This window comes from Mesoplodon bidens (genome assembly GCF_964165515.1).
Source record: "Mesoplodon bidens genome assembly, chromosome: 16".
Classification (NCBI taxonomy): domain Eukaryota; kingdom Metazoa; phylum Chordata; class Mammalia; order Artiodactyla; family Ziphiidae; genus Mesoplodon; species Mesoplodon bidens.
The window spans coordinates 63,365,555-63,423,578 of record NC_138173.1 but is presented as its reverse complement, the minus strand read 5'-3'; the positions used below and the strand labels follow the sequence as shown (position 1 = coordinate 63,423,578).

Below are 58,024 nucleotides of genomic sequence, written 5' to 3'. Positions count from 1 at the left end.
GTTTCCCCCATACATTCACCTTCCCACAGTCTGCCACCCCAAAAGCCTAAACCCCTTTTCCTTTATCACTTCTCTACAATGCATTGTTCTTTGTTAAGATGCTATATAAGCCCCAAAATGTAGCCACCTCTTTGAGTTATTCAACACTTAGTTTCTCCCAGACGTATGTGCATGGCGTGAGTTAATAAACTCTTGTGTTTCTCTTGTTAATCTTTATTTTATTGGTTTAATTTCCAGGGCCCCAGCCACAGAACCTAGGAAGGAAAAGATTTTTGTCCCTCCCCTACACTTTCTTGCCTATCCACGTTTTAACAGTTTCTGATCTTAATTTGATGCACAAATTTTATTAGTATAAGAATTTCTAATTAAAACTAAATTCCACCTTGGGCCCAGAACTTTCAGGAGTGGTGGCACAGTTATCTTACATATGACTTCAAGCATATCTCTTTAAACTCACTAGGTCTCACTCTCCCCATGTATAAAATGAAGGTATGAATAAGATCCTGGCAAGTACTTTAAAATACTACCTTAAATCTAAATTTACATTAATCAGGTAGTTTTTAGAATGCTTTCAGGGATGTTTAAAATAAAAGATAAGCTTTCAAAGAAATAGTTGCAGTTCACTGAATCTAATCTCCTTGGCTTCTACATTGATTTGAATGTTGCACAACTCAGTTATATTAAATTGAGTCTACCCAGACAGTATGTGAGGTGTGTGTGTGTGTGTGTGTGTGTGTGTGTGTGTGTGTGTGTGTGTGTGTGTATTCATAAATTACCCATGTTCAAAAATAACAATCTGTTCGTTTGGCTTTAATGGTTCAGAAGCCTTTTAGTACCTCTAGAAAGCCTTTAGATGTAGAATGTGTAAAAACTAGTTTCAATTTTCGGTTGATATTTACATCAGCCAAGTCTTTGTTACATGCAACAGGAACTGATTCTGGGATATCTTAAGCAAAAAGGGAATTTATTAAATAATTATTTTAATTATTCTTCAGGATTTCAAGTTCCAAGAGTGACTATGCAATTGGTCAAGCTTATTGGACCATGTATCTGTACCCAAGCTGTACCAGAAGGGCAGGTACAAGCAGCTTCCTTAGTGGGAGAAAGCAGCAAGAAACAAGCACTTAGAATTACGCACCCCAGCTCTCCCTGCCAACGTATTTTGTATTTCCTTCAAATGGAAGGTGGGGATGCTGGAAGAAGGGCAGGTATTGATAGCCCCAAAAAGGATAAATACATACCATAACTTTATCTCAGACCTTGGGAACTACTTGGAAAATAATCTCTGATCCTAAATTACTTTATAGTTTTTCTCATTCATTAAAGTAAATTTCAGATATGCTCATGGAAATTTAGCTATTTGAATTTTCTCACTTTGTAAATGCCAAATGAATAGGAAGATTCTGTTGTTGTTTAGTTAACAAAGGAAACATGAGGGAATATAGTGGCATTTGGAGTCAACATTGAGTACATACTGACTGACTTTGGTTCATTCATTCATTCAACATTTACTGAGCACTTTCTATATGCCTGGCAGTATGCTTACCCACTTCTGCTTCTCACTAGTTCTCTGTCTCTAGACAATGTACTTAAGCTCTAATCTTCAGTATCCTCATCTGGGAAAAAGAGAAAAAGTTAATAATGTCAGATAAGATACAACACATATAACATGTATTATCCAATTTAATCCTCCACAAACCTGTCCAAGGACACAGGCAATTAAGAGTGGCAGGTTTCTAACTCACACTTTTCAGATTCTACAGCCTAAGATCTGATCCTCTGCAAGTAATTGCTCATGCTTGTTACACAAATTAAAACAATATGTTTTAAGTACTTAGTATGGTATATGGTAAACAGGTTTTAGGAGAAATACTCACTGGAACCCCTGTGATACTAACACAATACTGTGTTAGTACTGTGAAGATACTGTTTATTAGTTTGGGTTGTTATATGGGATAACCATTCAGTAGTACTGAATTTATATTAGGATATAAATATATGATAGGCTCAAATATGTTAGTCATCTAAGGTGATGGTTAAGAATAATCTGAGGGATTAGATACTGCTGAGAGGAAGAGTACAAGTACTACTAAGTTAAAAACATCTGTCAAGGCAGGGAGCCTAGAGGAGATGGATATAGTATCCCTCTGACAGACGGGAAATATAGGATCCTTCACCCTGGACGGGATCCTGTCATCCAGGCTTCTGATAATCACTTCTCATTTCATAGCTACACCCAAATGAGTAGAACAAAAGCTTCAAGGTGAAAGATGCAGTATTGCAAAGATGTCAGTTTTACCTTATAGGTTCAATGTAATTCCTCCCCCCAAAAAAATCTCAGCAGGATTTTTTCAAAAAATTGACAAGCTGATTTTAAAATCCGTAAGAAAATGCAAAAGGTCAAGAATAACTAATGCAATCTTAAAGAACAAAGTTGATTTACAGTATCATATCAGGACTTATTCTAAGGCTCTAATTTAGACAAGATGGTATTGTTGGTACATGGATAGAAAAACTGACCCATGGAACAGAAGAGAAAGTCTAGAAATAGCCCCACACATATACAATCACCTGATATATCATAAAAGTGACACTACAGTGCAGTGGAAAAAGGATGATTTTTTAAAAACAGCACTATAATGGGACTCTATGGATACTACCTATATAAATTAATGGTGAAACACAGTAGAGGCATTCTCCCTAAAATTAGGAACAATTTAACATTGTATTAGAGGTGAGGGGCTGGGAATAGAGCAAGTTAAAAAGCCAGAAGCTTTCCTTTTTAATCAAGACTTAGCTGTTTTTCTTGAATGAATGCTCCTTAGATTGTCACAAGCCTTTAGTTTCTAGAACTCTGAAAAGGTTGATTTTGACAATTTTTGCCAGTGTTCTCACTGCTTTTTACGGAAGAGCCAGTTTTTGGAGGTCCTTATTCTGCTATTTTGGAAGTTGCCCATTTTACTCCTGATATGGGTAGGGAAGTATCAAAGAGACACCCTGGTGGATGCATTGAGTGTGAAGTATATTCCTTTCTGCCCTCATTGTCAGTAACTCCACTTCCTCCTCATCAGGTTCAATTACTCCAGCCAGGATGGTGATTCGTTCTTGTCTGCTGGCCTCTTGGCACAAGGAGCCTAAAATCACTGGGAAACCTCAGTAGGTTAAAGTTTGATGGATCTATTAATTGTGTCTCCTGATGAAACAGTTCCCGTGATAGGAACCAGCCCTCTAGAGCAGGGGTCCCCAACCCCCGGGCCTGTTTGGAACCAGGCCGCACAGCAGGAGGTGAGCGGCTGGCGAGTGAGCAAGTTTCATCTGCCGCTCCGCATTGCTCCGCATCGCTCGCATTACCGTCTGAACCACCACCACCCCCACCCCGTCCGTGGAAAAACTGTCTTCCACGACACCGGTCCCTGGTGCCAAAAAGGATGGGGAGTGCTGCTCTAGAGCAGAGTCGTGGGGATGGGAAGCACATGGACCAGTGGTGACAGAAAGTGGCTGTATTAATTTCCTACTGCTGCTATAACAAATTACCACAAACTTAGTGGTTTAAAACAACACATTTATTCTCTTAAATTATGGCGATCAGAAATCTAAAATCAAGGTGTCAACAAGGCTGTGTTTCTCCTGAAGGCTTTGGGAGAGAATCCCTTTGCCTTTTTCAATTTCTGGAGGCTGCCTACATTCCTTGGCTCATGGTCCCTTCCTCACATCACTCCATCCTCCTGCTTTGGTCATCAGATCTCCTACTACTTGCTCCCATCTCCCTCTTACAAGGACCTCTGAGATTATATTGGGTCCACCTGGATCATCAAGGCTATTCTCCCCATCTAAACTTAATCACACCTGCCAAGTCCCTTTTACCACGTTAAGATCACATATTCACAGGTTCTGGGTATTAGGACATGGACATATTTGGGGGCCATTATTTAGCCTACAAGGGGAATTCTATTTCTACCTTTTCATTCCCAGACTTGCATTTTCTGTCTATACTGGACATGGCACTATATAATGAGTTTGATTTAGTATACTGAGTCCTGGTGGACGGCATCCCACCTTCACATCTTCCAAGCTTTTGCTGCAGTTTCAAAAGGATTTTTCACCACTCCACCAGGCCAGCATTTTCTACGTTCTGTAGTATGTGACATGGTCATGAAACAGTCCTTTGCTGTAAAGTAGGTCCCTAGGTCAAAGGCAATATTATGCAGGATACATATTGATGGATCAAACACTTGTAAACCGTTGGACAAGTAGTCTGGCCAACATCTTGCGGGCAGGAAAGGCAAATTCATACCTGGAGACAGGAAGATTTTAGTAAAGGTCAGTCACTGTCCTTCCAGGATAGGAGCCCAATGTAATCAACTTGCTACCAAGTAGCTGCTTGGTTTCCTTGAGGGATGCTATTGTATCAAGGGTTCAGTGCTGAACATGAGGGAGTGGCCACTTGGTGAGTGGAAGCCGTGCTGTTGGCCTCTTGCTCACCTGCATCCCTGGGACATGACAATGTACATGAGCCCATTGTGCCAGTACTGGGACAGCTGATGGCTGCGGTTGCTGAAGTTACTGGCCAAGTCTGTTTACCTGGTTGTTGAGTGCCTGTTCTGTGGTGGATTATCCCTGGTAGGCATTGTTATACAACACCAAGTTCTTTACTCATGTGCCAAATCCCGCAGATTTCTCCACTGCTTCTTCTCCAGGCTTCCCTGTCCCTGCTCTCATCTTTTTCATGCCAGGCCCCTGATCATCTAGCCAACTTATTTGCCACTTGCCAAGAAGATATATTCTTCCTTCAAGCCACTTTTTACCACACAAAGTGGATGACCAGGAATACTGCCCCAAATTCTGCCTTTTTGGAGAATTCACCTGTCTTTTAACAGCACTCCTGATTTGGGCTGTAGGGCAGAAGTCTATTTTTATTTTGAACCCATATTCCAATAAACCCATCGGTGAACACAGCTTGGGCTTTTTTGTCCTGAATCAGCTAGACAAAAGAGCCTCTCAAGCAGCCACAGTTGTGAACTGAGGGAGGGACTCTGGTTCAAGTGTTATACATATGATACAGGAGTCTGGACCATCTGCATATGTACCTATTCATTTCCCCTGGCCCTACTTGTCACCGATCCCAGGTGTACCATTTCCACCTTATGATGGATTGACTTGGTGGGTCTGACAAAACCTAGCTCATGAAGGGTTACTTGATGTCCCATGAGATGCTCAGTTCTTACCAAGGCCCATCAGCATGCAAGGAGCCATTTTTGAATGAGGTGTGGTTCTCCACTGCAGATGCTTTGGCCTTGCTACAGAACCTAGAAGTCTACCTTGCAATTCTCCAGTTGGAGGTTGCCATAAACTCCTGTGGCTGCTATGCTTATCAGATACTCCTGTCCCATAGAATCTCCTGTATTGAATGGCCCATGCAATACGGCTAATTACACTGCAGCCTGTACCCGCTACAAAGCCTTTATGTGCTCTGGATCCCACTGAAAACTGGCAGCCTTCCAGTCACCCAGTATATGAGTCAGAGCAGTATTCTCAAGTTCTGGATTCCCACAAAGAAGGCTGGAGCTTGATGTGCATTCTTGGTGGCAGATTATTGATAAAATGAGATGCAAAAATTTGTTCTTACTACGAAGGAGACATCTTCACATTCAAGCAGACCACTGGACCCTAAAAATTTCACTGATGTAAAAGGTTGCTTGTTCTTATTAGTGGTTATTTCCTATCCTCAGGAGCATAATATGCTAGCTACTTATTGTTTACCTGGCCCAAGGAGTAATGATGTCATGAATGTAATAGGTCAGTGTGACATTCTGTGGAAGGTTCAGATGGTCTAGATCTCTTCAGACTATATTATGATAGAGGGTGGGCAAGTACTGTTCTCTGTCCTACATGAATGCAAACTGCTTCCCATCCCACACCCTCAGCACCCAGTTCAACAGACTCTCATGGCTCCTGTTGGTACATGTAGGTTAGGTCCTGCATCTCCTTTGGCACATAGGCCCATGTGAAAGTGCTGAAAGTAGACACACAAAGTGAAGAGAAAGGAGCTGCAGGACAGCTGCTTCACCATGGGGCTGCAGAACTGCTTGGTTTTTTCCATAAAGTTTTGCTACTTTTCTTTGAATTTTGAAACTGTACGTTTAGCTTTGATCTTAAAATAAAATTCAATTACTAAAAGAAAAAAAGGAAAACTAGGACAGTCTATCCATCTGTATCTACCTACCTACCTAATATGTGTGTTATACCAAAATTCAGTTGTAGCCTCATATTCAATATTTTCTACTTACCTTGGATTCAACCTTGACCTTTAAAAACCCAAAGAGACAAATACCTATTTTCTCACTGTTTCTGGCCTCTCTGAAATTGTGTGTGATTGTTGGTCCGGAAATCTTGCAAGTTATTATCATATCTAATCAGAAAGGTATCATTGCTAATATTTTAATAGTCATTTTATAATATAGGTAAGCATTCCAAACATAATTGTAGCAAGAAATTCTTATGTGCTTTACATGTTGAAACATTGTGTCAGCTGAAGTAGGTATATTATTGCTAGAGTGAATTTCATCAATAATGATTGTGAAAGCTAGTACATTTATGTCAAAACAATTATTATAAACTTCTAAATAGTTTTAAAAAATTGACAAAATTTATGAAACAATGGCCCTCAAGGCATCGGACATAGGCGATGAAGAGCAATGGTCCATGAGAGGTGGAAAACAAACCAGGTGAGCCATACAATTGCTCCAACTTACAGCCTGGAGAAGTTTTCCAGGCTGTCACACGAGCATGGAGTGGAGGCCAGCAGTCTGACTCCCTGAGGTGAGGAGGTGAGTCCTGGGAGCCCAAGTAAGTAGAGTTCACAGGGTAGAATGCCAGAGAAGAGAAAGCCGCACACAAAGGGAACTCCAGAGATCTGCTGACCGTTGCCTTAAAAGTTTTCAGCTGAGTAATGATCAGCCCACATGATAGGAAACTACCAAAAGCCAACAAAAGACCCACCAGAAAGGATTATAGGAAAAAATACTCAGAGCTCACACCACACAGGGTGGTGGATAATTCCTGTTTCTACATACAGCAAGAGTGGAAAATCTCATAATTCACAAGGCGTCAGAGAACGAAGAAAGGTCTTGCTTCAATAATGGAAAAAAATTAATCCTAGACTATATGCTGCTCTAACAAATGCTTAAAAGCAAGACTCAAAAAGATCAAACTGTTTCCAAGTAACCTAACTGTATTCCAGAACAAAACTCAAAAATGCTTTTAAAAATATGAAAATAGTTTTAATCACTTAAAGTAATAGTTTAGTTTGAAAATGACTAGTTTTATGGCTTGCCCACGTGAAGTGGCTGCACCTTGAGGCTGTTCAGAGTGACATATACTGGGTTTCTTCTCACACGTGTGCCCAGGGTGGAAGAAACTGAATTAAAAATGCTTTTTCTATATATTTGTGTCTCATCGTTTTAAATTTCTCCGTTTGCACATTTTAAATATATACATTATACTCGTGTATTAGTACATGCATGTAATTTATTAAGATTAAGGAGTGAATGAATAGAGCAGCTCATGGTTGAGGGAGTTTGATAAAATCATCATTATTGTTTTTTAATCACAACTTCTCCATCAAGTGGGTACATTAATCAGCGACTAATACTAATGCCCGCAAAGGAAGCCTTTAGAGCTTTTACAAATTCCTGGATTGAATTCGTAAGGACGCCATGAGCCTCCTGACCCCTTCAGTCTTGTTTCCTTGGTTCCACTAAATGTCTCTTCCAGGTCAGGCCATCCAGCAAGTGCTTGGAGAAAACTGTACTGTAAATGGATATACTCAGGTGGAAAAGAGGCTTAAAGGACCCGTATTCTCTCCCATCACACGTAACTGCACACTCTCAGCTTAGGCATCCCTGCTCCCGCCTTCCAGAACCCAGATCCTACGTGTGCCTGTAAAAACCCACTTGTTTCTATATGTGCACTTAGTACACAGTACTGACATTGCTTCATCTGTGTCCGTGTCACCAGATGGTGATTCCATTGTGGGCAGGACTCAGGTTTACTCACCTCTATGTCCCTGGCCCTCCGCACAGTGCCTGATGGGGAAATTCACAGAACATCCTAATAAACCACTGAATGGCTTTCAAAATAGTCATTCTGCTGTAAGTAAAGCAGATGCGCAGCAATCCCTCACAGCCAAATTGGGAAATGGTAGTTGCCCTCATACAAAGACTGAAATATTCACGATATACCAGTCACTGTGATGACAGTTAACGTATGTTAACTCATTTAAACCCAACAACTTCCCTTCAGGATATGTTCAGTTGTTAACTCCAGCATACAGACGAGCAAACGAAATTGTGAGAGATTCATGACTTGCCTCAGGTCACACAGAAGGCAGAGGAGCCAGGAGCTGAGTGAGTGGACCTAAAGGCCACGAAGGCAGAGCCCATGTCAATCTTCTTGCCCCACTGACACTCAGGGCCTGATACGTGTAACAAGTTGAATGAATTCATTTGGGTGCACGTGACATCAGCTGCCTCTCCCACAGCTTATGGCAGGAAGCTAACTCCTCAGCCCCTGGACCTGCGGCTCCCCGACTCATCTTCCTCATTGCTTCTCCCCCCGGATTGGATCAAGCCCCCCCCTGGCATCTTTAGCTTGAGGAGAGAATGCTGTAGGCACAGGTGTGAGAACAAACCCAGTGTGTGAAATGATGAAGGCAAACGCAGGAAGGCTGTTCTGTGGGATGGGAATTGAATCTAGCAGGCTCCCTCTGTGGGGTCACATGATAGCCAACATTTCCTGGGGGCCTACTCTGCACAAGACACTCTCCTTTTTAATCCTTACAGCGACCCCCATCTTCAGCACGTCTCTCACTGCTTCTTCTGTTCCTAACTGATCTAATGGCAACGCTCCAAACACTCTGAGCTTCCAAACTCTGGCACCTGTTAGTCTCTTCAACCAGCATCTGACTCCACTTAACAAAATCTCACCCAGTTTTTAAGAGCCAATTCAAACACTACCTCTCTGAAGACCTCCTCATTCAATTCTCAGAGCTTTTTTTTCCTTCCCCACCTTTACACTCCTACAACGAGCTATCACTCATACGGCACTTACCGCGTTCTGACTCTTGCAGCATTTGTGTTACGTCTATTGCTAGCTTGGGAGCTCCTCAGAGACAGTATCTAATGCCGCTTCATATTTCCTGTGGCTCGTGTTTATAGTAGGCATTTAATATTTTCAGAACAACACAAGCAGCACCAATCCTGTCCTTATTGGCACTGCTGCAAGAGAACAAGCAGCCCAGCCCAACCACAGCCAGACAAATGCCAGGTACAATCAAAATCCTGATAAAGCCACACTTTTCCTTTTTCTTTTTTTTGGCCTCGCCACACGGCTTGCGGGATCTCAGTTCCCCTACCAGGGACTGAACCCAGGCCACAGCAGTGAAAGCCTAGAATCCTAACCACTAGGCCACCAGGGAACTCCCAAACCACACTTTTCTGTATTTCCTTCATGAGGAAAACAAGCCCAGATGGCTTCAGAGTGCACCAAAACAACGCTCTGAAAATTGATTCTCGACAATTAGTCATCCTAAAGGTAAACAGTGATTCCTTACATTTAGTCATTCCAACAGTAAACAATGGCACTGGCAGAGAGCCATAAAATAAGGGGAGGCTTGGAAAACTGCACAGTGTCTCACATTCCTTAGAGCTCCTTATGTTGGCCCTGATGTTCTCAGCCAGGGAAGGAAGATGGAAAGGGAGTCTGAGCCCTGTAAAAATCTAAGATTTTAATTCAAACTTTAAAAATTAGCTAGCAGTTGGCAGCTACTGCACTAGCTAAGGCTGGAAGTCTAGTTTCCCTGCCCTGTCATTTAAAGCAGTCATTCTTAACACTTTCTCTACTATAATAAACCTAAGACACACCCTCCCCGCACCCACTCATTTAGGAATGCTAAAGTAGACACGTGGAGGTCATACACTAGAGTAATTTTTGTTTTCTTCCCTCCCTGATTTAGTCAGTCATAATAACCAAGCAGCACCACTTGAATGCCTTGCTTTGGACTCCAATGCTCAGACCCATCGATTTTACTTCTCAAATCCATTCACCTCCCACTGCCACCACCCTAGTCCGAGCCACCATCATCTCATGCCTGAACCGCCACAGAAGCCTCCTCGCCCTTCTCCCTGCTTCCATCCTGGCCCCACTCAGGTGAGTTTCCATACTGTAGCTGCAGTGATTTTGGAAACAGCACTGCGTCCTTCACTCTAAAATAACCAATGCCCTGTGTATGACTGTTTATTAGGTGACAGCCGTGTGAGACCTTGCCAAGAATCCCTCACTTTGCAAATGAGAAAATTCAAGGCCAAAGGAATACTGGAACCATGTACCCCAGGTTAGATAGAACTAAGGTCAGAATTCAGAACTCATGATTGCACAGCCAGGCCTCATTTCAATGAGCCACAGTACTTCTCCCAGATACGCAGCTCATTCTGTAGGGTGTTAATGGAAGACAAATGAAATAATATGTATTGATTAAGAGCCTGCTTTTAGGGCCACAAAATATTAAAATAGATTACCAGGAGACAAGAGAGGTGAGGCCCCAGCCTGAGTTGATGCTTTAAGGGTCACTCACACGTAGATCCTCCTGTCTCAGGATCCACCTTCTCTAGCCAACTAGAGGACAGGGGCGGCATTCCAGATCCAGGACTATGTGATCCACGTGGGGAGCATAGGATTTCACTGGTTGGATGTGCAGGATTTGTGTCTTCCACGGTTTCCCGTGCACCTGTTGAAGAAGAGTGGCAATTCGAGTTTCTGCAGCTTCCGCCCACCTTTGCCACTCTGGCTTGGTGGCGGCTGACAGCATTTTTTCCCTAGAATCACTGGCAGCTCCATTTTTCAACTGGTTGGTGATCATTTGCTGAGGAGAAGACCAATCCTCCTTTTCCATTTCACTGCTTCCAGGAGGCTGGAGAGTCTTCCCTGGGAAAGATTCCACATTTTGGTGAATATGCAAAATGCCTCCAGCATCCTGTCTTAGCGTTTGGCAGGCAATGGGCCAGCCTTCTTCAGAGCTGGGAATCAGCCCCAGGTTCACCCGGTCCGCAATGTTTGAGAGCTTCAGTTTTCTGTTATCCCCAAAGTGTACCTGGCATCGACCAGCTACTCCATTGAGCTCAAGGTTATTTCTCAGAGCAACTACAGCATGGGGGTTCCACTCGCAGGCATGGACGAAGGCAGCACCAGCATGAACTAGGAAAGGCAAGGTAAAATAACCAATCCCTGCATAGAGATCCACCAGCACTTCTCCAGCACAGGGCAGCGATGCCACACGGAGCTTCTCAGTGATGTTTCCGAAGGAGAACATGCACTGGGTAACGTCAAACTTATATCGGATCCCATTATCCACATGCTCTACCCAGCCATGGTCGCCCAGCAGCAGACTCACTGCTGGAGTTCGAGTGCCATCCGGTGACACCCGCCCTCGTTTGGCCAAACGCTGGACGCCAAGTGCCGAGGCAACCGTCTCCCAGAGTTCTGGTTCCAGATTTCTCCATTGCTTGGCTTGGAAACAGTCCTCACTCAGCAACAAGAGGTCACCATGTCGTTGCCAAGATCGGGGCAGATCAGCCTCCAGCTGAGCTGACCACGTCACTCCGCGGCCCTCTACCCAGCGACTCACCTCAAGACACAGCCTTTGGGCAGGTGAACAAGCCTGGGCCTTCTTTGAAGGAACAGGATTCAGGAGCTGCGTTAGCACACAGGTGCTGCCTGGAGCCACACGATTCCTCAGCTCCCGCAGGTGCTGCTCAGTGAGGGCCTCTCCCAGCACCGGTAGCGCCACGGTGCCATCCGGCATCTTTTCCACACGGTGCTGTCTCTCCAGGAGTTTCTGCTTCTCGAGATATTCCCTGTATTGCTGGGTAAACCGCGGTTCAGTCACAACTGCGACAACAGCCGCGGACCTCCCGCCTGCCCTGTCCATGTTGCTGGCCCCGCATTCCCTGGGATTCCCTCGGCGAGACTCCGAGTCCACTCACCTCCGTCCGCACATCCAAACGCAAAGCCGGAAGACAGGCGCGCACCCGGCTGGCTGGGGCCGGAAGTGACGTCAAACCGGCAAGGCGGAACTATATGATATTATCGCGCTCGTTGATGAATGGCGTCGACGTTGCCGTTGCCGTGTGAGGCCGCTGCCGCCATCTTTGTTGTGGCCAACCGTTAGCTTGTTCCTGCCTAGGGGGAAATTAATAACAAGAAGGAATTCTGTGGTTGAGAGTCCGCCTGCCGATGCAGGAAACACAGGTTCGTGCCCCGGTCCCAAATGCCGCGGAGCGGCTGGGCCCGTGAGCGATGGCCGCTGAGCCTGCGCGTCCGGAGCTTATGCTCCGCAACGGGAGAGGCCACAACAGTGAGAGGCCCGCGTACCGCAAAACAAACAAACAAACAAAAAAACAAAGGAATTCTGCCGGCTTAAAAACTTCAAATTAGTAGGTATCCTCCAGAACCTTCAGATACTCTCTGCAATGCTGCTCACAAATCGAAAGAAGTGAACCTGGAATGATGCAATGAATTTGGAGAAAGCCTTCCCTTAGTCCCGTGCTGCGCCTAAATCTGGCACCTAAATCTCAGCCTGAGATGGAACTGTTCCCTTGACTAAACACATTCTAGGGACACCAGTCTCCTTTCGCTTCCTTTATAAAATTGGCCAAACCTTTTCTTGTGCTCTTGCCTTTGTACTTGCTGTCCTCTTTGTCTGAAATGCCCTTCCCCTAGAAGATACAGTGGCTGGTGATTTGTCTGAAGGTCATCTTCTTGTGAGGCCTTCATTAAACACTCTCTTCCCTCCACATTATGTCTATTTAACACTGTAATTTCTTCTTTAGCTCTTGTTTTGCTATTTATTTGTTTATACTTAAAAGCCTCTCTCCCCCGGTAGCAAATAATGTTCTCATGGATAAGGGATATTCTTTTTCTGTTTATTGCTATGGCCCCAGCATCTTGTATAGTTCCTGGCCATGAGTAATGGCTTGGCAAATACTATAGTTATTAAGAGAATGATTGCTTTGAGCACAAAGAGACTTGAACATGTTCATACTTATTTAACTATTAACCCATTCCATAAATGTAGAAAGGATCACAAATTCAGACAAAGATTGATACACTAAAATGGTCCTTGTTGTTTTAAACCTAAAGATGAAAGGTTAAAAGAATTATGGTACATCCTTTTGATGGAAATATGATACAATTATGATGATGATCATATGAAATTTTGATGACATGGGATGTTACTCTTATTGCAGTGCTAATTGCAAAATCTATAATTGTGCCTTAGATCATGGCATATTATTTATTTTGTGCATAAATAAATTTATTAGGGCATGCTCTAATATGTGAACATTGACTCACTGAGATTCCCTGTATGTGATGTAATTACAGATGATTCCATTTTCTTTTATACATTTTCTCTGGTTATAAATTGTATATGATGAACAAATGTTATTTTTATTTACTAGAAAAATCTTCAGAAAATCTATGATGCAGTCAGGAAAAATTTTTTCTGGGTCTCAAACAAATCGAAACTCCTTTTAGTTTATTATTTATAGCAGGGGATGGAAGAAGTCATATCTTACAAAATGTTCTTTCTCTAGGTTTCTTTCTGTTCCAACGTCAGTCTGACATCTTGCAACAATAATTAAAATAAGGTCATACAAACTTTGACCCACACTACACCTTACTTTTAACCTGAGATAAACAAAATATGGAGGGATATGATTGAAAGCCAGCAATGTCTGAGTGCTGGAAATGGTCCTTTTAAAATTGCAGATTTACAAATGAGCCACACTTGTAGATGGCCACTTTGATCCCCGTCACTCAAGCACATGACCTCACTTTCCCCACCAGTTCCATCACTTGAACTCATTAAAATCAGAACAAAGCTAAAGTAACCAGCAATGACCATAATAAACAAGCTTGTAGACAACCCATGAGTTCAAATACAGAAGAGGATAGTTACTTAGTAAAGGAGAAGTAGGCTAGGGAGATTAGCTGGAGAGGAGAGGGGAGGTTGGGCAAACTTTTTCACAAACTGACCCTCCCAGAGTGGCGAGAAGGATCTAATTCCACCTTAATCTCAGTCGCAGAGACCCCACCTGGAGATGCGTTTGTATAACCATCTCTTCTTGATGAGACGCCAGCATAGTGAAGACCAAGGGATCATATGCTTCACAAGAGGCTACATTCAATCCTTTAAGGGCTTTCCCCCCTGTAGGAATGAGGTTCTGAACTGTGTTGGGCTGGCTGTATATACAAGAGCTTTCGTTCTCAGCTTGAGATATCCTGGAGCCTGAAAATAAGGAGGAATAATTGCTTCCCTTTAATTATTTTTCTCTTCCTACCTTTCTTCACTCTGCTGGCTGCACCTGGAATGCCTTTCCCTTCCACTGGGTCCCTCTTCTTTTGTTCATTCATTTCAGCATCACTTCTGCATATTTTGAACACCAACTATTTGCTAATCTCCCCAAGTGCTAAGCTCGTTGAAGCACAGAGAATTGAATAAGATGCAGTTCTTGCCTTCACACAACTCAATTTTGTGTTATTGGTACATTCACAAATAAGTTTAAATGTTCCTGGAGTTTCAGTTTCTTCATGTTTTGTGAGTGTGGAGAAGAGATCAAGCCCTCCTTCTCTTACCTTTTGAAGAACACATCCTGTTGCTTTTCCTCCTCCCTCGCTGAATGCTTCTTTTTATGGGTATAATGGTCTACCATTTCCTCCCTACGTGGTGTCTCCCAGGCACTTCAAACTCAACACTTCCAAAATGCACTCACTTCTCCCCACTTCTCTTTAGCTCGTGAAATGCCCCTGCCAGTCTCCTAGACACTCACGTCAGAAACCTGGGACTTTTACTTATGCCTTGTTCTTGCCCTCAGTGTTTAAAACAAAGCCATCTCCATTTTTGATGGACTTGACCCGCCTTGACATAGTTCCACAGGGAATCTCCATCTCTCTGTCCACGGTGACATTGCCATAGACCTTGTCTCACAGCTTCCTGAATGGACATCTGCCTGTATTTATTTCACCGATAACACACTATTACTTGACTCTATTTATGTTATGTCAATGTATTTTTTCATAGACTTAAAAAATTTTTAATTGACTTATAATTAACATAAAATATTATATTATTTTCAGGTGTACAGCATAGTGATTTGATATTTTTATACATTATGAAATGATTACTGCAATAGGACCAGTGACCATCTGTCACCATACAAAGTTGTTACTATATTATTGACTATATTCTCTATGTGTACATTACATCCCTGTGACTTATTTTTCTTATAGATGGAACTTTGTACCTCTTAATCCCCTTCATCTATTTCATCCATCCTCCTTCCCCCTCTCCCCACTGGCAACCACCAGTTTGTCCTCTGTGTCTATGAGTCTGTTCTCTTTTGTTATGTTTCTTCATTTGTTTTGTTTTTTAGATTCCACTATAAGTAATATCATAGGATATTTGTTTTTCTCTCTGACTTATTTCACTTAGCATAATATTCTCCAGGTCCATCTATTTTGCTGTAAATGGCAAGATTTCATTCTCTTTTATGGCTGAGTAATATTCCATTGTATATATGTATAACATGTCTTCTTTATCCATTCATCTATGAATGGACACTTAGGTTGCTTCCATAGCTATTGTAAATAGTGCTGCAATGAACGTATGGGTACATATATCTTTTCAAATTAGTGTTTTTGTTTTCTTCAGATAAATATCCAGAGGTGTAATTATTGGATCGTAGGGTAGTTCTATTTTTAATTTTTTGAGGAATCTCCATACTGTTTTCCATAGTGGCTGCACCAGTTTACACTCCCACCAACAGTGCACAAGGGTTCTCTTTTCTTCACATCCTTGCCAATACTTGTTTCTTGTCTTTTTGTTGATAGACATTCTGACACGTGTGAGGTGATATCTCATGGTGGTTTTGATTTGCATTTCCCTGATGATTAGTGATGCTGATCATCTTTTCATGTGCTGTTGACCATATGTATATATTCTTTGGAAAAATGTCTATTAAGGCCCTCTGCCCATGTTTTAAATGGCCTGTTTGTCTTTTTGATATTGAGTTGTAGTTCTTTATATATTTTGGGTATCAATTCCTTGTTGAATATATCATTTGCAAATCTCTCTCCCCTTTCAGTAGGTTGCATTTTCATTTTGTTGATGGTTTACTTCGCTGTGCAACGGCCTTTTTAGTTTAATGTGGTCCCATTTGTTTATTTTGTTGCCCTTTTTTTGCCCTGCCTGAGGAGACATATCCAAAAAAACATTGCTAAAGTCTGACGTCAAGGAGGTTATAGCTTGTTTTCTTCTAGGAGTTTTATGATTTCAGGTCTTACATTGTCTTTAATCCATTTTGAGTTTATTTTTGTACATGGTGTAAGAAAATAGTCCAGTTTCATTCTTCTGCAGGTAGCTGTCCAGTTTTCCCAATGCCATGTATTGAAGAGACTCTCTTTTCCCTAAGTATATGTCTTGCCTCCTTTGTTGTAGATTAATTGCTCATATTTTGGGACTCTCTATTCTGTTCCATTGATCTATTTATGTCTGTTTTTGTGCCAGTACCACACCATTTTGATTACAATAGCTTTGTAGTATAGTTTCAAGTCTGGGCATGTGATATCTCGGTTTTCTTCCTTTTTCTCAAGATGTCTTAGGCTGTTCGGGGTCTTTCATAAACTTTGTTTTATTATAAAAAGAGCTACATTGTCACATTATAAAGCATATTATGCCATAAATGAGTATTCCATTATTGTATGTTGGCTTTAAATAATTCATATTATGATACCTGGAGTTTGAGACTTTGTAATATTTAATTTATAAAAACTTAAAATAAAAATAACAAGTTTTAATAAAATATCTTATCTGAAAAGTTCTCACTTTAATTCATTAGTGGATAGGTTTAGTGAATTTTTAATGTTCTATAATAAAATCTCAATATGAATTATTTGTCTTTTAACTTATTGATTTGTAGTGGTTTAAATGTAAATGGTAAAATGAATATTCAAAATGCATGGGTCATAACCTGAAAGCACCTTTATTTTGCCTTACTACTCACTGGGGCAGTCCTTCCCCTGTTCATGCCTGAAGACACAGACCACCTGTAGCTTTCCTTCTTTGACCCATTGGTTATTTAGGAGTGCATTGTTTAATTTATAATGCTTGGAATTCCCCAAAATTCCTTGTCATTGATTTCTTTTTTTCTGATCAATCAATCAATTAATTAATTAATTTTTGGCTGCATTGGGTCTTTGTGCTGCATGCAGGCTTTCTCTAGTTGCGTGAGCGGGTGCTACTCTTCATTGTGGTGCACGGGTTTCTCATTGTGGTGGCTTCTCTTGTTGCAGAGCACGGGCTCTAGGCATGTGGGCTTCAGGCTTTGTGGCTCGTGGGCTCTAGAGCACAGGCTCAGTAGTTGTGGTGCACAGGCTTAGTTGCTCCGCCGCATGTGGGATCTTCCAGGACCAGGGCTCAAACCCAGGTCACCTGCATTGGCAGGCGGATTCTTAACCACTCTGCCACCAGGGAAGTCCCTCCCTTGTCACTGATTTCTAATTTCAGTCCACTGTGGTCAGAGAACATACTTTGGTATGATTTCAATCCTTTTAAATTTATCAAGGCTTGTTTTATGGCTTAGCATATGGTCTATCCTGGAGACTGTTCCATGTGCTCTTGAGAAGAAGAATATGTATTCTGCTGTTGTTGGGTGGAGTGGTCTATAGATCTGTTAGCTGATACCTTTACAGCTCATGCTCAGGTAAAATATTCTATTGTCACCACAATTCACAAACATAGTCTCAGTTCAGAAACCAGACTGTTCAGAGTATATCTAAATGCATGGCCTTTTATTCCCTTGTATTCAACATACTCTCTCTCTCTTCGTTGCAGCTCACTTTCATGACTGCTCTCACTGCAGTCTCACTTGGTTCCTCCTGAGATTTCAGGCCAATGGGCACATCCTCAGGAAAACCCTAACCTCCTACCCATCTGCCCTATAAGTCAAATCCTTATCAACGATTTTCATAGCACCATGCTCTTCTCTTATACCCTTCCCAACTTTTTCTTTTTTTTCTGTTTTAATAATACTTTTCCATTTTTAAGTTTGATTAGTGGCTATCTCCCCCCAAGTGTGTATGTTTGAAGTGGCAAGGAGCTGGATTTCCCCCTCATTATCATATTCCCTTACTGCATTTAGGAGGGTCCACCACACATAGTACATCCTCATAAAGTATCTGTAGAATGAACACATAAGTGAGTGAATGAATGAGGAAAGGAACGAAGAAAGATCTGCAGAGTTTATGGTCAGAAAGAATTTTAGTTCCAAAATACTGCCACTAGATGGCAGCAATAACCAGCAGCAAAGTAGTCGAAGCCTCTGAATTCTTGGGTTTCAGATGGTTTGGATTTTCCCGGCTTCTCAGGGGTCGTACCCTTTCCCATGGGCCTTTTTTTATCAATCTCTATTAGACATCCCTTATTGACATGGTTAATCTGGATGTGTGAGTGTATTTGGCAACAAGTAACGGAAACCTCCAAAACAGCGGCTCCGCAGTGGGTGGAGAGGCAAATCTATTTTAATATAAACGTCCAGGGCTGCTGTAGCTGTTCAGGAAAATCCTCAGTAACCCAGGCTCCTTCTCAGCCTCAGTATGACCCTTTTATCCTTGTGGTTTAAAGACAGGCACTGAACTTCTAGGCTCTGTGAGCTCACTGGGTCAGGAAGAATAGGGCAGAGCAAGAAGAAATAAGAAATGCCCACCACGTGGACTGCCGCCTACCCCTCTGGGACAGGAGGGTCTTATTGCCAACCCTCCCCCCACCACCGACTGCCGGGGAGGCTGGGAAGTGGGCTGGTTTTACTTTCCGATTATGGAAATAATCGAGATGCATAAGGGAGAGTGAGCGAAAGTCAGGCATTCCTGTAGGCAGTAGGTGAAAAAGCCCCTGGAAACAACAAACAGGTTCTGGAGAAGGATTCAGAATGAATGACAGGAAGGAGACATAAGGGCCAAGAACAGAATCTATGGAAAAAGTGTTAATAAAATGTATAGTTTACCTAAGAAAAGGCTGAACTGACTCTTGTTGCCTTCATCTTCACCCAGCAAACTCCTATGTGTTTCTCAAAATTCCAATTCAGATTGGGGGTCACCTTTTTCAGGAAGTCCTTCCAGGCTTCTCTCTCCTTTTCCTCCCACCTGGGTTTTTTTAAGGACAATGTAAAACCAAAGATTTTAAGCTATTTTTTTTTTTTTCTTTTTTTTGCAGTATGCGGGCCTCTCACTGTTGTGGCCTCTCCCGTTGCGGAGCATAGGCTCCGGACGTGCAGGCTCAGCGGCCATGGCTCACGGGCCCAGCTGCTCCACGGCATGTGGGATCCCGGACCAGGGCACGAACCCGTGTCCCCTGCATCGGCAGGCGGACTCTCAACCACTGCGCCACCAGGGAAGCCCCTAAGCTATTTTTAATAGAGGCATTGAGGAAAATAGTAATGTTTAACAAGTGCTTACCATGTGCCAAGCACGGATGTTTTATACTAATTAGCCTTTCCAAGAACTCTATGAGGTGTGTACTATTATTGTTTGTGTTTCAAAGAAAGCAATATTGAGGTTGTCACACAGCTAGGAAGTGGTGGAGCCAGGATTCGCATAAAGGCCAGCTGACTCCTGAGTCTACATTTTTAACCACTGTCCCTATGCTGCTTTGAAGAACAATTTGACAACACTGATTTTCACAGGGCTCCAAAATGATGCAATGCACCCCATGAGTATACAAGATGGTCCTAGTGGGTGAGGAGGGGAAATACTAAATCTTTCTTATTTTGGTTTATTTTTTATATCTCATATGTTTAATTTCTATATCTGCATATATTTAGTAAAGTACATAATACATTAGTACTATAACTCTTTCCAAAATTTATAAATAAAAATTTAGATACATAGTTTAGAGCTCTGGATTAGAGCTGCTGGCTTAAAAGGCTGGGACCAGTGAATAGAGTGGCGCCGCCTGAATGTACATGTATTACCAGGTGTCTCCACCAGGGGGTGCATTCATGGGAAAACAGACTGGTGCTTAGAGATTGCATCACTCTGTGTGGGTGTAGTGAGGGCTCTGAACATACTCCCCACCTTCCTTCTGCCCACTGGATGCTTCTTACCCACCTGGCCAGTCCATTCACCTTCAGGCTTTAGGAAATCACTAAAGAAGATGACCTATCACAGCCCAGGGAGAATGCTGAAGGGTATTCCTATCCCTCATCTCTCCCTACACCCTCCTCACCTACCTACACCCTCCTCACCTTGAAACTCAGCTCAGGCATCACCCCTCCCTCCCTCTACCACACCCTCACGTCTGGAGGAACTCATGCCTCTGCTAGGGTGCCCTTAAAAGCTCTGTTCATTTCTCACACGTGGCACATGCCACTGAGTACAGAGATCTACCTGGCTGGACAGTGACCCCTTCAAGTTCAGGGGTCCATGTTTTCTCTCTGTCCTGACCCTCAGCACAGTGCCTGGGCGAGGAGGTGCACAGTAGATAACTATTCGTTGAGAAATGACTTTTCAGAGTCAGGTCATTCTCCTTTCAGGCGACTAGATGTGTAGCTGCCTCACCAGCTGAGTTAAGGTGTGAGTACACAAGGCTCACCCTCGGCATAGCAGCAGCTAGTGAGTTTCTTTCCCATCCTCAGAAGCAGATTTACTGCAACAGTAATGAATCTAAAGCTTCAGGTCCCCTCACTTGCACAGGCCCCTTCCAAAGGCCCTGCATGGGGCCCTTCACCATCGTTTCACAAGGTCATGTGTTTTTGTAAAATTTGCGAAAGTAAGATGTCTTCACCACAAATGGTTAAGATTGCTGTGTCACTCCATGCCACCATCCCCTCTGGCCCACTTCCCTTCTTGTAGGGTGATCCTGGAGTGGCTGCAGGCATTCTGGGAGCCAAGTAGGTTAAGTTGAAAATACATGTAGTTTGGGGTTAGTGGGATACATTTACGCGCTTGCAGTCACTTCTGTGTGTGGTTAGGTTCTAGCTAGCCATTCAAGTTTGGGAGTAGTTTCCAGGAATATTCCTATGTTTGGCTCCTGACTCAACAGGCATCTTGACACAGTGCAGGCCAGCTGTCCCATGATGACGTGAATGTGTTCTCTGGTGCTGGACACTGGAAGGCTATGGGCCATGGAGGAGAAACCAGGCTTCAAAAGTAAGAGATCAGTAACTAGGGTGCAGAAAATTCTTTTAATCTTCACACAGGTACAATTTTAAATGTAGGATTTGGTTCTTGACAATGTCTGTTTAAAATGGAATTTCTCTCCTGCTAGGAATATACTCAATAATGCAGCACATACAATCATATATACACCATACATTAAAGAAATTTTAAGAGTAGTGTATCTAGCCCAGGCAAAACTGTAATTGGAAAAGATACATGCACCCCTATTTCACAGCAGCACTACTTACAATAGCCAAGATATGGAAACAACCTAAATGTCCATCAACAGATGACTGGATAAAGAAGATATGGCATATATATATATATATACACATACATACACACAGTGGAATACTACTCAGCCATTAAAAAGAATGAAATAATGCCATTTGCAACTACATGGATGGACCTAGAGATTATCATATGAAGCGAAGTAAGTCAGAAAGAGAAAGACAAATACCATATGATATCACGTATATGTGGAATCTAAAATACAACACAAATGAACATATCTACGAAACAAAAAACAGACTTACAGATATAAAGAACAGACTTGTGGTTGCCAAACTGGGAGTTTGGGATTAACAGATGCAAACTGCTATATATAGGACAGATAAACAACAAGGTCCTACTGTATAGCACAGGGAACTATATTAAATATTCTGTGACGAACCATAATGGAAAAGAATATGAAAAAGAATACATATGTATAACTGTCACTTTGCTGTACAGAAGAAATTAAACACAACATTGTAAATCAACTATACTTCAATAAAATTTTTAAAAGAGTATGGTACCTAGTGAAAAATCACATTCAACACAAGGTCAGCTCACTAAGACACACTCTTCCAATTTAGAAACACACAGTACTCATTAAACTGCCTGAATGGGGGAGTACCTGGCTGTCCAGTGGTTAGGACTCGGTGCTTTCACTGCTGTGGCCCAGGTTCAGTCCCTGGTAGGGGAACTAGGATCCCACAAGCCGCACAGTGAAGCCAACAAACAAACAAATGAACAAACAAAAAACTGCCTGAATGGAAGAGCAAAGCACAAAAGCACAAAGCTGCAGGCTCATGTTCCAGCCTCCCTGTCTTAGTCGTTCTACATTCACCCTCCAACCTCAGGAGTATTCAACTTTATTGGTTTAGATCTCATTTTGGTAGAATAGAGCAAAAGCATAAAGAAATATCCCACAAGAAGAAACTGGCTCTAGGACAAGAACACTGCCCTTGGTCATAAGAAGGGAAGGAATAAAAGGGCAGCCTGGCTATCAGATGGTGGCAGCACGGTCTGTAGCAGCAGGCAGCAGGCAAAGACACACACCCGACGGTTAGGGTTCACCTTAGCCCTCCTTTGAGTTTCCAAAAGAATCACCTGTCACTCAACCCATCTGTCTTAAGTAAGCCGAATAGGTAATCTCTCTGAAAATGAGATTGGATCCTTTTTTTAAACCAAGTGGTTGCTGACTGAGGATTTTCCAAAATGTAACATTTCTTGTGTAAATCAAAATAAGAAAAGAAAAATCCAGCATTACCCTTCCCTAGGCCAACTACATCAGCACAGCTCAAGACAGAAAATTAAATAGGACAGGGCCAAAACACACTTTTCCCATAAAAACTCCTCTCTTGGCCATGCATGGCCCCGGACACTTACCCACTACATTTAGAACAAGTAGGGGCTGCTTTATTTTCTGTAATTCAACTTAATTTCTAACCTCAAGGTTCCCTTCCTCCCAACTGATAGAAAATTAAACTCATTCCTGGCGATCTTCCCACTGAGGATTGGGCCATAGTTTTGGAGACCCTCCTGACACCTGGAACTTTGACATGATTTCAAAATTATGATGATGCCAAAGTATTGGGTAACAAGGTTTCAGCTGCGACTAGGATTGTCTGCATCTGCCTGGCCTCCTGGGGCTCCCACCGCACTTGGGTGGGTCAGGGGACTTTGGGGGAGCCTCCCTGTCTTGTCATTTGCTCAGACAAACCCAGGGGCCATTCTGGAATGTGGGGCCTGTTTCCCTCTTCACCCAGGACCTACAGCACCTTTCTCCTCTCTCATTTCCCCAATCCCACACTTTGGCAGAATTTCCCTTTTTACATTTTGCCCCCAGGCTTCCTGCTGATGGAAGAAATTTTCACAGACTGAGGTAAGAGGAAGTCATTCTGGCTTCTACATTATTTAAATTGAACTTTAACATGCTGACTAGAACAGCCTGTTTTGTGGCTTATCAAACATACATCATACATCTTCTTCGAGGAATAAAGAAAAGGGTGCATTGGCCAGAAGTACAGCATGCTGACTTTAAAGATAAGGATTAAATGCCTCCCTTCCTGGGATGCCAGTGTTAGTCCTCCTTCAGTGATAAGCCTCCCTCCCCAGGTGCCAACGCCACAGGGACTCACTGTGTACGTGCTGATCTGACCTTTTGGAAACCTTGAAGGAACGTACCCCTATCATGTTTGATGTTCTTTGTTCTGACAAGACATAAAACCGTGCTGAAAATCATGCTTCGCTGGAACAGTTCCTCAGGGCTATTTGAGAGGCTGGCTCCCGGGCTATTCAATTCAGCGTGAATAAAACTCTTTTCTATTCCTAGTAGAGACTGTATATTGGTTATTTCCATCGACACTGCCAAGACTTTTCGTTTGTATCTGGGGTTCCTCCCTGATCCTGGGGAATTGGGCTTTAGGGGAAAAATTTCAGGAAGACGGACAGGCTATTTGTCCTCTCTCCTGTCACACCCCTGCCGAGATGGTGAGCAGTGAGCCTCATAAACGTAAATGGAGGCAAAGAAAAAAAGGACGGGGAAAAACAAAACCAAGTAAATGAATACTTCAAAGTATAGCCGAATGCATACGTTTATTCTGAGTGCTCTTGTTAGGACTTGTCCTATGAAAACCTTACGTCCTATTTCACATAGTCTGCATGACAGCTCTGTAAGTTGAGCTTTATACCTTCTCTATTGAGGAAACTGAGGCCTGGAGAGACTTGGTAACTTGTGCAAGATGGCACGACTCACGTGTGGGGTTGAACGCAGCCTAAGCAACCCTCGAGGGGCTGCGGCCATGGATGGTGCTGTCAGGGCAGGGCTGTGGGCTCTCGCTGCGGACTCTAGGACAAGCCTGGTGTCAGGAAAGACACAGCTGTGCCTGTGGATGTACCAGCTCTGCCAGTTTATAACTGTGTTGTTCTGGACACGTCACTTAAGTGATCTGGGCCTCAATGTCTGCATCAGCAAATTAATAAGGTATAGTTAGATTCTCTGGACCCCAGTTTCCTCACAAGAAAATTAATAACGCAGAGCTGGATGGCTTCAAATGTTTTTTCTAGTCCAGGCATTCTCTGGCTCCAAACCATCTTTTAAATTCCAGTCACCAGAGTGATTTCTCTGAAAGTGATCCCACAGTCCCCTGACACACACACACACACACACACACACACACACACACACACCCCATCAGAATTATCTGGTGGAGCATGTATAAACAGCAAATCCATACAGTCAACACTGAGCGGCTACACGACACCAGATGCTGTGTGAAACGATAGGGATACAGAGGTAAACAAGACAGACATGGATTTAGGTTTTTAAGGAGGTTCTTGTGGGGATTGGTTCATTCCTGGCTCCACCACCTTCTACTCTGTTACCTGAGGCAGGTCACTTAAGCTCTCTGTGCTTCAGTTTCTCCTTCACAGGGGTGACAATAATTGCACTTCTTACAGAGTTGTTGGAGAGTTCAAGAAGATTATGTATAGGAAGCCCTCAACACAGTGTCTGGTATATAGTGAATAATTAAAATTTCTGGCTGTAATTGCTTCATCATCATTGCCCCAGAACAATGCTGAGTCATGGGAGATGTTCAGAGATGTGTTTTCAATAAGTGAATAAATAAATACATTATTCTCCACGGCAAAAAAAGAAAAAAGACAGAAAAAGAATGATATCCACGCTAGTACCTTGTTGGTGTTGCTTACTTTCTTACTCTGTTTTTTGACTCGGGAATTAGGTATACTGGAACCCACTTCACAGAGTTGTTAGGAGATTTATAGGAGAGGACAACGCCGAGATGGCCACAGGTGTTTAATATCAACGAGGGGAGGAGAGCACACCTGTGGAGAGGCATTCCCAGTCTGCACCTGATCAGTTCACAGGACCCTGGGGGGAGATCCCTGGGGCAGCCCCCAACCCTGCCCCCCGGGGGCTCCATCCCAGGAAATGGCACTGCCACCTGCCCAGCTTTTCAAGAACAAGCTGTAGGAGTTGTCCGTGCATCTTCCCTTTCCCAATCCTTACAACGATCCTTCAGCAGGTTCTATTTGTTCTAGGTCCAAAACATACATATCTTGTGTCCTCAACTCTCCATCCCCATTGTCTTCAGCCTAGTTCAAGTCACCAGCACCTCCTGCCCAGATTCCTCTGGCCTTAAACTGGAGTCCCCATTTGTACCTAGAATTCATTCTCTATGCAGCAACCATGGCTCTCATTTTAAAGCATAAGTCTGATCATGTCTCTCCCCCAACTTAAGACCCTCCAATGTCTTCTCATTGCTTTTAGGATAAAATCTAACTTACATGCTCCACAAAGCACAGCACGATCTGACTGCTGCCCAGCTGCACAAAATGGTCCCAGCCTCTGCTGTCTGTCAGCACTTGTATCAGCTTTTTCTCTTGGGGATGCTCTTCCTCAGATCTGCACATGGTTCCCTCCTTCTCATCCTTGAGTCTCAGCTCAAACATTACTTCCTCATTCAGAGCAGCCTTACTTGCCCATCTTGATTAAAGTGTCTTTTCCAAGTTGTATTCTCTCAAAATCATGCTAATTTCCTGAGTGCATTCTCATGATCTGTTATATTCTTCATTTGTTCATTACTTTTATATTGTGTATTTTCATTTCTTTCCACCAAGTCAGAGAGTTTGCCTGTCCTGTTCATCACTGTATCTCTCAGGGCTTAACAGTGATCAGTACATAGTAAATATTTAATACATGCTTCTTGAATGAATGAATACACAAATAAAGGAACCCATAAATGAATGAATGATTAAATAAAGATGTTTACTCCTGCTAACTTCCCATTGTCCTAAATCCAGCCCTGGACAGGAATCTCTTGCTCTGTTCTGCTAACTGATGTATATTGGGATAGGGTGGCCTGTTCAGAGACTCAGCCCATGAAAGGGGGCACTCAGAAGGAATCCAAGGACACAACCTGAAAGCACCAGAGATTTATCTTAGAATACTTCCTAAAGGGTCTCTTGACCGGAAGAGTGCACTCTGGACAATAAGGGGCACTGGCAATGCTGGAGCATCAAAGCTCCATACAAATAAATCCACAAGTTGCAGGGTTGGGTGACTGAGGGAGGGGCTACAGTGTCTGGTACGTGCACCTGGAGGAGAACATTCAGGTGTTTTGATGGTGCTGCTTTCCTGGGCCAGCCTGAGGAAATCAGTGGAAGACGTGGCAAGGGGCAGCCCAGTTCAGTGTGGTTGCCCACAGAAGCACTCTACCTGGTAGCTCAGAACTTCTAATGGAAAGACTTTCCATCTCTACTTCTTACATAAAGGCAGCCAGAGCCAAGGAGCAACTAAGCAACCTAGCCCAGCACCTGCAGGACAGGGAAAGGTCTACAGGCCCCCTGGTTTACTATCAAATGAGCGTTAAACATGATTCCTCTTATTATTTAAGCAACACTCTCCTTCTTTTACATGGAATGCATTAAGAAAACCTTACATCCACACATATATGGTCAACTAATTTTCAACAAAGACGTCAAGAATACACAGTGGGAAAAAGATACTCTCTTCAATAAATGGTGTTGGGAAAACTGAATATCCACATGCAAACGAATAAAATTGGACCCTTACCTTACACCATATACAAAAATAAACTCAAAATGGATTATGACTTAAATGTAAGACCTGAAACCATAAAATTCCTAGGAGAAAACTCCTTGACATTGGTTCTTGGTAATGATTTCTTTGGATATGACATTAAAAGCATAGGTAACAGAAGCAAAATTAAACCAGTGAGATTACATCAAACTGTAACTGAGCAGGACCCTATGGAGCCTTCCTGGAACAGACTGCTCCCCGCCCCCCATGTCCTCTGCCTGCCTCTTGTCTGTACAAAAAACTTTAGCCAAAGAATAAATTTAATCAGAAAAATGAGAAAATACACAAACAAAGGAAAGCAGTCAAGCAAGACAAAATAATAATAGTTTAGCTATTAAACAAAGTCAAGGACCTTTAGTTTCTCCTCAAGGACTATAGATACTATTCTGACCCATATACTTTGAGCTGTTTTGCAGATACTGAAACCCCCCAGTAGAAGAAGTTAACTGTATGCTGACCACAAGCATGTAGACTCCAAACCAGTTAAAACCAGAAGGATTAGCTAACCAGAGATTTATGGCTCAGATAACATTCCAATCACAATCGAGACATGACAGCTACTTAGAACCATGTGATGGAAATACTCATCTATGAAAATAGAAGATTACCCCCTCCCTAGCACATAGCCCTTTCCTCTTTTCCCTATATAATCTCTGAACAAAATCTGGGGATTTGGGAGTATTAGTTTTTTGGGACATGAGTCCACCTTCTCCCTAGGATTGCCAGCTTCCTCAATAAAGCTGTCTTTCCTTTTACCCAACACTTGTCTGACAGTGTTAGATTTATTGATTTATTGATTGATTTATTGGTTTATTTATTTTTGCCACACCATACTGCTTGTGGGATCCTAGTTCCCCAACCAGGGATTGAACCCAGGCCCTCAGTGGTGAAAGCGCAGAGTCCTAACCATTGGACTACCGGGGAAGTTCCACAGTGCTAGATTCTTGAGTGATGAGCAGCTGAACCTGAGTTCAGTAACAAAACTAAAAGTCTTCTGCACACCAAAGGAAACCATCAACAAAATGAAAAGGCAGTCTATGGAATGAGAGAAAGTATTTACAAACCATATATCTGATAAGGGGTTAATATCTAAAATATATAAGGAACTCTTACAACTCAGTAGTAAAACAAAACAAAACAAAAAGCTAAATATCCCAATTAAAAAATTGGTAAAGGAAATGAAGAGACATTTTACCATAGAAGACATTCAAATTGTCAATAGGTTTATGAAGAGGTACTCAAGATCACAAATCATCAGAGAAATGAAAATCAAAACCATGATGAGATATCACCTCACACCTGGTAGGATGCCTATTATCAAAAAGACAAGAGACGGGCTTCCCAGGTGGTGCAGTAGTTAAGAATCCGCCTGCCAATGCAGGGGACACGGGTTCTAGCCCTGGTCTGGGAAGATCCCACATGCCGGGGAGCAACTAAGCCCGTGTGCTACAACTGAGCCTGTGCTCTAGAGCCCGAGAGCCACAACTACTGAAGCCCGCGTACCTAGAGCCTGTGCTCCACAACAAGAGGAGCCACTGCAATGAGAAGCCCGCGCAACCCAATGAAGACCCAATGCAGCCAAAAGTAAAAAAAAAAAAAAAAAAAGACAAGAGACAACAAATGCTGATAAAGGTGTGGAGAAAAGGGAAACCTTGTACACTGTTGGTGGAAATGTAAACTGGTACAACCTCTATGGAAAACAGTATGGAGTTTCCTCAAGAAATTAAAAATAGAATTATCATATGATCCAGCAATCCCACTTCTGGGTATATACTGAAAGGAAAGGAAATTACTATCTGGAAGAGATACCTGCACCCCCACGTTCACTGCAGCATTATTCACAATACCCAAGATATGGAGACAACCTAACTGTCCATTGATGGATGAGTGGATAAAGAAGATGTGACACACACACACACACACACACACACACACACACACACAGGAATATTATTCAGCCATTAAAAAGAAAGAAAACCTGCTGTTTTGACAACATGAATGAAGCTGGAGGGCATTATGCTAAGGGGAATAAGCCAGACAGAGAAAGACAAATACTATATGATTTTACTTATAGGTGGAATCCAAACAAACAAACAAAGGAGAACTCATAGAAACAGAGAATAGAATAATGGTTGTCAGGGGCTGGGAGGTGGGGGAAATGGGGAGATGTTGGTCAAAGCGTATAAACTTTCAGTTATAAGATGAATAAGTTCTGAGGACCTAATGTATGGCATGCTGACATAGTTAAGAGTATTGTATACTTGAAATTAGCTAAGAGTAGATCTTATGTGACGGCGCCAAAAAAAAAAGTATATGAGGTGATGGATGTTTTAATTAATTTGTTTGTGTCAATCCTTTCACAATGTAGACATATATCAAATCATCATGTTGTACACTCTAAATATATTACAATTTTATTCATCTCTATTTCATACCTCAATGAAGGTGAAAAAAATCCTTAAACCCTCCAGGCTTCTATAATAGTTTAAACAATTAATGAAACAATGGTTCAGCCAGGAACTGCTAAATGTCAACAGTTTATTTTAATGAAACCCCCAAAGGACCTCTCTCAGATCCTTATCTACTTAACCCGTGCAAAGTGATACATTGTTCCTAACCCTTAATAAACAATTTATGTAAACTGCTGAGCCCCAAAGGCATTCTAAACACCTAGATTTTACCCTAGTCTCTCCAGGGAGGAGGGGAACCGCCTAGGAACTCCAGCCAGTTAGGTCCCAGCAATTTACAAACACATACCTGGCAGAAAACGTAGCAGTTCCTGGATTTCACCTTATTTTATGAAAAAATGGGTGTTTTCCTATTCCTTTCCCCAACACTTTTTGTTGCCTTTCACATTTCTAAGATGCTCCAACTATAATTTATATTGCTTACATGACCACATCCAAATTTTTTTTTAGTTCTCCAGGTTATGCTTAATATATATTTGTTATACATGCCTCTCTACAACTTGTATGGCTTTATGTATCCTTTAAGGTTCCCAAGGCAAATACAATTAAGTTACAATTCATATGAACTGTTAAATATCTATCAGCAAATAATATTGTTGCCACATCCTGAACAATGTTCTATAATAACTGTAGTGGGTGGAATAGTGTGCTGTCTCTCACTCATGTCCACTTGGAATCTCAGGATGTAACCTTATTTGGAAATAGGTATAATATTATATATATATACATATACATATATATATATATATATATATATATATTAAAAAAATAGGGAGCCAGATAAGTGCAAACTAATGTCTCTTAGTCCCCTTTCCTGCCATCAGAGGGCTGATCATAGGCGTTCCCCATGCCTGCAGTCTCTCTCTTCTCCCCCAATCCAGTCTCAGCATCCTGCTTGGGGATTTAAACAGTGGCTGTGTATCAAAGGTTTGTTTTGCAGGGAAACCTGGTCTAGTGATAACCCCTAAGAATCTTGTCATGTATTAAAATATATGTAATGATGTTGTAAATCAAGTAGCAGTCTGGTAGCTTTATTTATTATGGGCCCAATTGGAGTTTATGGGCTAGCTTGGAAACAATATATTATATATTTAATATGACATTTACTTATAAATATTATATAATTATAATACTCATGAGTTTATATTGTATATTAATAATATATTTCTATGATCATTTCTATTTATATAGTTATTTCTAAAGAAACATACACACATATTTCTATAGAAAACTATGTTAAGAAAACAGAAACCTTTGTGAAATAACCTGTTTGCAAGTTGGGGTTTTCTTATCCTGCTTTGAAATTTTTGAAGACATGTCATTGAATTTAATACATTCTAGATGATTTGTCCAAATTATCCAAAAATGGGAGGAATGGAAAATACAAAATCCCTCCCTCAAGGAATTGATAGAAAAGTAGGAATCTGATAAATACTTATTGACTTATAATGCACAGACCTTTGAAACCTGGATAACCTGGCTGCTTAATATGTCACCCTTCCTGAAATGAATTAGACACCAAAGGGTAATGATTTCAAAGGTGCCTAATTAACAATGAAGGACTACTTCAGAATACGGGGTTCATTAAGTACAATTTAATCATTAAGACAATGTTTCTTGTACATGCTTTCTGGAAAAATACCTAATCATTTCATTCTATCTTAATCGCCATCTCAATTATAGATTATATTTGAACTTATGTACCAATGTTCACTCAAAAGGAAGGGAGCAATGTTATAAATAGAAACAATAAATTATTTACCCAGAGCTATTCAGAAAATGGTAATCAAAACTGGAACTAGGCTTCTAAACACAGTTAGTATTTAAATATTTCAAGGTCAAAGTCAGAGTAAGCAACTGGTCTTAGATATTTTTAGCAGTAGCTGCAATTAAGATTTAACAGAACTGTTCAGGTCTGGAAAATGTCATAATGTCATAAACTGAGTATTAAAATTGATTAAGAAATCCATAATCATTAGGGTTTGGGGAGACAGGCAATGGAGAGAATGTTTTGTTGGGTCCCTACTGTGAGCCTGGTGCTCTATGACCTTTACATAAATTGTCGCATTTAATTCTCACAATAACCCTGGGATGTGGACTTTTTTAATTCCCATGTTATAGATGAGGAGACAGAGGGGAAATAATTTGCTCTAGGTCACAACAGCTAGTAAGTAGCAGAACTAAATTTCTTTTAAATGCAAAAAATAAACTGCGGAGAAAATTACAAAGGAAGACAGTTATAATGAATGATAGTAAAATGTTGCATTGATTTTCTTTTGCTGTAAAAAATTACGACAAACCTAATGGCTTAAAACAACACAAATTTATTATCTTACAGGTCTGGAGGTCAGATATCCAGAACTGGTCTTGTGACACTAAAATCAAGGTATCGACAGGCCTACATACCTTCTGGAGGCGCTCGGAGAGAATCTGTTTCCTTGTCTTTTGAGCTTCTAGATGCCGCCCACATTCTTTGACTTATGACATCCAGTGAGCAACTGCATCACTCTGATTCCATGGTCACAGCTCCTTCACTCTGATTCTCCTCTCTCCCTTTTTCCTTGTTAAGGACCTTTCTGACTTGATGGGGCCCACCTGGATAACCCAGGATAATCTAATCGTGTTAAGATCCTTAATTTAATCACATTGGCAAAGTTCCTTTTGTTTTGTAGGGTAACATATTCACATTCTGAGGATTAGGATTAGGATATCTTTGTTATGTCCGTAACATAACATCATATAACCATTATTATGTCTACTGAAAAGTTATAAAAACAAATTTGTGATATAATAATGTATGTGATTCTTCAAGAATGTATTAAATAACATGGTCCATGTTGGGTCCAATAACTACTATAATGTTGAAGTAATGTTGAGTATAAATAATATTTTGAGATACCTGCAAAAATGATAATATGATATAAAACATCTATGATTACTACTGTGTGATCAATGTTAATGATACTGTGGTTTGTTGCCTCTATCCATAATTGAAGATACTGCTAAATTTCAGTTAGAGGTTTGTGACAATAACGATGGAATTTTTTCCCATTCAGCTTTATGGACTTCTTGAATTCTATCCATGGACTCCAAGTGGGGAGGGGAATGGGCAGGAAAACCTCTGCACTGAACCAATAAGCAAAATTCATCCACAGTCAGTTTTGAGCCATGATGATATGTGTCTAGCTTAAGTTCAAAGACACAAATACTGTATTTTATGGATCAAAACAAGGCTAGAACTTGAAGGTAAGGGAGTCTCATTTATTCAACAAATGTTTATTGAGAAACGTAAAGCAGTTCCTTGGCTCCAAAGTGAGAAGAACATCGAAATGGGTTCTTCTGTCCTCTGCTGGAAAGAGCAGTCACTTGGAACCTTGGCTCTACCACTGTGTGACCTTGGAAATGTTATTTAATCTCTACATATCAGTGTTCTCTTGTGAGACATAAAAGGTTCAGCTTATATGATCTTCATCTTCACATCCAGCTCCAACCATCCATTCATGTACATAATATTTATTGGAAAATACTGTTCATTTTACTGTTTCTTGGAAGTTCTGATTGCAATTTATGAAGTCAGTTCTGCTCTCTGGGCTGAGATGTAGACTACTGCAATGTTGATGGGTCCACTGGAATATCGGGCAAAAATGTCATCAACTCCTTCACTGAAGTTGAATACAGAGGAGAAACCGTAAAGCAGCCCAACTGAGTCATCCTCTTACCTTCTACTGGATTTACAGAAACCTTCTCCAGTTTATGTTGCCTAACATTGTGGCAAGGAAGAGAAGGCAAGAACCAAAAAAATTTTGAAAACGAAATCCAAAAGCACTGGAGCCCAAGAGCATAGGGTAGGGTAAGGGAAGGGATGCTGCCCAGAAATCATTTTCTGGAAATCTACAGGTGACTTTTTTTCTTTTTTACAGAAGCAGTGTGAGTCATGGGGACCTGATACATTAGTACAGTACTAAATTCGGGTCTTAAATTTAGTACTTTTTTTTTTTGCCTTGCTTACCATATCAACACTGAGAAGAATAATTTTCTTGGATACACACACCCCAGGTTATAAACAAACAATTTACCAAGCTAGTTTTTATGAGTTCCAGCCTGAGTTGACAAATTATAGATTGTCAAGAAAGTGAATGTTTACTGGAGAATAGTTTCAGCAGTTCAATGTGAATTGATAGCACTCATCTAATAATTGATAAAACGTTACTCTTTGGGGGCTTCCCTGGTGGCGCAGTGGTTGAGAGTCCGCCTGCCGATGCAGGGGACGCGGGTTCGTGCCCCGGTCCGGGAAGATCCCCCATGCCGCGGACGGCTGGGCCCGTGAGCCATGGCCGCTGAGCCTGCGCGTCCGGAGCCTGTGCTCCGCAATGGGAGGGGCCACAACAGTGAGAGGCCCGCGTACCGCAAAAAAAAAAAAAAAAAAAAAAAAGGTTACTATTTTGGATATCCAGTGAATACCATCGCTTCTCAGTGATGTACTTGCAAGCCCCAATCCATTCATCTTAGTGATGTGTTCTTAAAGCCAAAATAATGTCTTCTTTTATTTTTTCTTCTTTCCAAGAATATTTTAATATTTGGGGACATGGCTTGATTATGCGAAAAAGATCTTGCATACCTTGATTATGCAAAAAATATCAATGGGGCTAACAAATAATGCTGGTGCAGAGAGCAAAATTGAACTTGAAATTAGTAAATTAAGAATCTAATTTGGTGGCAGGCACTGGGCTAGGTTACTGGGGCTGCAGTGGGGCATTAGACAGATGAGGTTCCTGCTTTCAGACAGCAGTAGGGGCTTACCTTGTTTGGGGCGCTTTGCTTTATTGCACTTCACAGACATCTTTTACAAATTGAGGGTTGGCAAACCTGCCTCAAGCAAGTCTATCAGTACCGTTTTTCCAACAGGATCTGCTCACTTTGTGTCTCTGTGAGACACAAATGTTTTCGTGATGATATTTGTTATGGCGATCTATGATCAGCGATCTTTGATGTTATGATTGCACAAAGATGATGACTTGCTGAAGGCTCAGATGATGGTTAGCATTTTTTAGCAATAAAGTATTCGTTAATTAAGGTATGTACATTGTTGTTTTAGACATAATGCCATTGTACACTTAATAGGCTACTGTAGAGCGCAAACGTAACTTTACATGCACTGGGAAAACCAAAAAAAATTGTGTGGCTCATTTTATTGTGGTGGACTGGAGCTGAACGTGCAGTACCTCCAGGTATGCCTGCACCTCCTAGTAGGGTGAATCTCTCAATTAGCAAAGAAACAAACAACTACAAAAGGTGATTTCAGATCATGATAAGTACAGTGGAGGAAATAAGGCAAGGATGAACTGACAAATGGGCTTGGGGGGTGGGGTCTACTTCGCATTGAGTGTTCAGAAAAGACCTCTCCCACAAGGTAGCATTTGAGCTGAATTTGAATGATCAGTCGCCAGCAACATAGAGAGCTGGGGGCTGACTATCCTAGCTAGTGGGAAAAGTACATGCTCCATCCTGATGCAGCAACACACCTAGCACAGCCAAAAAAAACAGCAATTGGTAGGAGTTGCGATCAGGAGAAGCAGGCAGGAGCCAGACCATACAAGAGATCTAGACCAGTATAAGGAATCTGGATTTTTCCTAAGTACAATGGGAGGCATGGGAATTTTATTTTTTTAATTTTTTATTATTATTATATTGGCTGCGTTGGGTCTTTGTTGCTGTGCACGGGCTTTCTCTAGTTGCAGCGAGAGGGGGCTACTCTTCGTTGCGGTGCGTGGTCTTCTCATTGCAGTGGCTTCTCTAGTCCTGGAGCATAGGCTGTAGCTGCACAGGCTTCAGCAGTTGCAGCACGTGGGCCCCAGGGCACGCGGGCTTCAGTAGTTGTAGTGTGCGGGCTTAGTTGCTCCGCAGCATGTAGGATCTTCCCGGACCAGGGATCGAACCTGTGTCCCCTGCATTGGCAGGCAGATTCTTAACCACTGAGCCACCAGGAAAGTCCCTTTTTATTATTTTTTAAAATTTGTATTTATTTATTTATTTATTTTTGGTCATGTGGGATCTTAGTTCCTTGACCAGAGATCAAACCCGTGCCCCCTGTAGTGGAAGTGCGAAGCCCTAACCACTGCACTGCCCAGGAATTCCCAGCCCTGGGAATTTTAAAGCACAGGAATAACACATGCATGTTTATAAGCTTTTACAGTTTCTTAGAATCATGAGTCTTCAGAACTTGAAGGGATTTTTAGAGATTACTTGGTAAAGTTTTACTTACATATGGAGAAAAATTAAATCTCACAGGAGGTAGATGATGGATCTAAGGCCATACAGATAGTGCAGGTAGAGAGCTAGGACTCATCCCAATCCTGGCTCCAGAACCAGTGTTCTTTCTACTCTAGTACTTGGCCTTGTCATCATAAGCTGGTACTGATGAGGAAGAATTCAGGACTTTCTTTTGAGTCTCTTTGAAAAACTGTTCCTAAGCTACAAGATGATCTATTAACAGGAATGCTGTAGTCATCAAGCTTTAAAAACAATTAGTGCAAAGTCCTTGCTAATGTCCTGGGGAAAGTCAATGCTAAATTGGGGTGTCAATTGCACCACTGTCCCATGAACCCAATGACTTCTCAGTAAGCTCGTCTACCTACTATTCTAATCGCCTAACATCCTGGAATCAGAATTTTATAACGAAATGGACCTTTGTGTTCATTTAGCCTAATCTTTTTAACAAGTAAATTGATTTACCTGTGTTCCTCTCTGAGGAGTCTCAGTGGTTTTTTCCTTTTTAATAAAATACCTACTTATTTACATATTATTTACACTGCAAATCTGAGTTTGAGATGCTCAGGATATTTGTTGGTGGTGGTAGGAGTGCTTCGTTTGAAATGTCATTAAACCTGGCTGAGTCATTTATTAGGAAACAATTTAATGAGCACATAGTATGTGCTTACGGTCTAAATCTAAGGGATACAGGGGTGAATGAGACAGAGGATGTCTCTGCCATCACGAAGCCTGTGCTATTTTCTATTGAGTTTATCAGTTAAAGAAACCTAGAGGATCAAGATAAGGGGAATATAAGTGTCAGAAGTTTTCACAGCCATTTGGATTAGCATCAAATAGCCAGGAACCCAAATATGCCATAGTTGTAGCCAGCATGATGGTTGCTATAAGCTCAAAGCTAGATTCTTAATGTCCTAATTATGCGACTGCAATAAGAATATTGCTATTTTTATAGTCCATTTATAGTTCACAATACACTTAGACATACTCTTTTCATTAATTTGACAAGCATTTTTTTGTGCACCTATTATATACTGATAGGCACTAGAGGCCCAAAGCTAAACAAGATAGGCACAGTCTTTGCCTTCAGGAAGCATAGATAGAGCTGAGAATAAGATGCTAATCAAGTAACTGAAAGAGCCATGAGGGCTGTGTGTGTGTGTGTGTGTGTGTGTGAGATGGAGGCACCTGATGGGGGACATACTCTGGTATGAGGGAAGTGAGAGTGAGAGAAATCTTCTTTGAGGAAGTAACAATGTTTCAGTTGAGACCTGAGGGATGGGTAGAAATGAACTGGGTAGAAGGAACAGAAAGGCAGAGAGAGAAGGAGGGGGCTCCAGGCAGAATGAAGAGTGTATTAGGGTGTCTAAGCCAGAATGGAGCTTGGAGGGTTCCAGAAGGGACAAAATACCAGTATGTCTGAAGCTCAGCACAAGAGGGGTCAAGGTAAAGCTGGAGAGGAAGCTCATTCCTGGAAATGCAGGGTATATGGCAGCGGTTGTGTACCTCGTCCTGATAACAAAGGGAAGCCTTTGATAACTTTCAAGGAAGTGAGTGAGCTCCTGAAATTTGCATTTACTAAATAATTGTCATTGCTGTGAAGAATGGATCCAGTGTTAGAGACTGGTTAGAAGACTGCTGTTGCATTCCAGGTGGATGATTGTCTAGGCCAGAGAAATGGTGGTGAAATGGAAAAAAGTGGACCTGAGTGAAAGTTGTTTTGGCTTTGGAACAGCAAGAAGTAGATCTGGAGATACTGTAAAGAAGATCTCCCAGACTTGTGGCTTGAGCAGCTGGGTGAATGGTAATAATGCTGTTCAGTAAGACAGAAAACATTGTAAGAGGAAGTGACAGAGAAAAAGCGGTAAAAAGAGGACTTTTCCTTATTTTTCATCTCAACAACCCTGTTACGTAAGTATTACTTTGGAGATTTAAAAAGGGATGAAAGGAAGACTCAAGGTCACACAACAGTAAGTGGTGGGGCTGTGATCTCAACTTTTCTTTTGATACCAAGTCTCATGCTTTTTTCTACTATACCACATCTTGGTTAATCTTGATATCGATTTCACAAATTCCTCTGTGGCAGAGAAAGATTTCAGGGGAAAAGAGGGATGTCTGGGAGACCAGAGTTGGGGAAGGGAATTTCTGGCTCCAGGATTCAGAGGACAGTCAGGGCTGTGCAGGGTGCTGGGCCAATAGAGGGACATTTCAAAATCCCACAAAGGTCAAGACTTTGGGGACAGAAGCAGGCACTGAACTTACAGTGTAGAGACTGGAATCTGGAAGCCAAGAAGGATAAGAACGAGGATCACATGTTGTAAAGAAAAAGGAACTGGTCCAGGGATACGGCCCGGGGAAGCCACAGCTCTCTGGACTTGCTTCTGCATCTTGGCAGAGGTCATCAAAAGTCATGAGCACCTGCACAACTCATGGGCCTCACTCTCCCTTTCAGTCACTCCAGCTGCCCAACCAGTGCAGGCTTGGGAAAGAATGTGTTCCCCAGGACCTCCTTACCATGGGATGGTCATCAGACTTGTTCTAGGAGAAGACTATTCTATTTACATATTGGCAGTGTTCCCTCTATCTTAAATTGTTGTTGAATATTTTACGACAGTGCAAGTATGTCTTGGACCTCCAATAGACTGTAAGTGTCTTAAGGGCAAAAGGCTGTGCATTATGAGTTGTATCCTTCATTTGTTCATGGCTGCAATATTTACTGAGCATCTCTTTTGTCAGGCACTGTGGTAGGAGCAGCGATTCGGCAAAGAACAAGACAGATAAAGTCCCTATCTCATAGAACTTATCTTTAATAAGAGGAAATAAGACTATAAAAAAGCATCAAACTAAACGGACAAGGTTATTTCAGATAACAAAAATTGCTAAATAATAAAACAAAGTGACATGACTGAGAGTAAATTGGGGAGAGGCAACTCTTTACAGGGTGGTCAGAATGGTTTTGACAAAGAAACAGCCATGGGGAAGCTGAGAAGCAAAGTGCTACATGCAGGAGAAACAGCAGGGGCAGAAGCCCTGAGGCAGGGACAAGATTGGTCTGTCCCAGGATTTTAAGGAGGGTTTGTGTGGATAAAGTGTGGAGAAAAGGCAGCATTTAAGGAGATGGGATCTCAGATGTGGACGGAGGCCAGATAGGCCATAGAAGGCTCAGTGGCACTCAGTGAAGAGTTTCGATTCCATTCCAAGTACAAAGGAAATCCATGGGGACAGGTAGAGAGGGGTTAAGCAAGAGAGTGACATGATCTATGTTCTAAGATAACCATTTTATCTGCTTTAAGGAGTATGGATTTACATGAGTGGAAACAGGGAAACAGGCTATTGTGGTTATATAGACTAGAGATGACAGGCCAGGACTAAAAAGGTGGCCATGCAGATAAAGGGAAGTAGTCATATTTGAGATATATTTCGGAAGAGAGCACAAAGTGTAAAGAAATCTTTATTATTATTATTTTTTATTTCAGGGTTAAAAGATAACTCCAAGACATTTTATTTTTACAGCATTATTGAGATATAATCTGTATACCAGAAAATTCATCCATTTAGTGTCTTCAAACCAATGGTTTTTTAGTATATTTATAGAGTTGTGCAACCATGATTATAATATAATTTTAGAGCATTTTCATCATTCCAAAAAGGAACCTCACACCTACTAGCAGTCATTCCTCGGTTCTCTCCACCCAGCAGCCCTAGTGTATTACCAGGAACTTGATAGCCTAAAACAACAGAAACTTATTTTCTCACAGTTCTGGAAGCCAGAAGTCAAAACTCAAGCTGTCAGCAGGACTGTGCTCCCTCTGAAAGCTCCAGTGGAGAATCCTTCCCTACCTCTCTGGCTTCTGGCAGCTTCGGGCATTCCTTGGCTTATGGCTGCATCACTCCAATCTTTGCCTCCATCTTCACATGGCCTTCTCCTCTCTTCCATGTCTTCTCTTCTTATCTTATAAAGACAATTGTCATTGGATTTAGGGCCCACCTGGGGAATCTTGGATGATTTCATCTCAAGATCCTTAATTACATCTGCAAAGACCCTTTTCCAATAACATCATATTCATAGATTCCAGGGACTAGGACACAGCTATATCTTTCTAGGGGCCATCATTCAACGCAGGACACCTAGGCAATCACTACTCTATTTTCTATCTCTGTAGATTTGCCTATTACAGGCATTTCACATTTAGGATTTTGACCCAAGAATTTGGATGGATAGTAGTGCTGCTTACTTACCTAGGGCTAGATTGGGGATAAATGGTGTAGAATCATGAGTTCTTTGCTTTTGTCACATTTGAGATGCATATTGGACATCCAACTAAAGATGTCAAGTAAATACATGAGTCTGGACATGTTAGTCTGAAGACAGAGATTTGGGAATCTTTGGCCCATAGATGGCATTTATAGCTATGGGACTGAATGAGACCACCTAAGATGCAAGTGTAGGTAGAAAGAGAAATAAGCTGAGGAGCAATCCCTAGAACAAGCCAGGGTAATGCAGAAGAACTTTTAAAGAAGACTTAGAAGAAGGAACTGCCAGTGAGATGGTAGGAAAACCAGAAGAGTGTTTTCCCAGATGTCAAAAAAAAAAAAAAAAAGGGAACTCCCTGGAGATTCAGTGGTCAGCACTCCACGCTTCCACTGCAGGGGGCACAGGTTCGATCCCTGGTCGGGGAACTAAGATCCCTCATGTCACCCAGCGTGGCCAAAAAAGAGCATTTCTAGAATAAGAGGGTAGTTCATTACTGCACATACCTTTGAGATTTGGAAGAAAATCAGTACAAAGAAGTGAACACTGCATTTGTCAACACCGTCCTTATTGTCAGATAAAAGCAGTTTTGGTGCTGTGGTGGCGGTGGAGGTCTAACCGAGAGGGTTAAAGAGTAAATGGGAAGTGAGGAAGTGGAAATGCTGACCACAAACACCTCTGTCAGAAGTTCTGCCCTGAAATGAAACAGAAAAATGGCGCAGTAGCTATAAATAAGTGTGTTCAAGAGATCTGTTTTGTTTAAAGATAGAAGATAATGGAAGGTGCTTTTATGCTTTTATCCAGTAGGGAGAACTTAAAGATGAAAGAGACTGGGGGTTAATTCTAGCAGTAGTCTACCGGAGTAGGAAAGCTCCATAGACCACACCTCTGATGAGAGCAGGAACCCCTCATCTATTGTAAAGGGAGAGAAGGCCCAGAAATGGGCACAGGTAGAGAAGGTTATGATGCTCCCCAGCCACACGTGGCTTCTTAGGAGCTGGCATGGGTATCTGGCAAATATTTGAGTCTAGCCAGCTGACAATTTGCCAAATAAGGAGGATGGAGAGAGAGGGAGGCAAGCAAGTTAATAGTGTTTCAAAGGGAGTCATTATAACGCCATGTAATGTAAGATGGGCTCAAAGGGAAGGGAGGACACAAGGATTGGTGAATAATAAAAAAATAGTAGAGTCAATGGATTAAAGGTCCCCATAGGGTCAAACAACTATAGTGAGGAGGAGTAAGAATAAGAGTATCTAAAACGGTAGAAAGTGTTGATCAGAGAGGGAAGTGCATTAATTGAACATTGAGGTATTGACATTATTTGTGATGTCCAAGCCAGGCATGACCATGGGGATTAGTGGCTGAAGAAAGGGGGAGCAAAGAATCATGGGAGGGAGACAAGGTCATGGATCTGCAAGGTCAGAATGTCTAGTACAGTGCTAAGCAGAGAGAAGGATGCCAATAAATAGTTGCAAGTGGCAAAGACGGAAGTACATTAATCCTTTCTAACGTTTATTGTGTTAACGGTTGGTCTGAATGGACCCTGTATTTAGTGTATTATCTTACATAACCTTTTCTCAAATGATATATTTTCCAGTGCCTCAGGGACAACATTACATGGAGAAATCATTTGGGATAGTTAAAAAGGGTAATGATAAGGGGAACTTCAAACTGGAGATTAATAAAGTCATTAAATGGGAAGCTAGTCAGTCAACAGATAATTTACTGAGGGAAATTGCTGCTGGAGCTATCAAGAAGAGAAATAGACTTTTTGATTTTGAGAGACTTTGAAACTTACACAAAGACACGTCTGTGCCTGAAGCTGGCTGGGCTTCTGAGGGGAAAAACCTTGAACTCTAGAATCACAGAGACCAGAGGTTTGAATCCTGTCCATCATTTATTAGCTGTATGACCTTGGGCAAGTTACTTAACCTGTCTGAACATCTGGTTTCTCATCTGAAAAATGAGGGTTAAAAATAGTTCCTACCACATAGGATTTTTAATAAAGATAAAGAGAGGTAACCTATATTAAGGTTTAGCACAGTACCTGGACCATGGTAAGCACTCAAGAGCTATAATCGGCATCCGGTGGCAGGGTCTGGGGAAGGGGCGGCAGGCGCCATGTCGGGCCGTGAAGGTGGGAAGAAGAAGCCCCTGAAGCAGCCCAAGAAGCAAGCCAAGGAGATGGACGAGGAAGATAAAGCATTCAAGCAGAAACAGAAGGAGGAGCAAAGGAAACTTGAGGAGCTAAAAGCGAAGGCCGCGGGGAAAGGCCCCCTGGCCACAGGTGGAATTAAGAAATCTGGCAAAAAGTAAGCTGTTCCTTGTGCCTGAGGCAATGATGATCCTTAGTTCCATTCCTGTTTAAACATCTGGATTAAACATCTGGATTCCCTGCCATAACATCTGTTGCCACCTATAGCTAGAATGAAATGTTGTCTTGGAAACTATTGTACATTTAAGAATAAACTTTTGTAAAAAATAAATAAATAAATAAATAAATAAATAAATAAACTTGTAAAAAAAAGAGCTATAATCATCATGATTATTATTATCTATAAACTGGAGATAACAAAAGCTACTTTTTCGAGGCTAAGAGGATTAAATGAGATGAGGTATGCAAAGTACGTAGCACATGTGGTGTCTTCCATGTGGTGAATACTAAATAATGATTACATATTACTATGAAACTGATCAGCAGGCCTAATTATTTAACTTTACAGCAACTGGGAAGTGTGGAGGAAGAAATAACTTAAGTTTTGCTTACATTCATCAAATAAGCTATATTGAGTTTTGCTTACATGGATTAAATGGTTTTCTCTACAGTCTCCATTTTATTTTATTTTAGCAATATACCACGTTTTTAAACCAATTCATCTGTTCATGGATACTTTGGATGTTTTCATATCTTGACTATTGTGAATGATACTGCAATGAACATGGGAGAGCAGATCTCTCTTCAAGATACTGATTTCATTTCCTTTGGATATATACCAAGAAGTGGGATTGCTAGATCATATGGTATTTGGTTTTATTTTTAACTTTTTGAGGAATATTCATACTGTTTTCATAATTGTTGTACCAGTTTACATGCCCATCAACAGTGTAGGAGGGTTCCCTTTTATGCAACCATTGCCAACACTTGTAACCTCTTGTCTTTTTGGTACTAGCCATGCTAACAGGTGTGAGGTGATATCTCACTGTGGTTTTGATTTGCATTTCCTTGATGATTAGTGATATTTAATGCCTTTTCATATAACTATTGGTCAATTGAATGTCTTCTTTGGGAAAATGTCTCTTCAGGTCCTTTACCCATTTTTTAATCTTTTTTATTTTTTTGCTATTAAGTTGTAAGAGTTATTTATGTATTTTGGTTATTAACCCCTTATCAGATGTATAGTTTGCAAATAGTTTCTCACATTCTGCAAGTTGCCTTTTCATTTTTTTGATTGTTTTCTATGCTGTACAGAAGCTTTTTAGTTTGGTATAATCCCACTTGTTTTCTTTTTGCTTTTGTTGCCAGTGCTTTTGGTGTCACATCCAGAAAATCATTACCAAGATCAGTGTCAAGGAGCTTACTCCCTGTGTTTTCTTCTAGAAATTTTATGGTTTCAGGACTTACACTTAAGTTTTTAATTCATTTTTAGTTTATTTTTGTGTAATGGTTGAAGTTCATTCTTTTGAATGTGGATATACAGTTTTCCCAACACCATTTATTGAAAGAGACTATTCTTTCCTCATTGTGTATTCTTGTCAAATATTATATGTACATGCATGGGCATATTTCTTGGCTCTCTATTATGTTCTTTTGGTTTATGTGTCTGTTTTTATGCCAGTACCATACTGTTTTGATTACTATAGCTTTGCAATATAGCTTGAAATCAGGAAGTGCAATGCCTCCAGCTGTTTTTCTTGCTCAAGACTGCTCTGGCTATTCAAGGTCTTCTGTGGTTCCACATGCATTTTAGGATTTGCATTAAATCTAAAGATGGGGGGTTTCTCTGGTGGCGCAGTGGTTGAGAGTCCGCCTGCTGATGCAGGGGACACGGGTTCGTGCCCGTCTGGGAAGATCCCACATGCCACGCAGCGGCCGGGCCCGTGAGCCATGGCTGCTGAGCCTGCGCGTCTGGAGCCTGTGCTCCGCAACGGGAGAGGCCGCAACAGTGAGAGGCCCGCGTACCGCAAAAAAAAAATAAATAAAAATCTAAAGATGGCTTTGGGCAGTATGGACATTTTAACAATTTAATTCTTCCAATTCATGAGCATGGTATATTTTTCCATTTATTTGTGTCTTCTTCAGTTTATTTCATCAATGTCTTATGGTTTTCATTATATAGCTCTTTCAGCTAACTGGTTAAATTTATCCTAAGTATTTTATTGTTTTTTGGTACTACTGTAGATAAAACTGCTTTCTTAATTTATTTCCAGATAGTTTATTGTTAGTGTATAGAAAAGCAACTGATTTTTACATATTGATTTTGTATCCTGCAACTTTACTGAATTCATTTATTAGTTCTAACAATTTTTGGTGGAGTCTCTAGGGTTTTCTTCTTTTTTTTTTAATACATCTTTATAGGACTATAATTGCTTCACAATGCTGTGTTAGTTTCTATTGTACAACAAAGTGAACCAGCCATATGCATACATATATCCCCATATTCCCTCCCTCTTGAGCCTTCCTCCCACCCTCCCCATCCCACCCCTCTAGGTCATAGCAAAGCACTGAGCTGATCTCCCTGTGCTATGCTGCTGCTTCCCACCAGCTATCTGTTTTACATTTGGTAGTGTATATATGTCAATGCTACTCATATGAATCATGTCATCTGCAAACAGAGACAATTTAACTTCTTCCTCTTCAATTTGTTTTTTGTTTGTTTGGTTTTTGTTTTGTTTTGTTTTTTGTTGTTATTCTTCCTTTCCAATTTGGATGCCATTTTTTTTCTTGCCTAATTACTCTAAGATTTCCAGTACTACATTGAATAGAAGTGGTAAGAATGGGCACCCTTGTCTTATTCCTGGTCTTAAAGGAAAAGCTTTCAGCTCTTCACCATTGAGTATGATGTTGTGGTTTTGTCATATATGGCCTTTGTTATGGCACAGTCCTTCTATACCTAATTTGTTGAGAATTTTTATCACAAAAGGCTGTTGAATTTTGTGAAATGCTTTTTCTGAATCTATTTAGACTACCATATGGTTTTTATCCTTCATTCTATTAATGTGGCATATCACATTTATTGATTTGTGTATGTTGAACCGAACCATCCTTGCATCTCAGGGGTAAATCTCACTTGATTATGGTGTATGATCCTTTTAATGTGCTGTTAAATTTGGTTTGCTAGTATTTGTTGAGTATTTTTGCATCTAAGTGCATCAAGAACGTTGGCCTGTAATTTTCTTTTCTCTCAGTGTCCTTAACTTGCTTTGGTATGAGTTTAATGATTGCCTAGTAAAATGAGTTTGAGTGGTCTCTCATCATTTTTAATAAGCACTCCCAGCTCCATCTGATTCAAAAGCTAGTGAGTGCTCTTGGCAACTGCTTAACACAGTTCTCACTACTGATGATAAAAAAGAAGCTATCATTTACTGAGTGTATATGATGTATTCCAGGCATTCAGCAAAATTCTTCGTGTACATTACCAGCATACCTCAGAGATATTACAGGTTCGGTTCCAGACCATCAAAATACAGCAAATATTGGGAATTCCCTGGTGGTCCAGTGGTTAGGACACCATGGTTTCACTGCCAAGGGCCTGGGTTCAATCCTTGGTCAGGGAACTAAGATCCCACAAGCCACGTCATGTGGCCAAATAAATAAATAAAGCAAATATTGCAATAAACCAAGTCACACAAATGTTTTGGTTTCCCAGTACATATAAAGGTAATGTTTACACTATACTGTAGTTATTAAGTGTGCAGTAGCATTATGTCTATGAAAACAATGTACATACCTTAATTAAAAAATACTTTATTGCTAAAAAATGCTAACCATCATCTGAACCTTCAGTGAGTAGTAGAAACATCAAAGATCAGTGAGCACAGAACACCATAACAAATATAATAATAATGAAAAAGTTTGAAATATTGCAAGAATTACCAAAATATGACACAGAGACATGAAATGAGCAAATGCTGTTAGAAAAATGGTGCCGATAGACTTGCCTGATGCAGATTTGCCACAAACCTTCATTCGTAAAAAATGCAGTATCTGGAAAGCTCAGTAAAGCAAAGCACAACAAAATGAGGTCTGCCTGTATCTCACTTAAGTATATGAATGGCTTTGGAGGGTAGGTAACATTATTGTCTGAATTTTGCCAAGAAGGAAATTGAGGAAAGAAGGCTCAAAGGGGCTAATTGGTCCAAGGCTATGCAGTCCTTAAGGGGCAGAGTCAAGATTCTGGCCAAAGGTAATCTGACTCCAATAACTCTGTTCTTAACCTTTATTTACATGGTGGCTATAATAACGGGTTATGGCTTCTGAATTTTAATAGGACTTCTCAGTGCCCCCCCCCTCTATCTTTTCCTTAACGATAATATAATATTTTCCTATCTTTCTGGCACCTGAGGTTTGAAGTCAGATGGTCTAATTATGATAATAGTTCCTAAGATCACTGCTCTTTTTTGCCTTTCAAATGACAGTATATCGTAAAATCAAATGTTGATTGGCTGAATGGTGGTTACCAGGGAATGGGGGGAGAGGAATAGGGGAGTTTTTCAGTGGGTATAAGGTTACAGTTACACAAGATGAGTAAGTTCCAGAGATCTTCTGTACAACATAGTGCCTGTGGTTAACAATGAGGTATCATGTGCTTAAAATCTGTTAAGAAGTTAGATCTCATGTTAGGTGCTCTTACCAAGAACCAAAACCAAAACCAAAACAAAGGGACACAAGGAAACTTTTGGAGGCGATGGATATGTTTATTACCTTGATTTTGGTGATGGCACCATGAGTGTATAAATTTGTCTAAACTTACCAAATGATATACATTAATTATGTGCAAATTTTTTGTATACCAGTTATACCTCAATAAAGCAGGAAAAATATTGATTGGCTACTTCTTTTAAAAGTTAACAAATGGGGACCTACCTGGCAGTCCGGTGGCTCCACACTCCCAATGCAGGGGGCCTGGGTTTGATCCCTGGTCAGGAAACTAGATCCCACACACATGCCACAACTAAAGAGCCCACATGCCACAACTAAGGATCCTGTGTGTCACAACTGAGAACCTGCACAGCCAAAATGAATGAATAAATAAATAAATATTTTTTAAAAAAATTCAGCAAATGTATTGAGTGTGTACAGGTACAGGATACCATGCTTGCTGTTCAGGGTAAACAAAGATGAATTAGATAGGGAAGTTTCCTTCAAGTTGCTTGCAAGTGAGGCACCCCATGTACTAGAACACAAGGACTTCTTTCAGAGAAAGTGATGAGGGGCTTCAGAAAAGCAGCTCATGCCTTCCTGGAAAGCATCTCCAAGAGCACCTCAGGCATGGGAAGGCATTAGAGCTGGGCCTTGAAGACTGGGGAAGACTGGACACGTAGAGAAAATGAGCATGAAGGTGCTGCAAGCAGAGGTGACAACATGAACATAGGCATGGAGAGTGGAATTCTTGGCAAGCACCAAAGGAGTGTTTGGCTCAAGAAAGGGGAAGTAATGAGAGATGTGTCTGGAAAAGCAATTTCTAATAAGACCAGGAAGTCCATTAGTTAATAAGGGGATGTATTGGAGGTGGAGATTAGAGGCTTAGAGAAGGAGTTAGTCCCATAGTGACATAAACAAATCCTGATGGCTTAAACTCTGTCAGGGTCGGCTAGGGTGAAAATGAGGAGCTAAAAACATTTAATAGGTAGAATGTATAGCATTTGGCAAGGACATGCTAGAAGTGAAAGAGGAGGTCAAAGACGGTTCAGATTTTGAGTTTGAGTTGGGAAGGTATACAAAGGAAATACAGTAGGAGGAATGGGTGTCAAAGGCAAGATGATATTTTGGGCACAGGTTAAGAAATAATAGCCAGAAACCATTTTAATAATTAAAAGCACAAAAAGAAGTTCTGAATCCTAAAACTGTACATGAATATCCTAGACACGTAGATTACACATGTGGGCCCAAAGTAGCAGTGTGCAGGGTCATTAAAACACAAATCACAGGCAGCATACCTTTGACCTAGCTAAGCTAACAGACTAGCTGTTAAAGACATTAACTAAACATTTGATTAACAACATTTGACTGCCATTTAGAATTCATCTCCACTCATCTCAGCTTCTCTTCTTAACCCACTATAATCTGACCTCAGGTCCCAGCACTTAACTGAAATTGCATGGCAAAAGTTTATCAATGATTTTTTCATTGCAAATCCAAAAAGCACTTAAAATTATTTTTGTCAAAGTTGTATTTAGTTATAAAAGTCAAAGAGTTCTACACAGTTTATATTCTATTGATATATATTTTAAAAAAAAGCAGTTCCCAACCCTGCATCTCCCTATTTTCAATTTTTATTTCACGAAGGCAACCACTGGGCTTCCCTGGCAGTCCAGTGGTTAAGACCCCGTGCTTCTGGGACTTCCCTGGTGGTGCAGTGGTTAAGAATCTGCCTGCCAATGCAGGGGACACGGATTCGATCCCTGGTCTGGGAAGATCCCACATGCCGCGGAGCAACTAAGCCCGTGCACCAACAACTACTGAGCCTGCGCTCTAGAGCCTGCGAGCCACAACTACTGAGCCTGCATGCCACAACTACTGAAGCCCACGTGCCTAGAGCCCATGCTCCGCAACAAGAGAAGCCACCACAGTGAGAAGCCTGTGCACCGCAATGAAGAGTAGCCCTTGCTCACCGCAACTAGAGAGAGCCCGTGCGCAGCAAGGAAGACTCAACATAGCCAAAAATGGAAGAAGAAAAAAAAAAAAGACTCCATGCTTCCAATGCAGGGGGCGCAGGTTCGATCTTTGGTCTGCCCCAAGGTATGGGAAAAAAAAAAAAAGGCAACTATTTTCAATTCTTGTAGAACTCTCTTCTGGGCACATATTAAGATTATGCCTATTATTTCTTCATTTTTTGGCTTTCTTACTGTGCTGGCTATCTCTCATTTGTCCTTTGGATCTACTCTGTACCCTTCTCCTTGCTCTCCATTCAGAGAAACTCACCTGTATGGACCACACCAATGGGTTGATGAATGGGCCCTTTGACTTCCAGACGAGTTTGTTTTTCCCCAGCTGGGAGAACCTGGAGAGGAGATCAGAGAGAGAGAGAAAAGACAGTGAGAGCAGAACCTTTATTCCCCTGTTTCCCTCCTTGACCATCTAATCTAGCTGGCTGTGCCCTCAACAGGAGGTCACTGCTTCTCTCAGGGAGGCATTTTCTACGTGACTCTCATTCTAGACTGTGGGCCCCATGCACTCCACTCATCCCTGTGAGCCTAGGGTTGGTGACAGTGCAATTTCTTCTAAGCCCTGGGTGACTGCACTATCTCTTGGGGCTCCCCTACACCCATACCTTTGCAAATAAACCCTCCTCAGTTGACCCTATTTAGAGTGGACTACCACCCGTGTCCTATGGTGATGCTAACTGGCATGTTTACTATGCAAGATAAGGATTTAGCTTTTCTACTCCCACCTCCTTGCCCTACAGCACCTATACAGATAAACACTCAAACATACTTCTTATTATGTTTGTGTCTCCCACAAATTCATATGTTTAGGCTCAACTCCAATGTGATAGTATTTGGAGATGGGGTTTGGGGGAGGTAAGTAGGATTAGATGAGATCACGAGGGTGGGGCCCTCATGATGGGATTAACACCCTTATAAGAAGAGACACCAGAGGGCTTTGTCTCTCCCACACCTGCAAAAAGAAGAGAGTATGTGGGGCTTCCTTGGTGGCGCAGTGGTTAAGAATCTGCCTGCCAATGCAGGGGACATGGGTTCGAGCCCTGGTCCGGGAAGATCCCACATGCCACGGAGCAACAAAGCCCGTGAGCCACAACTACTGAGCCCACGTGCTGCAACTACTGAAGCCTGTGCGCCTAGAGTCCGCACTCTGCAACAAGAAAAGCCCATGCACTGCAACAAAGAGTAGCCCCTGCTCGCTGCAACTAGAGAAAAGCCCACACGCAGCAAGGAAGAATCAACACAGCCAATAAATAAATAATTTTTTTTTTTAAAAAGAAGAGGTTATGTGAGCACAGAGCTAGATGGTCGCTGTGTACAAGCCAAGAGAAGAGGCCTCAGAATGAAATCTACCTTGCTGACACCTTTATCTTGGACTTGCAGCTTCCAGAACTGTGGGAAATAAATTCCTATTATTTAAGCCATGCAATCTATGTATTTTGTTATGGCAGCCTGAATTGACTAAGACCTTTCTTTCCCCTGGCGCCCATCTGCCTAGTTTAGATATATCATCATTTTTGGTTAGATAAGTGTTCTGTATTATTATAATTCTGTAAATACTATTTACCTGTGCCTTTTAAATTTATTATAATTTCTCCCTAATATAATTTATTACTAGAGTTAATAATTGCCTCAGTTTGCTTAGTTTTCGATCACTGGTCCATTCCCAGACTCCCTCCCATAAGCGTAACTCTCCTTTAATATTTCAAATACATCAGAAAAATTCATTAAGTCCACCTCTTTGTTAGAGGCCCACGTCCCAGAACCTTCCATTGCTTTGCTCCCACGCAGACTAGCTGCTCTCTAGACCTGCCGTCCTGTGACTTCCCATTTCCTGGATCTCTTGGTTTATCCCTTCAATTTGATGGAATGCATCTTCCAGTTTCTTCCTGATACGATGTATGGGACAGAAATATTTTGAGACGTTCATGTCTGAAAAGGTTATAATCTACCCTCACACTAGACTGCTGGATATAGAATTCTAGAATGGAAATAACTTCCCTCAGAATTTTGAAGTTATTTCTCTGTTGACTTCTAGTCTCCAGCATTGCTGTTGAGAGTCTGAAGCCATTCTAATGGGATTATTTTTATTGAACTTCCCTTGACAACCACTGACTTTGATGCTGGGAACTTTCAGAATCTGTTCTTGGTTCCTAGTGACCTGAAATGTCATGATGACAGGCTCTGGAGTGGGTCTTCTTTTTATCTAGTGTTCTGAGCCCTCAATGAACTCTCAATCTGGGAACAAATGACCTTCACTTAGGGGAAATTTCCTTCAGATGTTTTTTAATTAATTAATTAATTAATTAATTTTTGGCTGTGTTGGGTCTTCATTGCTGCTCACGGGCTTTCTCTAGTTGCGGTGAGTGGGGGCTACTCTTTGTTGTGATGCTTCGGCTTCTCATTGGGGTGGTTTCTCTTGTTGAGGAGCATGGGCTCTAGGCAGGCAGGCTTCAGTAGTTGTGGTTCATGGGCTCAGTAGTTGTGGCTTGCGGGCCCTAGAACGCAGGCTCAGTAGTTGTGGTGCACGGTCTTAGTTGCTCTGCAGCATGTGGGATCTTCCCGGACCACGGCTTGAACCTGTGTCCCCTGCATTGGCAGGCAGATTCTTAACCACTGTGCTACCAGGGAAGTCCCTCCTTCAGATATTACTTTGACAATTTTCTCCCTTACATTTTCAAAACTACTTTATCTTCTTTAACTCTCTTGCACCTCCTGATTCTATAATTTTGTCACTTGTCTTCTATTTTGTTATATTATCTATCATATAGATATGATAAAGTTTTTTCTTGGTGTTATCTTCCAATCTTTTTGCTACATTTCTCACTTTGTCATACTTCAAATTTTCAAGTAAGATTTTTTGTTTTCTGTTTTTATTTTTAATTGTTTTCAATTTAAAAATTTTTTTGGCTGCACCGTGTGGCATGTGGGATCTTAGTTCCCTGACCAGGGCTCAAACCTGCGCCCCCTGCATTGTAAGCTTGGAGTCTTAACCACTGGACTGCCAGGGAAATCCCTTTTGTTTTCTGAATGTTCCTACTTTTATAGACTCTTATCTTTCCATAGATGCAGTATCATTTCTTATTTTGCAAAGATGTTAATGTTATACATTTTCAAAAGTTTTATTTTGCTCCCCATGTCCTGAGTTCCTCTTTTTTTGTTTTGTTTTTTTACTATTTTGGTCCTGTCTTTCCATCTCGAAGGCTTTCTTCAGCTGACTAGTGAATTTAGGCTCTTAGCTCATATTTTGTCTTTAAGAATGAGACAACAAAAAGCTAGAAACTGTGACTGGCAGAACTGGTTAATTGCTGGCCTGGTTAATTACAGGGTGGCCTGGCTGTGCTCTTTTATTGGGTTTTCAGAGAGGAATCCTCCAATACTATGGTTAACAGAACGTTGTTGAGGCAGAACAGGAGAGTGATGAGGGATCCATGAGTCAGTCTGTGGCATTCACTTAATCTCCTTGTTTGTGGTGTGCTTCCCTTGCCCTCAGGTGCTCCTGGAGCCCCCAAGCCTAGCGTCTCTCCACTAGTAAACTTCTAGATTTCTCCTGGGGTGAGGGAGTGGCAATCTCCCAGCTGCACGGGATCTGGGTTTATAACTGCTCCATTAAAATTTTTCACCTGGATCTTCCGTTTTCAGCTCAACTCTATCTCTACCTTCAGAGGTACCTGATGCCTCCAATTCCTATACTTTTTTTGAGGCTGTTACTAAAATGAAGCTTCTAGGTTGTTCCATTCCAGTTTAGTTTCCACCTCCCTCTGATCAGTCAGGTTAGTTACCACTCCTCTACCTGCTTCCCGCTTGTATTACTGTGTTGATGTCATCTATTCTCCCATTAACTGTGCTTTTTTCACCCACTTACAGTCAACACATCGTTTCTGATGAGTACTATCTTGTCCTTCATTTGCTTGATTTTGCTGCTGTATTTGAAACTGTAGACCACTCATTCTAGAAACTTTATCATCCTTTGGCTTCTGTGGCCACCTGTTTTTTGTTTTCCTTTTGCCACATCATCTTACCTTCTTCTCTTGGTTCTTGCTTATCCCTTAACTGTTGTTGTTTCCCAGGTCTTTGTCCTCTTACATTTTCATTTACACATTTTCTATCCAGTGCATGGATTTAACCACTTCCTTAATGCTGTTGACTCCTAAATCTGTATCTGTGGCCCCAGACCCACATAAAGCTCAGAAACAAGACAAAGGAAACAAGGACCCTGTTTTCCTATATCTTAATCCCAAGGAAGAACAAACAACAGGTGTCCTTTTAGATAAAGAAAATAGAAGGAGTGAAGGGAATCATTCAATGTGAGAAACAAAGTAGGAACTGTACTAGTCATGATATGGGAGCTTTTGCCTAAATCACAGTGACTCAACACAAAAAAAGTTTACCTGTCACACAAAATCTGCTGTGGATTGGGGCAACTCTCCAGGGCATCTGTCCTCCTATATTGGCTCACTACTTCCCGCCTCTTCAATTTCACGGAACTTCCGTTTCAATACATGTTGTGAATCTCACCGTGCTAGGAGAGGACAGAGCTGCACAGCTGAGCACAGGCAATTAAGTGCCTGCATCTGGAGGTGAAAATGTGTCAGTCAGGTTTCCATTCATTGGCCAAAGCAAGTCACATGGCCACTCCCCCACCACTTCAAGAGGACATGGAAGAGCAATCCTCTCACACCCTGAGGATCGATTCTATTGAACAGTAGTAACTGACAGCAGTGAAAATATTTGGTCTAAAATAGAAAATTTGGCCTTAAACAAAATATCTTTTTATTTTTATACTTCCAGTCCTAGCTTGGTGGCTGGTACAGAGCGGGGAGGGGTCAATATTATTTGAATTTAGGTATGTGTTAGAAGATGATTTAATAAGTCTATTTGAAAAGGTGTTCAGAAAAGTCTGAGTTGATGCCTTATTTTCCTTCAAAAACAGGAACATTCAAGAATCCTTCCGCTGATCTTGCTGCTGGGCTCAAAGTTGGAGTAATTTTTCAAAAATAGTTCTTGGGGCATCTAAACACTTGGAAGCTTCATTAAGAATTCAAGTTTAAAGTCTGAAGAGAAGGCATTTCATAGCCCTATTGTTTACATTTACCTTGGTCAACATCCCTACCCAGCCTCAAACACAATGGGCGATCTGGAAGGGGGAAAAGTTACAAAATATTTTTTTTTTGCCCTGAGTCAGGCAGGGGTGTGTGCGTGTGTGTGTGTGTGTGTGTGTGTGTTGATATGAATGGGTATTATGTGTGCATATGCACTTCTCATGTTGTGTGGACAGAGATAGTTGTGCTGCCTATAGGTATACTTATGGACAGATAACTATGAACCTCTTGGAGTATGAAATTAACACATGAGTTCTGAGCTCCAGTTGATAGCCCCTCTCTTATATTTTCCATCCTGCTTCCATGAGATACTGCTTCTTGGACACTTTTCAACATAGAGATTAAATCGTTAAAGATGAAGTACCAAAATGAGGTGATGATGAGAGGCAGTCAGAACTGACTGCTGTAGAGGAATGCAAAGGATCCAAAAGAGAGATTGTCTGTTCAGAATTTGTTTAGGATTTTCCAGGTGTTTTTCATACCAAACGTGTTCTGTAGTTCCTTGCTTTAGAGTAAAGCTTTCTATTTGTTTAAATTATCAATATATACACTTAACATCAAAAATTCAAGCAACAGAGACAAGGGCAAAGAAGAAAGTTAACAAAAGCATCCCATATCCCAAGAATAATGATGACCAGTATCAGGCGAACATCATTCTGGGTGTTTCTAATGCTAGGAACAGAGAGGAGGACAATAAACCTCATTGTCCTCTGGTTTCCCTCCTACTTTGCTGGCTCCTCTGCCTCTCCAGTGTCTCAGTGGTGAAGGGCCCCAGGGTCAGCCCCACATTCTCATCTCCATCTTTACGTTACCCACTGGAAATCTGGCCAGGTCTACAGCTTTTCAATGATACCTGGATGCTGATGGCTCTCAAATTTATATCTCCAGCCTTGTCCTTTGGAAGCCAAACAGCTAAACTGCAGGGAGTTGGAGAGTGAAGAAACGTTGAGAAAACAGAGATCCAGTTGGATTCTCTTTCTTTTAGCTCTGAAGTTATATGAGCCTACGATACTTGTAGATACACTGATACTGCTAACACTAATTTTTAAATCTTAATGTCTTCTAATACTACCTATCATTTTTTAACCACCTACTACATGTTAGGTATTGTGCCATGTGTTTCACATATATTAACTCATCTTATGCTCATGACTCTGTGAGGTGGTATTTTAAGAAATAACAAGAAACCCCCAAACCAAGACTTTGCATCATAGACAACTTGTCCAAACTGAATCAGCTAGTAGGTATTAGAGTTACGATGTAAAGTCAGGGGACCCATGCTCTTTCTGGTATGCCTCCATTTGCATTGCAATATAAATTTTAGTATCCGTTTGACCATTTCACACGCACATATACAGAGACACAAACCAAGTTGGGATTTTGATTGGGATTGCACTGAATTTATAGATTAATTTGGGGAGAACCGTCATCTTATATCAATGCTATTGACTGTTCCAAACGTGAATTGATCTTTTCCTCCTTTTATTTAAGTCTTCTTTAATTTTCCTAGTAAGATTTTGTGGTTTTCACAGGGGACATGGGTTCATGCCCCGGTCCGGAAAGATCCCACATGCCGCAGAGCGGCTAGGCCCGTGAGCCACGGCCGCTGAGCTTGCGTGTCCGGAGCCTGTACTCCGCAACGGGAGAGGCCACAACAGTGAGAGGCCCGCGTACCGCAAAAAAAAAAAAAAAAAGGAGCAGCAACAGTTTATCAACCAATTTAAAACAGAATGAGAAGCAAGGAGAAAGAAAAGGAGTAGATAAACAAGCTTAGGATAGGGTATACGCAGGGTGGAAGGACCATAGCACTTAAAACCATAGATGGCATGGTTTTAAGGACCGGAGTGGAGGGTAAGCGAGGGGTTTTGGCAGAACGAAGGAGTCTGGAATCGACATACATCTGACATACATCTGAGTGATTCAGAAGCAAGTGTGTCTGGTCATAACTGTAGCTGGCCATTAGCTGCCTGAGCAGCTAGGGATTTATCTGCTTTTCTTGTGCAGAGACTACATGAGGCCATAATGGGGCTATAATGGGTATCACTAGTTGGTGGCCAATTTAGGAAGGACACAGTTGTCAGTCGAGAGGTAGTATGATCATGCCTTACTAATATTTAAAGTTTACTTGGTCTATCTCCTTCTATCTGAAGTAGCACTTTCATTTGTTCCATCCTTTTTATCTATGTTCAACACATATCCATTTACTCTGCGTGTAACATGTCTCATAAGCAAATTGTGTCTACATTTTCGTTTCTCTTATTTTCTATAGCAGAACTGAATATTCATAAAGCATACAGCAAACACATTACAGCAAGCCCCAAGGAACAAGCAGTTAGAGCATGGCTTGTGATGTCCCACTTATTGGCTAAAGCGAGTCACGTGGCCGAGCCCACAGTCATGTGGGACAGGTCTACACAAGGGAGTGGATACCATAAGGCATGATTATTGAGACCACTACTGAAACAATCTAACACTAACACATAGCTAGGAAGTGGTTGATCCAGTTATCAAATTTTCAGCAAGCTGTTTCTGGAGCCCAAACACAAAACTGGTGTCCTGGAGACTGCTGGGAATTCCTACTGAAGGGCTTTTTCAAATCTCTCTTCCCAAGTCCCAGCCCAAGCCCAGTGAGTCAGAATCTCTTGGGGGTGAAAGGGATATGGGGGGGGTGGTAGAAATCCCAAGAATTTAAATAACTCTAGAAGATTACAACACACACTGGGAGGTGTAGGGGGTTTCAAAGACAAGAAAGTCTCTACACTCAAAGAGCTTCCATTTTCCACAGAGAAAATTCTTGTCATTATTACACTAGAGGCACTGCCCTGAAATTTAAAAATTTTAAAAATTGCTTTCCGTGTTTAAGTTAGAGCAGTGGTTCTCACATTTTGTGTGCATCAGTATTAACTGGAGTTTGTTAAAACGGGCTTGTTAAAAAGGGTTTGTTAAAACGCAGACAGGGCCCAAGCCCCAGTTTCAGATTCAGGAGGTCTCTGGTGGAGCACACAAATGTTCATGGCTCACAGGCTCTGCTGTCCAGGGACCACACTTTGAGAACCACTGGGTTACAGCAGTAGGAGGATTTAGTGATACCGTTCCTCCCTTGATGCGCATTTATATATTGCACTTACATTCTTATAGCACATCGACTGCATACAAGGTGTCGGGCTGGGTGCAGCAGTGTATATGATAAGGATAGGATTTAGATCTTGATTACACTTGAGCAGATTTATTCTCTAAGTGGATCTATTATTCTCTAAGAAGACAGGAAGCCTAAGTGTCTTTAGACAGGTTCAGATAAAGCAGAGATCTCCTCCCTTAGCAAGAGATAAATTAAAGTTTGGAATAGCAGACCCTATGAACTGGGGCCTTGAAAGATGCCTAGGACACGTGGAAATGGTGGAGGATCGCAGAATTCTTTCCACCTTGGCACAGAGAAAAAAACCAACCAAACAAACCCGGACAACCACCTGGAAAAGGTCTGTGACATTCTTGCCTCAGGCTCCAGCGTCTCTAAGCTGCTTGCATCAGAACGGGGAAGGGTGTTCTCAGTGTCAAGGTCTCAGTCTCAGACTCTTCTTGGGAAGGGGGAGAACTGGCCTAGCCCTCCCTCTGGGGCTCCCAGAGCGGGTGCCTCGGAGACTCGGTTGTCTGGTCGAAGTCTGGGTGTGCGCGGACTTGGCGAAGGGCGCGGCCTGGGCGCTTCAATATTCCAAAGCCTGAGCAGGGCGCTGTGGCCGGGCCCGTGACGGGCGAGAGGGCCTACACGCTGGAGCATCGTTCAGAACCAGCCTCAGATTCAGGCACGGCGCTAGGGGGGCCGGGGGGCAGCTGTACTACTCAGCCAACCGGAGGCCGGCGCGAGGGGTAAGATCCCTCTCTTTCTCCACCTTCATGC

At 41.6% G+C, this 58,024-nt stretch overlaps 2 protein-coding genes across 2 annotated transcripts; one reads left to right on the top strand and one right to left on the bottom strand.

Annotated features, from left to right (window-relative positions):
* Nucleotides 1-6,424: 6,424 nt before the first annotated feature.
* TRMT12 (tRNA methyltransferase 12 homolog) lies at nucleotides 6,425-53,576 on the bottom strand. The gene is given in 5 exon segments (XM_081214342.1): nucleotides 6,425-10,681; nucleotides 10,684-12,234; nucleotides 47,229-47,368; nucleotides 49,287-49,365; nucleotides 53,419-53,576. Coding segments are annotated over 2 exon segments (1,359 nt in total). The 5' UTR covers nucleotides 11,984-12,234; nucleotides 47,229-47,368; nucleotides 49,287-49,365; nucleotides 53,419-53,576; the 3' UTR covers nucleotides 6,425-10,622.
* LOC308630324 (translation machinery-associated protein 7) lies at nucleotides 42,229-42,629 on the top strand. The gene has a single exon (XM_081258874.1). It carries the CDS (start codon nucleotides 42,266-42,268, stop codon nucleotides 42,458-42,460), a length of 195 nt encoding a protein of 64 aa, XP_081115000.1. The 5' UTR covers nucleotides 42,229-42,265; the 3' UTR covers nucleotides 42,461-42,629.
* Nucleotides 53,577-58,024: the final 4,448 nt, after the last annotated feature.

What these genes read in the sequence shown, in the direction of transcription:
- LOC308630324 (XM_081258874.1), top strand. Translation starts at nt 42,266, where the DNA reads ATGTCGGGCCGTGAAGGTGGGAAGAAGAAGCCCCTGAAGCAGCCCAAG.